Source organism: Kogia breviceps, chromosome 17 (assembly GCF_026419965.1).
Source record: "Kogia breviceps isolate mKogBre1 chromosome 17, mKogBre1 haplotype 1, whole genome shotgun sequence".
NCBI classification, from domain to species: domain Eukaryota; kingdom Metazoa; phylum Chordata; class Mammalia; order Artiodactyla; family Physeteridae; genus Kogia; species Kogia breviceps.
In genome coordinates, this window is record NC_081326.1 from 44,251,966 (window position 1) to 44,324,054 (window position 72,089).

Consider the following 72,089-nt stretch of genomic DNA (forward strand, 5'->3'; position numbering starts at 1 on the left):
ATAGGTGGTCTACCATCAAGTTTTGAAATACTTGGGCGTTGACAGTCATACATAAAGCAGACTTCAAAGGACCCAGGTGAGTAGCATAACCAGAGTTGGATGTACGCAAGCAACATTTTTAAGGTTAGTTTTCAGACTTTTAAAGTAGATCTACCACTGTGATGGGTTCTTGAATACCATTTTGTCATCCAAGAATATCAGTTTCCTTAGAGGCCTGTTGTAAAGTTTCTAAAAAACAAAAATCCTACAAAGACCCAGCAGTATCTTATGTTTAGGTCTCTAGTCTATTAAAAGGAACTAGAATTAATCGAGATTGTGACTGCTATAGGTCACACTAAAAATAACAGAAAAGTACTTTACAGATGCAATTTCATATTCAGAAAAGTATCCAAACCCAGCCATTTTCCAAGGGCCCCGTCTAAGCCACCACCTTAAGACTAGATGTTTCAATTCCACCTTTGTAATTTCCTATATGGTGTATAACAAAATATAATAAAGCAATTTATTTAATGATTCCTTCACCTTTTCCCACAGGAAGGTGTATATCTCTGAGCACCAGTTAAAGTTCCTCACACACTGCAGGCTCTCATGCAGTGACTATGATGTACTTGAATCCAAATAAACTGCCATTCTCTCCTAATGGAGAGATAAACCATCTAAATGACGCCACCACTGCTGAAAAGTGTCAAATTCTTAGATCTACATTCAGAGCCTGCTAAAGATTTTTAAACATGTCACCATTGTTAGAGTTCCCAAATTATTCAATTAAGTTGAGACCTGACCACAAATAATCTAAGATTGCAGATTACAAATCAGCCTTAACTAGTTCTAAAATATGCACTGGGCCATGGCAGGATTGGTGACTATTTTTAGGGAAGACAGGAAAAGAACTGAGCTCCTATAGTTACTAAGCCACTTGACATTACATTCTTTTAATTCTTTTACTCCCCCACCCCAATTTCTATCTTCATTGCACAAAAAAACTAACAGCTATTAACTGGAAAAGCCAAGACCATAGGCCGAACTGGCAGCAAAATACGTCCTTTTAACTGACCACACTTCTGCCCACTCTCAAGGCACAACTCTGAAGTGGATACAGACGTTTAACAACTCCAATACTACACACACACACACCCCCCAAATACATTACATTGCTGGAGTCTCCAAATTCCTGAAACTGTTGACAGAAACAGACATGAAGCCTGAATTTGGGGCAATTTAAGAAATGTTATTAAAAATTTATTATTCAAATCTCAAGGCAAAAAAATCTCAGGTTGAAATCTTCCTTTATCTACTGGGCACTACTATGTAGAAACCTATTAACAGCTAATATTAATGAAGTATTATCGTAATTTATTTCAGAATCAAACTAGTAGATGAGACTGAGGCACATAAATAGGCAAATGAGACAAGCTTTAGATTTTATTTATAAGTTACTTGAATAAAACCCATCTCCTCAGTCTAACCTCATTCTCCGTAGCTATAAAATGATGATTTCCTGTCTTTGGCCTAGGGGTCAGGAGAAATCAATAGAAAAAGAAAAGAGCTGTGCGTGAAGATGCATTATGATGTTGTCCCAAATGCATAAAAGATCTTTTTCTCCTTGAAAGAAAGACCCCAAGGCCTCCATTGCACTTTTATTCGAATGTAACATTTGGGACAATTGTCCCAAAGGGCTAATATTTCCCAATTTAATCTGAGGTCATAATAAAACAAGCAACAAAACAGTATTCGGGATTTCAGCTCTCACCCTTATCATCAAGACTCACTGCCTCCCATCATCAGTATTTATTGAGCATTTACAGTGTACTAGGCACAATAGAACATACAGAAAACATTGTCCCTGCTCTCGAGGAGCTTACATTCTAAAAGAAAAAAAAAAAATACACCTCTTTTAAAATGGTATTTTTGTTTGGTGTTTTCTGCAAGGTACTGAGGAAATAGCTTGTAGGGTGAGTTTTGGGTATAACTTAGCCCCATCATTATTCAAAGAGAGAAAGAGGAAGGATTTTAAAGGCAAAGACAGTGACAGACCATTCAGGATAGGTAGGGTTTACAGGGAGATAAACACAATCTCATCAACTAGGGAGAGATTTGCTGCAGTGTATAGGATGAGGGAAATAGTTTGTGGGATGCAAGCAAAGGAAGCAGGGTATCCTTAGGCATTGAGTGGAGCCAGAAAGATCATGCGGCCTTTTCCCCAAGAACATGGCCACCAAGTAGGAACGGTTGGTGACAAGACACAAGGCTTAAAAAAGGTAACCCTGTGCACCTGACAAATAGAAAGAATAAAAGATCAAAATTGAAGGCAGGCTATAAGAGTATCAAGAAATTCTTAAAAACAAAAGTGATTTGGAAGCACGAAACTTACAGTTAATGCTACCCAATGTCATGATGGGCCAAGAACATTGCGGCTTCCTAAGTAAGAAAATGCCATATACCAAAATTTTTAATGGAACACATTACTTTTTTTTTCATTCAACCCCCCGTCTCTGAAAAAAAAAAAAATTTTTTTTTCAGGGGGAGGGGGGAGTATGGGACATGGTTGGGAACAGTAGTAGTAATCTTAGTAGTATTTTGTTGTTATGATAAACTTTGTATTCAAACTTAGTAAAAGCCCATTAGCTGCCAAGAGGGAATAAGGAATAAATTTCCAAAAATGTACAATTTTCTTTAGAGAAGTTTCAGAACCAAAAGACTAATTTACATGAAAAGCTGTAGAGAAAGTAGTTGAAAAGTCCATTCATAAAACTTTTATTCCACTTACATGAACTTAATACACGTGTTCTTAACAATTATGCTTGGATTGTTCATGAAAATCTCATAAGACATTAAAACAAAGCTAGCCATCATCTCAAGTTATTTCCCTGTTAACTATTTTTACAGCACATGCATGTTAGGCAAGTATCAAAAAAAAAAAAAAAAACCAAAAAAACCCCCAAAACAAAACAAAAACAAAACAAAACAAAACCCCACAAAAGCAAAAAAAAACCTAAAAAATGTTAAATACATGGGTTTTTTGTTTTACTGCTGCGCTTGATATACATGAAGTAATGAATATCAAGCAATTCATTTTTACTGCATCTTTACTTGTACATTTGTTCTTAGGTTGCCTAAAACATTTAAATACAAATAAAATGAGTGTAGCAAAAATAATGAAAGCAAACAGCAGGTAACTTTACAAATAATGGAATGTGAACCGTTTCTGCCCTTATCCAGAGTAAATTGGGTCACAACTAAAGGAACACTTCTGTAGCTGTAGTCAATGGCGTGCACATCGAGACTTGAGTATTCCACAGATAACACATGGTTTAACATGTAATATCCATGGGATATCTATTTCTACTATAGCCTCATAAGTGCTCCAAACCTTAAAGTACCCACAGCTACACCTGTGACTGGAACCAATTATCCCTTTTATTCCCCACCAGGACAAACCAATACGAGGCAGTTTTCTTTGCTTAGCCATGGAAGCAGTTTTAACACTGGCCCTTGTGAAGCCACAATGTACCAAAAGTACTATGCCAAACATTTATAACTTGTATAAAAATTCCACATCCCCATATTGGCCACCTCAAGATGAAAACAGATAACTCCCTAAATGTTAACTGGCTCTACTCCCCTAAATATTAAACATAAAAACCACATGGGAAATATAGAAATTCAAATAGAAGTAACATAAACCTGTCATAAATCGTAAACAAAAAACTATTTGTGGGACAGCATGGATGACAAATGGTCTACTGTGTAAATTTTAGAATGAGGCAGACAAAAGTTGGAAGGCCTTTTAATTTTCCCCTCCTTCTCCTGCTTCAGCTTCGTCTCCTTGGGTATCCGATGTCCACAACTAGTTAAAAGAGGAGGGAGGGAGGGAGGGAGGGAGGGGCGGGAAGGAGGGAGAGAGAAATTTTAGTATATTTCAGTTTAAAAAAAAAAAACCTTAATATATATGCCAAAGTACCAGAATCTAAGCAGTTTTTGTTGGAAGGCTTTCTTTAAAAAATTGCAGCATTTAAGATAGCTTCAAGATGTAAAATGCCTCCAGGGAATTATTTTCAATATCCTGTGATAAACCGCAATGGAAAATAATATGAAAAAGAATGTATATGTGTATAACTGAATCCCTTTGCTCTACAGCAGAAATTAACACAACATTGTAAATCAACTATGCTTCAATACAATAAAATTTAAAAAAAGATATAAAAGACCTCAATATAATACATTTACTTCCTCCCTGATCATTCTGTAAGCACAGTAAGCACACAGCAGAGTTGTCTTCAAATAACAAAGTCAGATACAGGAAATTCTTGGTTATTCACAGAAGGTAAAGAAAAAGTAGAAGAAATCATAGAAATGCTACAGTTCTAAATATCAATAGCTATCAGAATAGGAGATTGTCCCAAATAGCCCCAGTGAGAGACGGATGTATAAGTTTAGCGCAACTAAGCCAGAATCATCAAATTCAGCCCATGCTCAAGGAGCTCAGGCTGACTACTTTCCCCTGGTACTTTAGACTGCCACTCTAAAGAGAATACCACACTCTGAAATTCAAGAGCCAGGATCACGTCAGAACTAAAATACAAATTTAACTAATATTTTTAGTTTAAAAAAAAAAAAAAAATTCCTTCGCGAATTTGTCTCATTCAAGATAAACAGACGAACACAAAACAGTATGGTCAGAACCAAATCTTCGAAGAGGTAAAAACTGAATTGTGTAAAAAAAAAAAAAAAAAAAAAAACCAACTGAATTGTCCCATAGTAGTAGGCCTATGGTGTCTATTAATTTTTAGACTTAGTTTTTCGGCAGTTTAAAAAGATGATTTCAAAATTATCTCAGCTATTTCAAATATTAATTTTTTTTACAAGTGATTTTTAGAGGCAATTATAAAAGGATTGTTTCAAGATACCTTAAATTTTATATTGCTTATACACTGCAGAATGAAGGGGGGGAAAGCTCAATATTTTTCTATCCCCCAAATCACCCATTACTTTTATTTATTTATTAACTAAATATGTTACTGGCCTGGAAAGGAGACTTCTTTGAACATCATACAGTTAGCTGAATGACCTCTAAAAGTCTGTAAGCTTCTATTAAACTGGTGGTCTTGTAAGACAAGATGAAATTATTTTTTTATCATCTCTTTCCAGTTCTTTCATGGATCCTTGTTTTTTCCATATAAACATTAAAAATTTGATGAAGGATATTTATATTTTTCTTCCTAGGGTTATGTGTTGACAATACTGGTCAACCAGATCCAGACTCAGATACTAGATAGTTTTGACAAAATTTCTTTACTTGACAGATAAGTGATCCAATCAACCTATAATGACAACACACAATACGACAAGAGCTCAGAGAAGGCACATAGTAAATAGTGACGGAATCAGAATCAGAACCTTGGTGTTCTTCTTACTCAGCTGTTGTAATATGCTCTTCATGCTATACTGATACCAAGATTCAGCTGGAAGTATATATTTCAGATCAGGCCTTCTCAAAAAGTGATGACAACACAACTCAGTAGTGACTAGGTCTCAAGTTCTACCTTTTAGAACTATCTCATCATTTCAAACCAGAAAAATTTGAAAAATTCTTAATATTAAAATAAGCTAACAAACTGAAGTGCTTCTTTCATTTGATATACATAAAAAGATTCACTTTTTAAGGAACTACACCTTATCCTCTTGACTAAAATAATCTCCAGAGTGTGTAGGTAGCCTCCAATTATACTTTCTACAATAATTTTCAGTGTTTAATAATAAACAAGTACATAATGACATTCAAAAAACTGCTGAGAATATAACTGGTTCAGAAAATTGGCAATGGACTAGATAAAATAAAGCTGAGAAAAGTTAAATGTATACAATGATGATGTACAGTTCCCAAAACAAATGTCCCAAAGCTAATAAAAAGCAGTAGCACTAAACTATAATCTTCATTCCTAGCTCTTTATCTGGCACACAGCAGATACTTGATACTTTTTTCACCCAAGCCTCAAAACTTCAAATTTAATATTTATGTGAAGGAGAAGAATGTGAAAACCTATGGGACCAAAGAGACATATCAACCAACTGCAATATGTAGACTATTTGGATCCCAATGCAAATAAAAAACTGTTGGAAGAAAAAAAAAAAAAAAAAAGACAATACAAAGAAACACAAAGACAACTGGAAACTGAATGCTAGAAATTTAATATTATTAAGGAATTAACTATATATTTTTTCAGTGTGACACTGGCATTGTGGTTTTTTTTTTTTTTCTGAAGTATACCAAGGACAATCATGACCTGTCACAGTAAGTCTTTTTTTTTTACTAAGAGACTAGGCAAAATAGATGTCCACCTGGACTCCATAGAGTATCTGAAAATTTGTAACTAAAGTTATTAATGCCCTAACATAGCTACATAAATATAGAAGCAACTTTATGGTCACTGTTATTAATGGAATTTAAATAGGAAGACAGGGCTTCCCTGGTGGCGCAGTGGTTAAGAATCCTCCTGCCAATGGAGGGGACACAGGTTCAATCCCTGGTCTGGGAACATCCCATATGCCTCGGAGCAACTAAGCCCGTGCACCACAACTACTGAGCCTGCATTCTAGAGCCCGCAAGCCACAACTACTGAGCCTGCATGCTGCAACTACTGGAGCCCGCGCACCGCAACAAAGAGTAGCCCCACTTGCTGCAACTAGAGAAAGCTCGCGCACAGCAACGAAGACCCAATGCAGCCAAAAATAAATAAATACATAAGAGAACTTAAGGGACTTCCCTGGCGGCGCAGTGGTTAAGACTCCGTGCTCCCAATGCAGGGCACCCAGGTTCGATCCCTAGTCAAGGAACTAGATCCCACATGCATGCCACAACTAAGAGTTTGAGAGCCACAACTAAGGAGCCCGCCTGCTGCAACTAAGACCCAGCACAACCAAATAAATAAATGTTATTTTTTTTTAAAAAAAGAGAACTTAAGTATGCTTTTGATACTAAAAGCAAAACTCTTCTGTGACTAAAATGGAAAGAACAGAATCAACTATATTGAAATGAAAAATAAAATGGCTTATGTAATTGAAAGTTCAAAACCATGAATTACAAAGTCATTTTAAAAAGCAGAGTTTTAGCAATGGGTATATGTAACTAATGAAAGGACACATTTTTAGTCTTTAGTCTAATATTTCAGTTTCTGTAAGACGGTTTTCTTCAGAGTTTTAAAAGTAGATAGGATCTTACATTTTAAAAAAAGGAAAAAAAAGCAAATATAAAAATAAATTGAGTCACCCGAATTTTTTGTTTCCAGTGCATATGTTATGTTTACACCATACTGTAGTCTATAAGTATGCAACATTATGTCTTTAAAAAAACCAATGTACATACCTTGTTAAAAAATACTTTATTGCTAAAGAATGCTAATCATCGACTGAGCTTTCAGCAGTTGAAATTTTTGCTCGTGTAGGGTTCGAAACACTGAAAATTACCAAAATGTGAACTCAAGAGACATGAAATGAGCAAATGCTTTTGAGAAAAACAGCACCCATAGACTAGCTCAACACAGGGTTGTAACAAACCTTCAATGTGTAAAACTCGTAGTATCTGCAAAGCACAATAAAACAGAGGTATGCCTATAATCTCTTCGCCATGTTAACCGCTCATGATGCTGGTATGTACTTACTGTCAAGTTGTCTCTCAGTAACTGCATTATTAGTGTGCTGTCTTTGTATGACTCTTCACTTAATGTATCAAGTTCAGCAATGGCTTCATCAAATGCCTGTGATTAACAAAAATACATTTCAATGCTCAAATAATAATGATTACTAAATTTCCACATAACAGGTAAAAAATACATACTGTTTTTGCAAGAGAGCAGGCTTTCTCAGGGGAGTTCAGAATCTCATAATAGAACACAGAGAAGTTAAGGGCCAGACCCAATCTGATAGGATGTGTTGGCTGCATTTCCTTTTTGCTGATTTCAAAAGCTTCTTGGTATGCTTGCTGTGATTGATCCACAATCCCTGGATAATAAAATGCACCAAAATGTATCAATAAAAGTTTGCACTTCACCTTCACCCCTCAAACCAAACCTTTATTATCCAATTATAAACTCTGAAATATTAAGCTGTTGCAACGTTAACTGATTAAGGCTCCTAAATTTAAAAGAAAAACAGAAAAGAAAAGCTTCTCCTGGAAAACTTCACTAGCCATTGATCAATGTCAAGACAAAATAACTCTAACCATCTCAGTATTTTAATAATTAGTTTGTACTGCTCTACAGTTATACTATAACCACTATTAAAATTGTGAGGAAACATTCCTATACCTAAAACTGGCTTGTTAGCAAGCATACATTTCAGAATACCAAGTATTCAGCAGTAGACATATAGTTGACCCTTGAACAACAAGGGGTTTAGGGATGCCAACTCTTCATGCAGTCGAAAATCTGAGTATAATTTTGTAGGCAGCCCTTCATGTCCAACCTTGGATCATGTAGTACTGTAGTATTTACAGAAAAAAATCTGTGTAAATGGACCTGTGCAGCTTAAATCTGTGTTCCTCAAGGGTCAACTGTTTAGTTGAAGGAAGGATGGGGGGGGGGGAGGGAGAGGGGAGGGGAGGGAGAGGGAGAGAGGGAGAGAGAGAGAGAGAGAGCGCGAGAGAGCGAGCGCACGCACAAAGTCCATTATTACTCTTCATTTAGTGCTCTGAGCAATTAAAAAACAATAAAACAATTCTCTATACTCCAGAAGGGACTCCTTCCATACTATGTCATTTTCTAAGCGTCCAGCACAGGCTGAGGCAGCATACCTTTCTTGTCATCACCAGCAGCAACCTCAGCCAAATAGCGGTAGTAGTCTCCTTTCATTTTCAAATAGAAGACTTTGCTCTCTGCTTGTGAAGCATTGGGGATCAAGAACTTTTCCAAAAGAGACTTGGGAAGAAAAGAAACAGTCATAATAAGACTAAAATATTTATAAAACTGAAAGAATCTGCATTTTTAAGAGCATACTATAGCCTAAGTTATAAAACTTTAATACCCAGTCATCGCCAATAATACAACTTTTGAATGCCGTAGGCTCGTAAATTTGTGGTTTAAGAGCAGAATGCTTTAGACAGCAATACTTAAAATTTGAAATTAGTGTTCAGCTTATCATTTAAGGATGATAATTGAATATTGGTCTCTCTCCCATAATACTATCAATTTACATGCTGATAAAGACTGCATGTTTCAATGAATGTGAAAGCATGATAGCTCATATTATATGTTATTATGTTTTATTACCATATTATTTAACAAAATGGCAAACTTTTCATTTTCAAGATAGTCATGACACTAGAATGCAAAAAACATAAGAGATTAACTTTTGGGTACTCTGGAGGAATATATGACTTAAGCAGAAACCGATAGTATGATAGACCCGACCAGAGTCCATGACAGAGGAAGCAGAACAAAAGAACAAAACGTCATTTATAAGACTACAATTAAAGTAATACCTCACAACAGGTAAAAAGCTGTTCAAAGTAAAAGTTTTATTTTTCCTAACTAAATTAAGACATTGGTAGGAGTATAAGAATTAAAGATCTAAAGGGTAAACCTTTAGTTTCATTAAAGTGATTTTCAGCTAATAACATACATATTTACCGGTCACCCTAAACGGGTTAAACTTCATTCTGTTCAAAACTGTAACAATCTAAGCTAAGTAAATCTTAACATGCTAATAATTATATTCTACAATGGATTTAAAGAAAAACTTGATTTCACTGTATTAGGGGGATAAGGCACAATAAACTAGTAATTTTTTTAAGGGGGAAAAAGATAATATTCCAGTGGTAGAATTAGGGAAATTTTTTTTTTTTAAATACTCCACTTCTTCCTACTAAATACACTCTAGGAATCAAGGTGAAAGTCAATTTTCAACTGGGCTTAGCCCCAAACAAGTCTCAATGTTTACAAGGAAAAAGGGTATCTAATTCTTGGTTTCTATTCTTCTGGTAGTAACCCAATAGTTTATATAGCACCTACTTATACGCCAAACAGGTTGAAAAACGCTTTTCGATAATAACTCTAACTTTGTATGTCTACCCCGTTATGTTCCAAATGGTGAGTGGGAGAGTAAGCTTTAACCCGGCTTCTCCTGCTTTCTGCAACTTAGCAACAGATCTCAGATGAAGTGGGTAGTTCCAAGAGGGCAGTAGGAGCAGGCTGCAATGCATTTTTACAGGAAAGGGTCGGAGATGAGAGAATTCAACCTGAAATCATGTTTCCTGTGATTATTAACTGATATTTGAAACCGCTGGCCTGAAATCAGAAGACCACTTTGGTTAGGGTAACAAAATTCTTATTACACCACACCCAGACTTTCATATTCAAAGATCTCTCAGCTGCCAAAGTGTTTTGGAATTCATTCATTCATTGACTCATTTAAACTTTGAGGCAGCTTCTAGTGTGAAATCTCAGCCAAACCAGAAATAAAGGAACTCTCTGGGCTTGGAAGACCACTGCTTCCTCTGAAGAAGGAATGCCTATAACCTAATACTTGGCAAAATTCAAACTTCCCGTCATTTTGTCCTTTAAACACCATCATCCTCTGAGGCATGAACACTCTGTGAGCACTATAGCTGCTCTTTGGGTATCTGTGGATCTGCCTAAACAGCAAAAGAGAGTTCCATTTAGTATAGTAAGTGTTTTTTTTTTTTTTAACTTAAGAAACAAATGACCAGGCCTTTTCAAGTTTTATATCTTAATACAAAATGCATTATTCATTCCACTATGAGAGACGGTATTGCATAATGGCTTTGGATTCAGAAGTCTAGGTTTAACCTGTGGCACTCCACACTTGGAAGGACAAATTCCACTTCTGACTGGCTAGGCTAAAAGTTAGACTATGAAGTCTAACTAAGGAAAAAGTATATTGAGATTAATCAGAAATCACAAATCACTTCAAATTAAATAGCAGGAAAAAAACATATAAATCTAAAGAAGGTTCCATATACAATTCGATTGTGAACTGCTCTCTGGCTCATTTATGTATATTTAAGATTGACAAAGAATATTTTCAAATGAAAGAAGTGACAACAAGTAAAAGCCTAACCATGAAATCAATTCTCTACCTAGGCATTTCTATTTCGTATTTTACTGCTTCAACATATTTTTTACATTCACTTATTCCTCAATACTTAATTGGTACTGTGCCAGGCACTGAGAATGGTGAGCAAGACAGTCTCTAAGTCTGAGGATACAATGTCTAGCAGGGAAGACAACAGAAACAGAATAACACTGCCTCGTCATGTCCTTCACTTTTCAATGACTTACCTAACCCACTGTATATATGTAAAGATGAGGGCCACAAACACGTGCAGTTATTTAAGGGTGAATCCCTTAAAATGTAAAAAACTTCAAAGTATACATCCGAAAACTTGCAGAAGTTATTTAGGCAAGGGGTCAATAAATGTCATAAGAAATTGTAACTCATCTTTTATGAGTAATAACCTCTATATCTCTAAAAACTGTTGTTTTACATTTGGGTAACTCACACTGAGAATTTTTAAATTAGCAATTAAGCACCTCTTCCCCCAAGGTGAACACTGAATTTAGCCATAACATCTGATTAAAACAAAACGGCAAAAACTACTTTAAAGCTATTAACCAGAACCTACAATTAACAAGAAGGCAAGATACCAGTAGTCAGGCTGTTTATTGGCCTAATGATAGACTATAAGGACCAAGGATCAACAGTGGCCAATGTTTCTAGTAAAATGCTGACTACAAGAAGTTGAAAAAGCAAACTCATCACATTGTACCCATTAAATAAATACGTGCAGTTCTTTGTATGTCAATTATAGCTCAATAAAGTTGTTAAAAATAAAAGAAGTTGAGAAAGGGATAAATGACAAACTTTTAAAATCTTCTGATGACATAAAGGTAAGAACCATTACGATTTAAAAAAACAAAAAGCAAGAAAGACTGGATTGGTTCAAAAAGCTAACTATGAAAGAACACAATGTCCTCCCCCAATTCCCCTACCATCCTGTTCATGTATGCCACTCCTCCTGTCAAGAGGTGGAATTCATTTCCTTTCTCCTGAGTCAGAGTTATTAACTTTGCTGTCTTGCTTTAACCAACAGAATGCGGTGAAAATGACTCCTGTTCCAGTTCTAGGCCTAAGCTTTAAGAGGACTAGCAACTTCCCCTTTTTCCCTCTTGGAGCCCTAAGCCAGCATTAAAAAAAAAAAAAAACGAAACAAAACACTATCTTGCTGGAGAGAAAGGTCAAGTCAGCCCCAGTCATGGAAAATGTTTAATGAAGCCATTTGGATATTTCAGCCCCAGCTGAAGACAGCAATGAGTGACCACAGCCAACACCATGTGAAAAACTGTCCAAAAGAATCCAGACAAGCCACAGAGTTACAAAAAAGAATAAATCACTGTTTTAGCTTTGATTGGTTTGTTATGCAGCAATAGACAACTGAGAAAAATAATAAAAACATCATTTTCAATAATAAACATGCCATTTTTTTTTATTTTTTTATTTTATTTTTTTTTTTATTTTTTTTTTTGCGGTATGCGGGCCTCTCACTGTGTGGCCTCTCCCGTTGCGGAGCACAGGCTCCGGACGCGCAGGCCTAGCGGCCATGGCTCACGGGCTTAGTTGCTCCGCGGCATGTGGGATCTTCCCGGACCAGGGCACGAACCCGCGTCTCCTGCATCGGCAGGCGGATTCTCAACCACTGCGCCACCAGGGAAGCCCCAAACATGCCATTTTTGACACTTAATCACTTTACATGGATTAATTTGATCCTTCCATAACCTTACCTATGAGGTACAAACTACAATTATCGCCATCTCATAGAAGACATCAAACGGCGCGGAGCTCAAAAACCACAGCTAAGTTGTGAAGGTACAGCTCCAACTAGGCAATCTGACCTGTTCTACAACATTATTCTACGTTTTCTCTGCCTCAACAGTATGATATGCCTACTAAGAAGGAGAATATGGTTCCAAGATATTAATTAGAAATCAAAATGAAGGATGATGATTCAGTTCTACACTGTGCTGAGGAAACCAAACCTAGAGTATATTGTTCCTTTAAAAATAGGGACTTCCCTGGCAGTCCAGTGGTTAAGACTCCGTGCTTCCACTGCAGGGGGGCACGGGTTCGATCCCTGGTCAGGGAACTAGGATCCCACACGCTGAGTGGCTCACCCCCCCAGCCCCCGCCAAAAGTATCAAGTCAGGCTTTGACAAACTGGAGAGTATCCAGGAAAGCAAGCAAGAGTGTTGATGAAAACTGGAAACAGTCATGAAAACTGAAAGAATATGACATGAATGGCTCCAGAAGACAAGACTAGTTAAATTTGGGGAGAGGCAGATTTCAGCTCAGTATGAGAAAACTTATGAAACAAAAATTTGGAATAGGCCACCTCGTCGGACAGCAAGTTCTACTCTTCTTACAGAGATTTTCAGGAGAAATGAGAAAAATCACTATTTCTTAGAGGAGATTCACAAATAAGATGTGGTCTCATTCAACTCTAAGATATGGAAGATATAGAGTTCACTGAATTAAGTTAATTGTAACACTACAGAGGTGATTAAGTATGTTAACTTATCAAACTAACCAAAGAGAAATAAAATTTTCCGGATTTCAAAGCCAGAGAAGAAAGGCAAATGTAGGGAGAAGACCATGATGGAATTAAAAACAGAGGGGGAAAAAACGAAGCAGCGCTTATCAGAAAGCAGCAGTGACAAGAAAAACTGGAGAAGAGAAAATGAAGAGGGGAAAAGAATAGCTATTTTCAACATACAAAAACTTCAGAAAATACCCTGCGCTAAGTATACAACTCCCTATATTTCATTCACGTGCAGTAGTAAAGTGAAGGTGATGACAGCTGCGGGACATGGTGACAATCTACATCTAAAAGGAGACACAGCATTGATATAAGGAAAGAAGCAAATGAGGTGTCACAATTTCTACTTATAAAGCAATGGTTAGGCTGACTACTGATGAACCTTCCACTTGTAAAATTCTCCACATAACACTGACTTTCTAATCTAAATGTAATTTATAACAGAAAAGGATTTTCAGGTCAAACACAAACTTTAATAACATCTTACACTCAAGCACTTAACTGAGACTACAATGTTAATATTGAGCTGATCTCCATTTTAGCCAGACAGAGAAAAAAATAACATGAAGGAGCACGTAGTCTTAAGTTAGTACCCACTGCCCGCATGTACATTCCATTGGTAAAAACAGTCACTTGCCTGTATTTAAGGGGGACACTGGGAAATCTGGTCCAGCTGTGCACACAGGAATTAAAGGGGAGCCTCAGTTTTAGTAAACAGATAGCAGTTTCTGTCACACAATTGAAGGAAGCATTTTTTCTTAGTTACTGGTATTGATAATGAATTACTAATATGAAATTGAAAAGAACTAGTGAAAATGGAAAAATGGTGTGAATTTTTTGTAGAAAAAATTAAAAAGCTAAATCTTTTTATAATCACTACCTATATGATTTTTAAAAATTTTTCACATCAGCATTATACGCTAAATATGACCGTTAAAATGTTATCAAACAATAGGGAGGGAGTAGTTACTTGTCTGAAGAGCAGCTGTACTATATATAGTGTCAATACGGATCTTGCTGAAATAGAATTTGATTTAGAGATTCACAGTAGTTCCCCTCAAGCAGTTTAAAAAAATGTTTGTGATGACAGCTACTGTCTTTTAAAGATAACCATGGCCATTTAAAAATACCTAATTAATCTGCTGAATTAGAGTTAATGCATATTCTGACTTTATACAGCAGTCATCCCCACTTAACGTTATGTGGGATTGAAAGCATGAAGCCCACATCTGAAATGTCTCTGTAAATGGTTCATAATCCAGAGCTAAATACATGCTATAGTTCTGGAGAGGGCGCTGAACCTTAATCTAATCAATGGATAAATTACGTGGAGCTTGAGATTTTAGAGTTAAAAGATTTTTTTTTTTTTTTCCCCTCTACAGCACCATGTACAATTAACCTCTTAGGTTGTAAGAACACTTAAGATACGGGGTCAAGTAATGATTTTTCCTCCAAGCCAGTCAATTTACCCAAGGCAGAATATATTAATAGTTTCTAGCACATGCTTGATCCAAAGATGGTCTATTTAACATCAATGCTTTGACTTTGGAGTGTATTAACATTAAGGAACCACACAAACTGACAGGTTACCTAGTTCTGACTGCCCTTCTTGAGGCAGGCTCAACCTGCCCCCACTAGGAATTTCAATAAACATTCAATTCTAACTGTGGTCAAATATTTCTAATAAAAAATTTGTAAACTGAAAATCCATCTCTATTCTAGTGATATACCTCTCGCACTGTCCTTTGATATGATTACAGCTTGAAATAAGAAGAGTAAAATATCAAATCTGTAGGAACAATCAAGACTAGAAACTACCTAAAACACCAAAACTGCAGCCTGAGCTGCAAGCAAGGCCCTAATCTCTGGGCATCCAAGCATTTCTTGGAGCAACAGCTTGGTGTAATAGAAACAGTATAAACTAAAATCAGGCAGACCTTAAATCCCACTCTCATCAATTTTGAGATCTCAGGCAAGTTAATCTCTCAAGACCCTTAGTTTTCTCATCTATTAAAGAATTAAATGAAATTTAATTTTATAAAATGATTTTTTAATAAAAAATATATTTACAAATGATTAAAATGAAAATCTACTTCAAAAGGCCGCTACGAGGTCTAAATGAGAGTATAAACAGGAAGGCACCAATCACAGCTCCTAAAAGAGTAGGTACTCTACTCAGTTAGATGTAAATATAAGACATGGGGATCTTGACATCCAAAAAATCTGCTTTAGTGCACTTGTACTCTCAACTTTAGTACTTCAGTTTGGGTTCAGTAATCAAAAATTTGTGTATCTAATAAGAGTGGTGAAATAATGCACAAAAAACCTTTCATTTAAAAACTCAGGATTAAAGAGGGCGGGGACTTGCTGAGCTCTGGGCTTCCCCACCTGGTTTTGTGGTGCCTCCTGATAAACTGAAGTAATTACAGCAAAACAAAAACAAAAACAAACCCACAGGATTAAATTATATCAAAGTACAAAAGACAAAGGAAACATTTTCTGTTAGTACTTGTTCTTTTTACAGCAGACTTGTAAAAGGCACAGGCTTACACTGCTTACTACCTATGTTCAAATCCCAGTTCACTGCTTACTAGCTATGTCAACTTGACGAAGTTCTGAAATTTCTCTGGGCCTCAGGTTTCTCACCTGTAAAAGAGACAGAAAATAGGTGTGACCTCATGAATTCCCCCCCAGCAGGACTCCCAGGGGTCCACAGATCACTCTTAAGAACTGCTGACTGACTTAGTAATCTGTACCATTCACCTTTCAATATACCCAGCTCTAACACTATGTTATCCCTCAAGCCAATTCTCAAAAATATTCAGTTTAGTCTACATTTTCTGTACCTCCCAGGTCTGAAGAGCTTTCAACTGAAGGAAAAACAAAAGGAAATATCCTCATTTCTGTCAATATCAACAATGGACTAGCTCAATAAATTGTTACACTCATCAAACACTATACCCACATTAAAAAGAATGTGGTACGTGCCAGTATGGAATGAAGCATAAGATATACATCAAAGTGTTGTGTGTGTGGGTTCAACTTACATGGGTTCAACTTACATAATAGTTTGTATATGATCCTACCTGTGTATATTCTTCAAGGACAGAACTGTTTGCATGGGCACTGCAAGTTCCCAGGAGGATACAAAACAGATTAGACATTACCTCTGAGGAAGTGGGATGACATCAGAAGAGTTTTGTTTTTTGAACTTTATATCCTATGCTCTGAAACATGTTATCCAGAGCAAGTGTAATTGAAAATAATTGTGATTTTGCTCCTTTGACTTTTCACGTATGTATTCTTAATCTACTTATAGGCTCCTTAAAGACAAACGTTTTGCACACATTAGGCACTCAAACATCAAATCCCCAGGCCAAATTTGTAGACTAATTTGAACAGCTTCATTTAAATATAGCAGAGAAAACTTAGAACAATCTTAAAGGAGAAAAACCTAACATTGAGAAGACTATCAAAAGTTCATCATCTTATCAAACTTCTAAACAGATAGTTAAGATAAAATGTAGTAAAAATTACTAAGGTTGATATTGTAGGTTAGAAAATGAATATTTTGCTCAAAAAGGAACAATGTTCTGCTTCTTTAAAGACCCAGAAATTGCTCAATGACAGGTGTTTGGGTGCTGTACTAAGCACATATATTCAGAAACAGCAGCCAAAGTGCAGCCAAAGCATATCCTAATATGCTTTCACGACCCTTGGATAAGCGCCAGGTACTATGTAATGCCTCTGGAGGGGGCGACTAAGGGAGACAACTACAAAACTTCACCAGAGATAGGGTGGGAGGACAGTTCGAAGCAACAAGGTAGAGTAAATTTGTTTGCAAGTCAGGACACCTAGATTTTGGTACTACAACTCTGCCACCAAGAGGAGTGATGAGAGTTTCAAACACAAAATCATGACACCTCCTCACTGATCTTGTGTTTCACAGTAGCATTCATTTCAAAACCTTCCTTCCAAATTTCACCCCAGGAAAGCTTCTCTAATGCACTGAACACGTCCTGCCCCCCACCATTATTCCTCACTTGTCCTTTCCTTTTTTTCTTAAATGGGAATCAGACAATGTAGAGAGTAAGGGTCCTTAGACTAAACTTTAAAAAATCAACAAGACCTGATTATAAACCGTTTATATATTTATTTCAGCCCTAAAGAATGACCACCTGCCACTATGCACTCAAATTAAATCACTGGGCTAGTGGCTGTGATTTAGCTTGTCAATTAGAATACATGAAGCCAATTAATGAAAATGTATTTCAAAGGAAAATCACAAGTTATAGAGCTGGGATTTCTTCCCCCTTTCAAAAGAGTAATCCATTCATTATAAAATTACATAACCCATTTAAAAAGGACTTTGGCAAACTATATTTAGTTCTAACCATTGATAAAGTAATCATACTTACGGGGCATCTATCTTGAAAAACAAATTGATACTTTTACACTACAGGGTGTTTTTAGAAGTCCTCCCTGCTGTTTAAATTAGCAAATATAATGTCCTATCTGAAGATAATGGTTCGGTAACAGAACAACATGTGTCTCCTAATATGATGCACCAAGGAGGGCACAATATCATTTCCAGGAATTCTTCCCCAAAATGCACAATCTGAGTTTACTCATGAGGGATCACCAGACAAATCCAAATTGAGGGATATTCTACAAAACAACTGGCCAGTACTCTTGAAAAAAGTGGCAAAAGGCCAGGACTGAAAAACTGATCCAGATTAAAGAGTAAGGAGACATGACAATGAAATGCAAACTGTGATCCTGGATTGAATTCTGGACCAGAATTAGGCAATTATAGTGGTATAATTTGTACATGCTATAGGTTATATAATAGTTTATTTTATCCATTGTTTTATTAATTTATTGATTTTGATCATTATACTGTAGTTACACATGTTAATATCTGGGGAATCAGGTAAAGAATATATGGGAAAATTTGAACTTATTACAAAATAAAAAGTTAAAAAATAAATGGTTAGAAAGGCAGTTTAATTACCATATGTAGAAGAAGCTATTTTCCCTTTTGGTTACTTAATATTACACTTATATAAAAGTTAAGTTTTAGGGTTTCCCTGGTGGCGCAGTGGTTGAGAATCCGCCTGCCGATGCAGGGGACATGGGTTCCTGCCCCGGTCCAGGAAGATCCCACATGCTGCGGAGTGGCTGGGCCCGTGAGCCATGGCCGCTGAGCCTGCGCGTCCGGAGCCTCTGCTCCGCAGCGGGAGAGGCCACAACAGTGAGAGGCCCGCGTACCACAAAAAACAACAACAACAAAAAAAAAACAAAAGTAAGTTTTAAAGAAAAACCTTCTTAATAGTGACTATATCTGGGGGATTTCCCTGGTGGGGCAGTGGTTAAGAATCCACCTGCCAATGCAGGGGACACGGGTTTGAGCCCTAGTCTGGGAAGATCCCCACATGCGGCAGAGCAACTAAGCCCGTGTGCCGTAACTACTGAGCCTGCGCTCTAGAGCCCACTGAGCCACAACTACTGAGCCCGCATGCCTAGAGTCTGTGCTCCACAACAAGAGAAGCCACCGCAATAAGAAGCCCTGCACTGCAACAAAGAGTAGCCCCCACTCGCCGTAACTAGAGAAAGCCCGTGCACAGCAACAAAGATGCAGTGCAGCCAAAAATAAATATTTTTTTTAAGTGATTAAAGAAAAAAGTGACTTATTTCTGGAAGACGGCATTATCAGTGAGTTTTGTTCTCCACTCTTATACCCTTTATGTGCTCATCTATGTTTTTCAAATTTCCTTATTGGGCTGGTAAAACTTGTATTTAGGAGAAAAAAAGGTCACAAAAATAAGTGATGCGTCTGCAAATAAAAATGAGGGGTGGAGAGGAGGTTCTCACTTTGTCTTGGAGAGTATTCCAACAATTGGTTATACTGTTAAATTTAATTTCCATTAATTAATATACATTAAAAAGTCACTAAGCAAACAGTAAATAATCCCAGAATATTAAAGCAAAAGAATCAACCTCTAATGAGACATTTAAGGACTGCAATTTGAAAACACAGCTGGGCAAGTGTCTCCTTTGACTTGATTTCACCAGATGTGTGCATGGGGAAGACCAAGCCTCTACAACCCATTGCTCTGTTTTAGACTGCACTATCATGGCCCTCTTCCCTGAACACAAAGGAAAAGAGGCCAGGATATAGATAGTACGCTTTCATACCAATCAGGCACAAAAAATGACGATGGCTGAAAGGGAAAAGGTGCCAAGAACTTGAGGCACAAGGCCCTCAAGTGTGATTCTTGCTATTTTCACTTAAATACAGAACTTTAAAATATAGTCTAAAACTAAAAAGCCATCACTTTTAATGAAATTGAAGTGGTCATTTTTCCAGTTACAAGATGGGATTTAACCTTCTCTAAAAAACACTTATAACTTCTCTAATGTCCAACTCATTAAACAATTCAAATACATGAAATTCCAATGCAACAAAAATTGGGCACTCCTCGTAAATTAAACGCAACAGGATCTCTCCTAGATTAACAAACATGCATACAGGTCACGCAACTGGACAAAGTCTTATTTTGCTTCAGCTTCTTGATCTGTGAAAATGAAAAAGCTAGGGTAGATGCTCCTTCAAGCCCCCAATCCAATGATTCTATAAAATTCACCTCCCAATTTATTTTATTATTCAATTAAGAAACTCAAAAGCCCCACAAATGTCATTTTAAATAATATCCTCAATATGAAGTTTAATTCAAATTCTATAGCACAACGTAGAAGTTCACAATTCTGGTCCTGCACAATTCCCTTGTGCAGAGAATTTTCCCAGAACTTTCACTTTATTCTGTAGAGCCCCTGAGACTTTTATCATTCCTGAAGTCTCAAAATTCTAAAAGGCAAGCAGCTATTTTCATTGCAACAAAGGCCCATCAATTTAGAAATTATTCTCTTACTCCCTCTTGTGGCTGCATTGCTTTCCTTTCTTTCCATTGCAACTCCACCAGTTGCTTCCAAAAGTGCTCCACCAAAACTGCTAATGAATTAGATGATGTCAAGAACTAATTTGGTAGGTATTTGAAGACTTTCTGTGCACTCACCTTTCTGTGCAATGTTGGCACACAGTAAAATTTTAGGTGTTCTATAAATGATTAAGTCATACAGATAGGAAGGGAAGTTAAGAACTTCTTAACTTCAAGGATGGAATCATAGAGGACTCTGACCAGTCACTTAACTGAATGCATTTTCCACTAATAAGAAATAGATGGCAAATTTGCACCATCTAACTTTTAAAATAGCAACAAGGAATTTGATAAAGCCAAGATATATTATTCTCTGATGTTTAAGGAATGTTGAAACCAGCCTAAAATTTCATTTTAATTCCTGTTAAAAAGCCAGAGTAGCTGGCTCCCTGATTCTTACCAAAAATGAAACAAAAAGATAACCACATAAAAACTCAATGCTGATAGAAAGCCTGGAGTGTTCTAAAATGTTTTTTTTTTGAAAATTAGTATTTTAGTCATATTCGAAAATAGTCATATTCATACCTCCTAAAGATTAAAAGATGGTGAAAAGTACCAAAAAGAAATTATTGCGCATTGAGTGATAACTGCTAAAACTGTCTGACACTAGGGGGCTTTCCTTCTCCCTTTTCCCAGAGCCCTTCTCAGAGCTGGCATTAATGTTGACCTACTTGGGCTGAAGTTTCTCACCAATCAAGGCCCCATTTCCCAATATTTCCATCACAAAGCATTTTTTGTTTTAAAAACCTCAGTTTTATAGTGTTTTTTAAACTTGCACATGCACATTGTGTGTTATGTATAATTCCTTAATGGGACCAGATTATCAGCCACTTTTAAAAAAGAAGGTTGAAGACCAGCTCTTCTGAATTTGACCAACACATGGTACTTTCCCCTCTAGGTTGTTGAGATTCTTTTTATAAGCAGAGGCTTTTTATATTTATTATGTTTTTCTTTATGCACAGGGCTTATAAAGTAGCAAGTAATCAATAAATATTAAATTTAAAGTTTAAGCAGTTTATTAAAATTCTCTTAAATTTAATCCAAAATTAATAAATCAAGCCACAATTAAGTGATAACAAAGAAGCACAAAAGGTAAGCAGTATATTTGCTATCTACTATTACCAGGCGGATGTATTAACTCTATATAAAATATCCTAGAGGTAGATGCTATTATTATTTCCATTTTGCAAATGTGGAAATAAGAGTCACAGAGATGTAATACCTGCCCAGAGTCATAAAATGAACTTTAAAAATTCAAACACCAAAAGTCTGCATAGTCTCCTTTAAAGTAAATCAGCACACATTATAGTTTATTTTTTAGAAATATTACATAAGATTATTCTTCAAGTCTTATCCCTATGATCCAATTAAATTTAAGTCTGATGATAATCCTCTTGTCAGATGGAAACTATCAAATGGGAAACTGAAGGGAAAAGTCATTACTGTTAACAAAGTGTTATGATCCCGTTTGATGTCATATTTCCAAACATCTTCTAAACACCGTAGTAGAACACTCATCAAATTACTGACTTGAGAATTTGCTTGTTCTAAGAATACTACTGCCTACCTATACACTGTCCTCAACTGTCAATTTCCCAGAATCACATTTTAAAGGTAACGTGTCTTGAGTAGGATTTTCATCACGTGTCCCTTGGTTGAATGTGGTCCAAGTACTCCTTTGAAATTCTGGGCAATGGTGTTTAATGTATGTTGTTTTAAGGAGCAAAAATAATTATGAGTTGACAATTCATTAGTCTTGGATCAACAAGAGAAGTAGGTCTTTCTCAGAAAAGCATTTGTATTTAATCACTTAGATGAGAAACATTCAACTCACCACTGGGTTCCTTGGTAATACCGCTAATTTAAAAAAACTCGTAGATCCTGAAACTTGTTTGCGAAATGGAAGTTAACCTCCCCTAAAACATTTCTAACTTCTCTAATGATGTCAAATTCATTAAGCAATTCAAATAAATGCAATTCCAATACTACAAAAATTGCACCTTTTCTACGTTTTAAAAGAATGAACATGCATACAAGTCAACCAACTGGACAAAGTCTTAGTTTGACTTACTTAACTCTATAGATTAACATTTGACTGTCTGTCCTTACTTTGCCATCCTACCTATAGCGAATACCATTGTAACCATATTTTTGTTTGGGGGAGAAGGGAAGAAAACTCACAAATTCTGTCAAAAGAAAGAAAAAGCTTATATGCTGAAACCTTTTAGTTATCTATTCCAATACAAACAAACGTGAATGTGCCATACAACAGGACCAACTGGCAGAAGTCAGATATATTCAACCATGCTTTGTTGCCCTCAAGATCCACATTATAGCAAACTAATGTCAACAGAAAAACATTAGTGAAATCTGCCAAGATATTAGACTATTTTATACTACACCACTACTTATGTTACATTCATTATACCTTACCAGAAAATGCAAAACTATATCAGTGACAAACGACAACTGCTACTGCATAGCAATTTTTACAGATACAAGGTTTTCATCATTATAGGGAAATGCTCACTGGAGAATAAAGGAGAATGACCTGTTGCAAATAAATGTACTTAGTACAAATGGGAACTGATAAGAATGTGGTGGCTAAGCATGCCATTTCTCCCAAGCCAAATTCAAATTTGTGACACCTAAATATTAAGCGTATCATTCCTTCAGCGTACTTTACATATTAAATACCACAAATGTCAATGGTCCTGTTTTTTTTTTGGAGTACGCGGGCCTCTCACTGTTGTGGCCCCTCCCGCTGCGGAGCGCAGGCTCTGGACGCGCAGGCTCAGCGACCATGGCTCACGGGCCCAGACACTCCGCGGCATGTGGGATCTTCCCGGACCGGGGCACGAACCTGCGTCCCCTGCATCGGCAGGCGGACTCCCAACCACTGCGCCACCAGGGAAGCCCCAATGGTCCTGTTTTTAAGGGGAATAAAGAAATAGAGCCAATCTTCTAAAGTTCAAAAACAACATGGACATCAAAATTAAAATAAGTTACAAATCAGAGTAATGAAAACCTCAGGAAACCCTCGGGCCATAAAGATGGGAATTAGCAATGGCTTGTGTCAGGGAAAGTAAAAAGACCAAACTAGAGCTGAAGGCTTTATAGAGGGTATTCTGGCAAAGATGGAGCAAATGAACAGAAGGAAAGCACTGTTTTATAAAAAGGTAAGAAAAGTAAGAGCTGTCTGTCTATAGCATAGAACCGGGATAGCAAGTCCGAGTGAATGACCACCACTAGCTATAAAAGGTTTACAATTTAGCTTCCGTCCATTAAAATTAGGTCAAGTTTACCCTTCCTTACACCATCACTTTCTTGCCAATATGCTTCTGAGTGGGAGAGTAAGGAGTAGAACTACTACCAACTAGTACAATGGCAATGGCAAATAGGATAATCCTGGGTACTACCCATGGGAGTGCATCATACAAATGAGTATCAACAATGTAAAGGGTTGAGAACCTATGATGGAGGCAACACAGCAATAACTTGCAATCAGAAAATGAAGTCAAAGTTGAGTCCAAGATGTCATTTTGATTAAGTCTAGAAAATGTGCTAAAAATTAAGAGGTTAGAAAGGACAGGTAGTTTCAAAGGGAAGATGAACTCTTTGCTTGTAGCACGCTGAAATTGACAGCAATTCTAAATCCTCTAAAGAGCAGTGTTTATTCTCAATGTAAAACCATAATAAAGAAAAGGGCTATGGAAACCAGGATGAAATCACAAGAGGAATATCTCAGGAATTCTAGAAAAAAATTCTAATGCTTATTAGAATTTCAATGGACTACATTAAGTTTTTAACTTAGCTGACATCAGAACACCCATAATTTTGACTTAAAAATTTCTCATATACACAAATGTTCTGCAATATAAATGTGTCAAAGATCACCTATTTTGGAATAAAAAACTTGTGGTCAAATTAATCTAAATGGTCCAGTAACATTTAATTTTATAAATGAAGAACTATTTCACATACTGGGCTCCCTCTATGTGGTAGAACCAGTCATCAGATATGAAAATAGGTATTATATTCATGGGGGGGAAAAAAACCCTATGTCTTTCATAGGTTAAAGCCCCAATTCAAAAAAAAAAAAAAAAAACCCCACGGTTAATATATGAATGATGATAAACTATGATGGAGGGCACTGAGAATCTACTTCTGACATTAGTAAAAGGAGAAAGTTAGTCCAAAGAACAGAACTGGATGATCAGAAATCAAAAAAATGGTCAAATCAAAAGCTCTGATTTTCTTTATAAAAGCAGAATTATTTTTGCATGTCTATCAACACACCTTGTAAGAGGCAAAATCTGGTGTCACTTCCTTTGCCTGAAGTTTTCATACAGCCATTAAGTCCCACATTCCTTAATTTATAACATAGTAGACCCTTCATGATCTAACCCAGTATCCCTCTCTCCTCCTAATCTCTTGCAAAATTATTGGAAAAGGCTTTTAAATAAAGCAATGTTCCCACCTACTGTTCTGATAGAATGAACCATCACTTAATTTGCTGGATTAACCAAATCCTACTTACCTAATAGACTGGCTTTACATTAGGCCTTTCATTCCTAAGTAATCATCAATCATGCCCATGACTTTGGGCTAAATACTTCAGATAGGTTTTTCGGCTACTCTCTGGAACTCCCTTCAGTTTCTATCAGCAGTTATATCCTTATCGAGTCCCATATCTGTTCTCCAAACTATGCCATTATACTTGGCTATAATTACTTAAAATGGTATGTTACTTAAGTGTTATGAAATATAAGTATGAAAAGAAGTGTTCCTATGAAAACTAAGCTGAATGCACCGAACGACTAGTTTTTGAAGGAGAGTCACACACTCTCGCACACACGCACACCACTTGGGTTATTCAAACAACTAAAAGATTAGAAAAATTGCATATTTCTAGGATTATGAACTGATTACTCTTCTAGCTTTTAAGTTCTCACTCTGCTATACAAACTCAAACAGCATTTTGTAAAGGATGCATCTATTTTAGGGGTGTCTAGTACATTATTTCCAAACTGTAGATCTATGCATATTCAAAGAAAAGGTCTTAGCTCCATATTAGCAATGAGCAAATGAACATACACAACTGTTTTAATTGAAAATAAATGTTTAGACCAAGTATGAACACATACTTTAACCACTTTCCAATTAAGCAACTAAATTGGGTCTTCTACTGTACCACTATTGAGGTGTTACCAGTAAGATTTCTTTACTGATAAAGTTGGGTTTTTAGAAGAAAAAATGAAAAGCAAAATTACTCTCCATACGCTATTACAACTCTAAGGTAGCTCTATTTTTCCTCCTTTCTAATTCAAAAGCCTCTGCTAGGGCTGAATACAATTTCTTCCTCTTTCTTGGGCAGATTAGATGCATAAGTGTGCACGTTCCTCCTCTACTTTAAGATTTTACTCAGGTTTTTTGCTTTAAGTCCAATTTTGAATCCTTTCATCTTCTCCTCTTAGTTCACTTTTAACTATCTTCACAGCTCATCTAATCACTAAACATCTCCAGGTCATCTATATCTCCTCCTAGAACAGGCAGGAAAGACTTCATTCTTATCTAAGTATTGCTATGCCAAAAAAGGACAGGTAACCTGTTGCTCTTGATCAAGCTGTTATTCTTTCCCTTCCCACCAAACATCTACCTCTCCTTTCTTTGTTCCTTTATTTTCTTTCATTTACACTTCACATACCTCAGACTTCCCAAATATACAAAATACCTCACCAGGGTCAATGTTTAATGGTTATCATGAAAACTCTTTTAAAAAGACTACTGAATTTTGTTCCCCAAAAGACTATCCAATGTACTCCTTCCTGGAAGGGACTGTTGCTATCTGCTATGTCACATAAGGTCTTTGTACTCTGAAACATACCAAAAGCAGTTATTGACAAAAACATGTAAATATATACAGTTGTGAAAATGAATATAACACTGCAAAATTCTTCTGAGAAGCCCTTATTGCAATAAGTGAACTGCCTAGTAATTTTCAACTTAAAACTCTATATAGCAGTTTCTAAAGCCTAAGACACATATTAACACATTACTGACTGGGAGATTTCTGCAGAAACTAACGCCTGTGGCTATAAGATGTCTCTGGTCAAAAATGTGTTAACATATTCAAACTAGGAAGGACCCCAAAGCTGCCTGGTTTCCTAGCTTGCTCCAGCTTAATGGCAGTTCTATGAGCTAGAGATAAAAACCAGTGCCCAGCAACCACACCTTAAAAATGTAGAGAAGCATAATAAAATGGAATGCAGTCAAGTTAACTCAATCACACAACTACTGTTGCCAACTGTTACAAATGGCAGACTCATGATTTTACTGATTTGTGAAAGGGAGCCATTCTTTACCTTATACTAGTGGCTTTCAATTTTTAAATGAAACCTTTGAAAATTTGCTGGCCAATATAGGCCCTCTGCCCTAGAAAAATACACAATTTTTAAGGCTTCTTGCATCTTTTAATTCCCATTCTTGTACTCCTGAGTTAAGAGACCTCTATATTATATAGAAACAGGTTTGTACTATTGTCACTGCTTTAAACAGAAGCCCAAAACTGAGATAAATTGGGGCACTAAGAGTACCTGATTTTCTTTCTCCAAAACAATCCTATGGGGTAGATATTATTCCCATTTAATTGAGCTCAGTTTTCTCTGAGGAATGAAAGATTTCTTTAAGCCACTTGGCTATTCAATGGTAAAAAGTTGGTTTGACTCAAAACCTGGAGCTCTTTTTAATGACACTACATTCTTCTTTGAGTTTGAATTAGGTTCAATATAGTATACATATCCTCATTTCATTTTCCATTTCATCATGTTCAAGATAAACTACCCCATTTTTTGGCTTCTTGTGAGTTTAGGCAGAAGAGGTGTTGATCCCCTCCCCCACTAACACGAGAGCTTTTGGTCTAAGATATGGTAGAAAAGGCAGACTACGTTAGTTCACAATTTAACGACACAAGGAAGAAAACTGCAAATTTTTTGGCATTAAGAGAAGTCCATGTTGTGAAGAATAAAGTCAGTGACCATTTTCCACAGTAATGCTCTAAAACTTTTGTCCAAATAACATGTTCCCTGCTCTTTCTCTGCTTAAGTAAATGGTATAAATTAAGCAAACACTTGATAAAGTGCACATAACCAGAATGGCAGTAACCTAATAATGGACTAAAGAGGTCTTCAGAAGAACTTTGAACCGTGGAGGTTAGTTCCCACTAGTAGGAAGAAAGAGAATATTTTCTTAGCCAGTATGATACAGGTACTCAATAGAAAATGAAGTCTGGTTCATCACTGATGCCACCAGCCAATAATGTTAATTCTGAAAAGGAATTACCTGCTTGTTTTCCTCAAATTAAAAGTCAAAGTTCAGAAAAAAACTAGAGTAATAAAAATTACAACTGGTTATATTTTTATAAGATAGAGATATAATTAAGCACACTTTCATTAATCATCAAGTAAATCAGTTCAAACAATTTTTTTCTCTAGGAGAAGTAACAGTTCTGCTATATTTTACTCTTCCATTTTACTAAAAAGGGGAAAAGGAATTTTATGCAAGATGCTTCCAGAGTCAACATGACCTGCCTGAAAAAAAATGACAGGGAAAGAAAGAAGCCTGCCTGTAATGAATCACAGTATCTGTAAATATCGAATTTGCCCAAGTTGAAACAGAAAAGGCCTTGGAAAATTAGCAGTGCTGCTGACCTAGTTCTATTATCCTCTTTTCCAAAAGAAGCCTTTTTGCTCATTTACTTAAACAAATACTTGAGTATCTACTGTATGTTAGGAGGCATGAGCCATGCAAAGATCACTAATGGAGCTTTACTTTCGAAAAGACTAAGTCTGGAAGCAAACGCTTGATTAGGATTCTCTGAGTCTTTTGTATAATAAAGGAATTAAACTTTCACTTATCCATACTTTCGAAGTAGAAATTTCGTTTAGACTTGGTAAGAAGCCAGTGCTATTCTGAAGGAGAACATGGGTAGTGACCAGTATGAAACCCCCTTAATAATCATATCAACAAGGAGAAGCTATTTAGAGATTAATCCAGTTATTTTCACCCACTGATCCTATTTTTTTTCCTTGATAAGGAAACCAAAGGGAAGTAAAGTTAAAACTGCTATAGTCTTTTCCTAGGAAAATCCTCACAATGACAGGACCTTTTATACTTCTTGTGTGGAAAACATGCAAATACCTACCTGGAATCACAAATAAGCTGTAAGTAGAGGGTAAATGTTACTGCATCCCCCATTTATTCCTAAAATTGACTTTTGTGTTAAGGGAAATTATAACTTGTAGCAAACTCTTTGAAACCAAAATAAAAATTATTTGATCTACTAGGTGTAATTGGAGGGAAAACATCAGAGCGAACAAAACTCAGTAACGTACACAGGTACTAATCAGTAAACAGAGCAAGGTGGGAAAAGCCCGACATGTTTTTTATTATAGGAAAACATCGTATTTTCAAATTTTAAATATTCTTATTACCTTAGCTAACCACAAAATAAGCATCTGTCATTTAGTATCAATAAAAGCCAGAACACTCCCTTCTCATCTTAGAAATGAATGATAGCTTATCAATGTAAAGATTTCAAGTAAGCAATCAAAAACAAACCACACACAAGACAGATACCACACAAGACTGCGCCCACGTTAAGATAAAAAATATTATTGTTCTTTAAAAAGATAGCCTAAAGAAAATTATCATTTAAGAAAAATACTCATAATCTAGGAACTGAAAATATTCCATTAGTCTCAGACTAGTATAAAGGAATCATAATACCATTATAACTTTAACAAAAACTCCAAACCCACAACATGAGAAATAATCCTAGATCGCTCGTTATAGTATTTCTTCCGTGAACAAGGTTCAAATAATTAAGTAGTGCAGCTAGATTTTCAGAGGAATTGGGATACTGCATCTCTCTATATACCAGAGCCCTGCCATACTGAGACCCAATGTGTAACCTGAAGTCCTGAAATACAAGAGAAATCATTTAGTAAAACCCACTTCAAATATTATTCCAAAAACTTCTGGTTCATTAAAAGGGGAAAGTATTAAGAGTATATAGGTTGTTATATGCTAAATGGTTGGATCTTCTACCAATTTATCCTCAGACTTAAAACTTTTCTGCCACAGAAAATCATCATTTGTAACAAAATTTTAAAATTAACCAAAATGTAATGTTCAATTCTTTAAAGCTATTTAGAGAAGCAGTGCTTCAACAAGTAGATACTGAATACTTAAAATACTTCTTGAATGAACCTAGAAAAATCAAGCTTGAGTTTTTCATAATCTTTTATTGTGGTTGTCAGTGTTCAAAGTTGACCTCCAACACTTAAACGCAGGAAGAGGCAAAAGCAACTGTGAAGCCAGTTTTCCGCATGGCTGACTCATTACATTAACATTATAGTGGCTAATCCAGGGAAGGCTACTAAGTCTACAGTGAGTCTCCTATTACATCTTACCTAAAACAGGGTATGTAAAATTCCTGCATCCATATATGTACTTTAAAGAAAATCAGCTCTCAAACTACTACAAATATTCTAACCATAACTGAAACGATATACTATTACTTTACCTTTTCAATTAGAACAAAAAACACTACTAATCTATTTGAACTGACTGATAATCATCTTTGCATTTACCTTATACAATTGTTTTAACATCCTTCAGTAATGACACCCTGAAAGACTTGGAAATCGAAAACACCCCATTTTTAAAAGGAAAAGAAAAACCAAAGAAAAAGTTGAGAGTAACCTAACTGATATGCATTACAGGAACTCTATATCATAGCGACGCTAAACTGAATGGTTTGATTCTCACCAGTACATCATTGCAGATATCTCTTAGCTCGGTCTCAATTTTCTCTCTGTATTCTCGAGCCATCTGCTGTTTTTTCTCAGCACCTTCCGTCTTTTGCTCAATACTTGAGACGACCCTCCAAGATGACCTACGAGCTCCTACAACATTTTTATAAGCAACTGAGAGAAGATTCCTCTCCTCATTGGATAATTCAGCTCCTTGCTCAGTTACAGACTTCATGCAGGCCGCCATGTCGTCATACCGCTCAGCCTGCTCGGCCAGTTTGGCCTTCTGCACCAGCTCATTTTTATCCATGACTGGATGTTCTGCCGGAAAAAAAAAAAAAAAAAAAAAGTAGTATTTAGATATTTTTTTCCATTAAAACAAACAGACTGAAAATTATACCTTTTGTAAACAAGCTATGTTAACTGCTCAAACATAATTACCTATGGAAGATTCTTTACACAAGAAATTTAATGCAGCCTCACAAAAGAATGCTAAGAAAAAAAAAACTGGTATGCTCAGTATGCAAAGGGTACATTTAAAGCCATTAACACTGGTTTTAGCAAAACTAAAATTGCATTACCTCATCTTTGTTCAGAAGATCCTAATTTCACATAAGGTTAAAGCACATTTCACCAAGAGGCGGCCTTAAAAACCAACCGTTATCTTACTTGGTCAAAATCTCAACTCCAGTTTCAAATATCACTAAACAATCCAAAATTAAGCAGCTTTTAGTGAAAACACCACCTATGAAGAACATTACACTATCACACTCCCAGAATCACGATACCTGTCAGTTGAATGTAATTCATGTCCTTTTACTTTGTTAATAGCTACTCTTGTCTGGAATGTTTAAATTTTAGTTGGTACCCCCCCCACCCCAAGTCCACTGATCTTTGCAACAGCTGATCGTAGCATGCCAGTTTTCTGGAAGAAATGACCAAACTGCTTGTTTTAAGATATAAAGCCACCACCAAGGATCAATACATAACTGACCCTAAGGCTTCATTTATCTGTACCTTGTTATATGCACACAGGCTTAAAAAATAACACCCATGAATCCTGGAACTTCGATTCTTACTATCTGCGAGCACTAAAATGTATATATTAAGTGCTTCCCGGTGTCACCAGTGTTTCTGATGTCATTGTTCAGTTTAAATGCAGAATTACTGCATTGTTCCTAGTAGTCAAAATTTAATTGAATACATTATCACCCGAGCTGCCCTTATATCGTAACTTCCTAATTCTTTCTCATTTTAAAGCCCCTTCGACTTTTCAATTTCCCCCGTTTTACTATTCCTTAATATATCCTTTTGAAAAGTCCTAAAGCAGCACAGAAAGATACTAACCCATACAGTGGTCCCACAGGGTACAGGATTTATGATGAACAGAAAAGTCACTGTCATTCACTACGGGAAATGACTCCCTTTCTTTACCTTCCCAGCGAAATCCCACAATACTTTTTTTTCAAAAAAGCAAATCGGCATAGATCCTGTGTTTGAACAAGCAATTTGCGAGCTTGAATGGAAACTAGACTGTTTCAATGCGAAAACTAAAATTTGTGATCGCATAACCTCCCCACCCCCCTCTTCTTGAAATTACTAATTTCTCCCCTAGGAACTCAAAAATGCTCTCGGACTAACGCAGCTTCTAATGAAAATTATCTAAGACCAGTACAAAGGTTTCTCTCCCCAACCCCTCGGGTACAAGCGGGAAATGGATTAGGTTTCTCAGAATAAGCAGCGCTCCAAGGACTGGCCGCACCCATTTAACCCTTAACCGGCCTAAGACGTCGAGGTGGGTGAAACGAAAACGGGCCGACTGCGACTTTAAAGTGCAAACCCTTCAGTCCGCGCCATCCGCAACCCCCCCCTCCTTGGCTCCGCCCAAGCTGGTGCCTCCGCTCGGTCCCCGAGTCTCCCTCTTTGTCATGGCGGATCTGTGTCAAGGAGCCCAACCTACTGCCGAGTGTTAATTCCCCCACCGGGGCCGGAGGGAGGAGCCGCGCGCCCCCGCCCGAGCCGGGGAGGGGGAGCCGCCCGCGCGGAGGGCACCGACGCCAGTGCCGCCCGCAGAAGCGGAACCAGACGGGCCGGCCGCAGACACACCCCACTCTCCCACCGGCGTCCGTCCGCCACCGGCCACCGCGGGTGCTCACTTAGTCTACGGGGATCCGACAGCTGCGGCAGGTGGGGGAGGGGCGAGCCACACCCAGGCGAGCCGGGCCACCGCCGGCTGTTATGCTCTGGCTCACTCGCCCCGCAGAGCGGGGTCCCCGTCTACACACCCAGACCAGGACCCTTCAGTTCCAGCCCCGCGGGAGCGAGCGAGACGCGCGGCCCACCGTCTTCCTCATCCCCATCCCTACCTGGGCTCCCAGCCCCGGGAACAGAAAGCCAGCCCATCCCCCACCCGCCAGGAATATTCAAGTCCGTCCCCACCCCCCCGCGGAACCCAGGAAATTCGGCTCTGGGTCGCGGGCGAGCCCCACCCCGGAGCCGGCTCTCCCGAAGTGCGGCCTCGCCCAGGTCTACCTGGCGGGCGCTTCCGGGCCGCCTCGGCTCGCAGCCCGGTGCCCGGGCCTCCCGCCGCGCCGCCGCCCGGGTGGGGGAGGGCTGGGTGCCTCCGCCGCAGCGCAGGGCGCGGAGGCTGCGCCGAGGAGCGGGCGGGAGAGGCAGGGGAGGGGAGGGGAGGGGAGGGGAGGGGAGGGGAGGGGAGGGGAGGGGAGGGGAGGGGGGGCGGCGGGGAGGGGGCGGCCTCACCTGCGCCACTGCAATGCCCGCAGCCGCCGAGTCATTATCTCGGGCGGAAGCAGGCAGCGGGGCGGCGCTGAGGAAGGAGCTTCGGGGGCGCGGGTGGGAACGGGTCGCAGCCGGCGGTGCCTCGGCCACCGCCGGGAGCCGGCGACCGGGCGGGTCCCGGGGATCTGGTGTGTGGGCGCCCTTCCCACCAAGGGGAACGGGATCGGGGCCGGGCGCTCATCGCGGCCGAGGCGTCGATGCGGAAGCAAGTAGCCCGAAGCAGCCGCGAGCCGCCCGCCCGAATCCAGCGGAAGAGAAGCCGCCGCCCGTCTCCGCCTGAGGAGACTCCACCTCAGCACAGCGCCGCTCCCGCCGGGCGAGTGGAGCTGAAGGGATGAGGAGCGGGGACGGCCCCCGCGCTTTCGGAAGGCTGGCCTGGGACAGGAAGGAGCCGGGCGAGGCGGCGGCGGCCGGGTCCCTTACCTGTGTCCGGAGTGGGTGGCGACGGACGGACGGGGCTCAGCGGTCTCTGGGCGGCAGCGGCGAGGCTGAGACTCTGTCCCTGGATCTCGCTGCTCACAGGCTACAGCCGCTCCGCAGACACGGGGTTTCCTCCAATCACCAGCCCCGGCAGCAGGGGCGCCACACGCACGATGACGTCAAACGCTGCTATGGCAACCGTTGATTGGTGCCCACAGCTCAGGGGGCCCAGAGCAACCGCCGCTCCCCAGCGCGGGGCCGTCCTGCCCGCCCGCACTAGAGGGCGAGCGGAGGAGCGCGCGTCCTCTCCGCTCCCAACACTCCTCTCCAGCCCGCTCGGCTTCCAGCTTTTCTACTCCTGTCCTGAGTGCGCCTGAACAGAAAGCTTTTTTTTTTTTTTTCTCCTGGCCACCAATACCCCCACCCCTCACTCGCCTTCCCTTCGGATCCCCCCGCTACCTTCGCCGGCTCACTCTTCTAACCCAGCCAGGAGGAAATTTCTCCCCACCCCCACCGTAGCTTTTCGTGCGATCCTTCTGCGCCTGCGCCAGTTACTCCCTCTAGAAGGGGCTCCCGTTCAGCAACATCCGGGACCTTTCACATCCTCCCCCACCACCACCTCCCAGCCGTCTGGCCCGCCCCGCCCTCAGTGTTTCGCTGTGGTAGCTGCCCCCGGGGCCATCCGAGGGGCGGGATTACGAGAGTGGCTCCGCGGCGCGAGCATTACGATCTGGACTTGGGGCGGGGGGGGGGGGGGCGTGGTGGCGCGCTAGCCCTCTGCTCCCCCACGCCGGGCGGGGCGACCGGGGCGCGCGGCCCCTCCCTTTCTCCCTTCCGCCGCCGCGGCTTTACCTGCTAGCTCGGGGAAAGCTGCCGGCGGCCTTTTAAGGCTCGGCAGAGAGTGAGGCGTCCGGTCCCTGAGGGTGGGCTGAGCGACGGGATGGTTTTCCAATCGGGACTTGGGGATCAGCGCGAAATGACAGCTGCGAGGGGACAATGGGTGGGCGCGAAGTGGGGCTGAGGTGGGGTGGGCGGGCGGAGCTGAGGCCTGGAAGGAGGCTCTCAGAAAGCCTACAACCTCCGAGGGGAAAAGACAGCTTCCTTAGATGGAGGCTTTGAGGTGGCCGTGGAGGCCTTAACAAGAAGGGAGGCAAAGAAAAAGGTTTGACCGTATTGCCTCGTTTCTCGTAGGTTACATTTTTCTGTCCAAATAAAGCTTTCAATTAAAGACCTTATGCTGCAGTGGTTTAAAACGTAATGATGATTACGTATTTTCTCCTTGAAGCAAGGTTTTAGGGACTCGGGGGTTCCCGGGGCCCGGATTGACCCAACTGGCGGTGGGCCCGCAGGCAGGGCAAGGAGCAGGGACCGGGAGCCAGGAAGAGAGGAAAGAGAACGGCGGAAATTGCAGGTGCCGCATTAACAAGCCAACCTAAAACGGTAGGGCCTCCACCCAGTCAATTTAAGGAAGTTCTAAGGGATGCTTTCACAGTGTGAAATGTCCCCGATCCGTCTTCCTTTAAATGTATTAGAGCTTAGAAAAGATTAGTGCCTGGTTGACCTGCAAAACCAGTTGCAAAAGTCGTCTGGAGTTTATAGAACTCAGAGCTCTTCCTACTACCCATGTGTAAACTCCATCTTGGTCTCATTGACTTTTCCAACATCTCTTTACCGAGCACCTACTAGGGCCCTGCTTTAGGCACAGCTGACACGAAGGAGCCTCACAGGAGTGGAGCCTCACAGTTCAGCCTCAGGTTCCGCAGGTGATTGAACTTACCGGTAGCAGACATATAAAATGTTTCCTCCTTCGTCCAGCACCTGGTTCTTCGGAGCACCTTGTCTTGTTCTGTATGATGAATACAATGTCTGTGCCACAAGACTGTTCTACAAATGACGTTTTGCCTGAAGTTCCAACTGGCATTTAGATAGTAAAAGATAAACCAGGAAGAGAGTTTTCCAGTGACCGATTCAATTTCAGTGTGGTTTTTTTTCCCCATCGGAACAGAGTCATAGGCCGAATGGATGAACAAATTGATCAGGGTTTTGTTTCTGGGATATTAAAGTCACCTATCTTTGACTCCCAAGCAAATTCTTTTAGGGAGTGACTCACTTCAAATGACTAATATTTCAAAAGATTTCTTTAAAAAATTATTTTTGTCTCTAGTTTTGTGCTAGGCACCAGAAATTTGACAGAAGATACTAAGTTTAAAAAATCTTTCTTAAAAGGAAATTGATGGGAGTTCCTGGTTGCCTAGTGGTTAGGATTCCAGGCTTTCACTGCGGTGACCTGTGTTCAATCCCTGGTCAGGGAGCTGAGATCCTGTAAACCACGTGTCCCCCACCCCCCAAAAAAAACCTGATGTTTCTTTAATATCTTAAATACATGTCTAGATAGAATATATGCCCTTTGTTTTAGAGGAAGTTTAGGGCTTTCTCTGCATAAATAAGTTGTGGATTTACCTTAGGAAACAGCTAAGTTAGGTTTTTGCCTCCTGCTTTAAATAGCAAGGCTTTTTTGGTGAAATGACAGGAGCTATTAGGTTTTACATACTCAGATTAACATGCTCATGGAATAAAGTGTAATGAGGTTGCAGGGGAGCAAGAATAGGGAATGTCATGAAAGCCCCAACTGACAAGTATTTTGAGGAACAGGAATAATATATGGCAAGGATAGTTGAAAACGAAGAAATAGAACCTATGAACTTGAACTCTAGGAGGATTACTAGAGACTTTCAGTAGTAGCCTAACCTGTTTTTATTTTCTTCACTGCCCAACTCTGTTGCCTCCATCAAGTTGCTTAACCTTCTGTGCCTTGATATCCCCATCAATAAAATACTGGTAATAAAAACACTTAACTCATTAAATCGTGTTGAGGATTAAATGAAGACATATATAGGGGACTTCCCTGGTGGTCCACTGGCTAAGACTCTGTGCTCCCAGTGCTGGGGGCCTGGGTTCGATCCCTGGTCAGGGAATTAGATCCCACATGCTGCAACTAAAGATGCCGCATGCTGCAACTAAGACCTGGTGCAGCCTAATGCATAAATAAATAAATATTTTTTAAAATAAATAAATGAAGATATATATATATATACACATACATATATATACATTATAAATGTATAATAAAGGTATAAGTATCTTATATAAGCAATTATGTAAGTATCTTAAAATGTGAAAATATACATATGTATAATATAATGTATAAGTGATCTATATCATATGTATAATACTTAATTATCCTTATTATAATATATACAATATTATGTATTTTATATACATAGTGCCTAGCAGCATTCCCTGCTAACTTAGCTATTATTATTCATTTGTAGATGGATATATCTGATGTCTCTGCTCTTCAAAGGGTTGTGAATATAAAATGAAACCATATATTTAAAACGTCTTTGAAAAGTATGAGGTATAAAGGTGTTCACTCTGGAAATGCAGCTTTGTTAGTCTGTTAGTGCAAAGGAGCCATAAGTGATAGGACAGTGACTATTGCCCCATTCCTGTACAAGAGACTGCAAAGATCTCCTCAGATCTATGTTATACATTAAAATGGGAAAGCGTTCAGGTGAATTAGTGTAAGTCCATCATTTTAATTGGAAAAACATCTCACAGGATGGACTATTGATGATGTGGTAGTTACATGATCTTTTAAGCTTACTCACAATTCAGTCAGGTTATAATCTCACTTCAACATTATGCTTTAATTGGAGAAATGCAGCATAGTGCAGTGGGCTTTGGAGTCAGAATGAGATACAAATTTTCATTTGTCATTCAGAGCTACATGACCTTAGGCTACTAAATTGGACATACTAATATCCAATTCCATCAGATTATTGCAAGGATAAGTAAGACATAGAGTAAGGAGAGAGCTACACATAGTGCTCTATATCACAATTATCTATTGTGGAAATAACAACCTAGAGTTTGTGGTAGAGGCAGACTAGTTATTCACCAAACCTATTTTTCTCTCTCAGGGCCTCAGCTGGACTCCATTGCCCAGTCTCCCTTGCAATTGGGTGTGGCCACGTGACTGAGCAGTAACTAATAGGATGTGACCAAAGTGATGTGCTTCACTTGTGGCCTTGGTCCATAAAAACCTCCCTGTTTGAACCTCTATTAGGTCACTTAATACACCTCTCTTTGCCACCTGAAATGGAGAGGATTTCAAGACTTTAGAGGAGAGGGACTGTAAAATGAAAGGAGCCTGAGTCCCTGAAAGTCTATGAAAGTCAGCCTTGAACATTTTGCACTTAATTGAGGGATATCTTCTCTTTTTTAAGCCACTGAGATTTAAGATTTATCTGTTATAAGAGCTAGCACTGTAATGTCTGTAGATGTCATTGGCAAATCCAAAGCATGGTAAAGATTTTTTTTTAATTTATTTGTTTATTTATTTATTTATGGCTGTGTTGGGTCTTCGTTTCTGTGTGAGGGCTTTCCCTAGTTGTGGCAGGTGGGGCCACTCTTCATTGCGGTGCGCAGACTTCTCACTATTGCGGCCTCTCTTGCTGCGGAGCACAGGCTCTAGACACGCAGTCTTAGTAATTGTCGCTCACCGGCCCAGTTGCTCCGCGGCATGTGGGATCTTCCCAGACCAGGGCTTGAACCCATGCCCCCTGCATTGGCAGGCAGATTATCAACCACTAAGCCCCTGGTAAAGATTTTTTTAAAGAGAAAATGGGAAAGAAAAAAGGGGTGAGAGAGTAAGAAAAGGGAACCTGATCTTGTGATAAAAAGTATTTTATGTATTCACGACTAATCTATTGACTTTTAGCATGACCTTAGGAAAGTAACATTTTCTCAATTCTAAATCAATCTAAGGGACTTCCCTGGTGGCACAGTGGTTAAGAATCCGCCTGTCAATTCAGAGAACACAGGTTAGAGCCCTGGTCCGGGAAGATCCCCACATGCTGTGGAGCAACTAAGCCCACGCACGGTAACTACTGAGCCTGCGCTCTACAGCCCACGAGCCACAACTACTGAGCCAATGTGCCACACCGACTGACGCCTGCGCACCTAGAGCTTGTGCTCCACAACAAGAGAAGCCAACTCAATGAGAAGCCTGCACACCATAACGAAGAGTAGCTCCCACTTGGCACAACTAGAAGAAAGCCCACACGCGGCAACGAAGACCCAACGCAGCCAAAGATAATAAATAAATTTAAAAATAAATTAATCCAAGAGTCTCACTACTTTACTTTTTAATTTACTATTTACTTGATGCCATCCTCATTCTTTTGTCTACTACTTTAGCTTTATTTTTCTAAAAAAAGTTTTCAGTCCATACCTTTTAACTGTATCCCTACATCCCAGACTCTAGCCCTGTGTTCTATGATACTTTGGTCACAGACTGGGTTTTTGCATGCTGATTAAAAACACAAAAATGTAAACCAATAAGAAAGCCAAGTCAACTGTGAACTCTCATTTCATACCTTGATCAGGCACTTAACTAGGGCCCACCAGTCAGAGATTATGCTGCACTGGAGGGGTAAAAATGCATGGATCATGCTCCCTCCCTGAAGGAGCACACAGTCTAGGGACAGAGCCAAACACCAAGTGCAATTACAGTGAAGCACAGTGAAGTAAGGGCTTGTAAAGGGAAACAGATTGTGTTTTAAGAAATCAGAGCTGTGAGCACTGTCCATGGAGAAGTGAGGAAGTTTCCCTGAAAAACTCATATTCATCCTATAAATTACTGATTTGATCATCAGCAGAGTCGATTTTGCTTTTTTGCCTCCAATGGCATTTCTAATTCCGCAGTGAAATTTTTAGCTTCTTTACATTTTTACCTTACCAGTGACTGATAGATACCATAGCTCCCCACATCCTATTAAGTACACAAAGAGACATTTTCTAAAGTTTTCTTTTCCTATAGTAAATCATCTTCAGTTGTATACTGTTCTTTGGAGTCTTCAGATAGCACTCTGTTTCCATGTGCTATAGAGTTTTTTTCGATCCTATGTTGGGGTGGTGATTGTTTTCCTATTACATGTCAATAAGGGAGGTTCCTTCCAGTCTCAGAGTTGGCCAACTGGCAGATGAAATTTCCTCTGGTTCTCTTTACCATCCTCTTGAAAACAGATCTAAAGTGGTAGGGAGAGTGCAGGAACACACTCACCTACCCAAATGCTGGAATCCTGCAGACATTTACATTTATCACCTGTTGAGCAACCACCATGACAGGATCTTCCCCTGACCCATTGTTCAGTTGTCTGCAAAGAGGAGAATTTATGTTGACAAGAATCAGAGGCTATCTGGGGTTCTTCTTTAATCAGCTGTGATAAATGGAAAAACTACAATCTTGAATACTGAAGACTGTCAGCATGCTTCCCCATGATGCTTTATCTGCAGCCCCTTATGCCAGGGGTCTATCCATCACATTCTGTAACCAGCCACCCCTGCCTTCCTGGTCCTCTGCAATTCTACTGTGCCTTCTCCTGGGATTTGGAGATTCTGACTGAATAACAGTGTGAAGGCTTAACTTCTTCCTACCCATTTGCTCTTCTTTCTCAGAGGATAAAATATTCATGATAAAGTTTCTTGGTTTAGTTTCCTCTGCACTGTAGTCAGTGGAAATGCCTCTTGCAAATGGTTGCCTCTTATTTTTCAAAAACCTTTTCATGATATTTTAATGGCAAAATGGGAACCAATGTAGCAAAGATTGTAGCTTGGCACCATTTTAACATCTTAACCTTTAAGTCTCCTGTTGCAGTCTCCAGTAGAATTTATTTTAGGTTCACAGTAAAATTGAGAGGAAGGTACAGACATTTTCATATAGCCCCAGCCCCCGCTTATGCATAGCTTCCCCTATTTTTGACATCTCCTACCAGAGTGGGATATTCGTTAAAGCTGATAAAATTGATTTGTTAAAATTGAGTGGTATTTTGTTAAAATACATTTACAAATCATTATCACCCAAAGTTGAAAGTTTACCTTTGGGTTCACTCTGGGTGTTGTCCATTTGATGGGTTTGGGCAAATGTATGATGATATATATCCATCATTAAAGTGTCATATGGGGTAGTTTCACTGCCCTAAAAATTCTCTGCTCCATCTATTCATCTCTCCCCACAACCCATGGTAACCACTGATCATGTTACTGTCTCCATAGTTTTCCCTTTCCCAGAACGTAATATAGTTGGAATTATATAGTAGCACCTTTTCACAGTGGCTTCTTTCACTTAGTGATAAACATTTAAGATTCCTCTATGTCTTTTCATGGCTTTCCTCCATGGATTTTCTTTTCTTTTTTTTTTTTTGGCCATGCCCCACGGCATGTGGGATCTTAGTTCCCTGACCAGAGATCGAACCCTTGCCCACTGCAATGGAAGCACGGAGTCTTAACCACTGGCCCACCAGGGAAGTTCCCTGGATTTTCTTTTCTTTTTTAGGACTGAATAATATTTCATTGTCTGGATGTACCACAAAACTGTGGTACACCCATTCACCTACCAAAGGACATCTTTGTTGCTTCCAGGTTTGGATAATTATGAATAAAGCTGCTATAGGGCTTCCCTGGTGGCGCAGTGGTTGAGAGTCTGCCTGCTGATGCAGGGGACGAGGGTTCGTGCCCCGGTCCAGGAAGATCCCACATGCCGTGGAGTGGCTGGCTCTGTGAGCCATGGCCGCTGAGCCTGCGCGTCCGGAGGCTGTGCTCCGCAGCGGGAGAGGCCACAAGAGTGAGAGGCCCGTGTACCACAAAAAAAAAAAAAAAAGCTGCTATAAACATTCACGTGCAGGTTTTTGTGCAGACATTAGTTTTCACCTCCTTTGAGTAAACACCAAGGAGTGCCATTGCTGGATTGTATGGTCAAAGTATGTTTAGTTTTGTAAGAAACCACTAAACTGTCTTCCAAGCGACTCTACCATTTTGCATTCCTGCCAGCAATGAATGATAGTTCCTGTTGCTCTACATCCTCATCAGCATTTGATGCTGTCAGTGTTCTGGATTTTGGCCATTTTAATAGGTGGGTAGTGTTATCTCATTGTTCTTTGAATTTGCATTTCCCCAATGACATATGATGTGAAGCATCTTTCCATATGCTTATTTGCCATCTGTATATCTTCTCTGATGAGGTGCCTGTTAAGGTCTTTGGTCAATTTTTTAATCCAGTTATCTTCTCATTGTTGAGTTTTAAGAGTTCTTTGTATATTTTGGATAACAGTACTTTATCAGTCATTTGCAAATATTTTCTCCCAGTCTGTGGCTTGTCTCTCATCCTCTTGATCAATTATATTTTTTAATATATTATATTTTTATATTTTGCAAGCAAAGGTAAAAACTTTAATTTGGTGTTAAGCATTAAAATAACTTTTGGAAGTTACCATTGAAATTAGTGACACAGAAATGAAGGTGCTGGTTTATGATATTTACCAGAAATGTCTTCTGAATTCAGGAATCATTTCATACGAGAGGTACTCATATGTACAAAGCAAAATGAAAAAAGGTACAGGTACTACCATGTCTGATCATCTTTGGGAGATTGCCACCATTTGATAATGCTTTGAGCCAGATGAAAGCAGCCGGAACTCACAGTTTCAAAAGTGCATCATTTACAATTCAAAAGTAATCATGGAGTGGAAAGGTCAGAAGAAAAATTTGTCCCATTCTGGCCTGTATTTCAGTCCTGAGTACCCAAGAATAAGCAAAGGGAACATGTGGAATTCATTAAGGGTTCAAAATACAATAAGAATGTAAGAATGCATATATATCAGAAGACTTAAAATAAAAATTCCCCCCTTTAGGCATCTGGAAAAGGCATCAAGGGCAATGTGAATTTCTGGCAGTTTTCCCAGGACCTGATATAAAATTTTTCTGGACCTAAGAGCAGAATTTCTGTATTCCAGTTTCCCTGCTCTTTCCTCTGGGGCAATTGCTCTCAACTTGAAATTATTTTTAGGAGGAGTTCACACACTTTCTTAACCATGAAATCCTCAGGAATCCCTGAAATATTTCAATGACTAGATAGGAAATTTAAACCAAACCCACTCTATTGGACATGAGATGGTTATTTGGGGCAGTCAGATTTGTATTTTTGTCATGACTAACTTTCATACAGTTAACGCCTCACTTATTTGTTAAACATTGATTTTTCAGTCAGGTTAGTATAGTCAGCAGACTTCAGCCTTGGTCAAATAAAAAATGAATAAGTAACAACTTCAGGAACATTTAAATTGGTAAGGGACCAGTAGAAGGAAAGGGCACGTGTGTTGAACTGTTTCTCTAAACCACCATGGGCCAAAAGATCTATCTAAGCAATTTATAAGATGAGGTCACCTTCCTTTTGTGACTTTCCTATCACAGCTTTGCAGCTAGCAATAGCTTATGCATGCAAGTGGCATAAATAAATCAAAGTGTATCTGCTGGGCAGCGGCTATATATATGAGAAGGTAGGGATTAGAAACAGTACAAAGGTCAAGCTTTAGAAAGAACCATCAACCCTGAGCTGCTGACAAAGAAGACTTGATTGTTTTATTAGAGTAAGTTGAGAGTCAGAGGTCAGGGAGAAGTGAGTGTTGCACTTGACTGAGAATAGAGGGAAATATAAATGCAGGAAAAGTGCGGACATCTGCTTCAGAGAGATGGAGAATGGAGAGTGCATTCTAGGACAGACCTTCCTTATGGTACCCTACTGTTCTCCTTGGCTGAAACATCTCAAGGGCCTTTTGGGAAGGGCAAGTAAATAATATCAGAACCAGGGGATTCTGGAATATCAGTGAAACACTCAACATCATCATGGATTGTCTTCATTGTCTTTAGGAAAACAGAACAACATCAACGGATCTGGGTTCTGGAAAGATCCCATTTATTCTTTCATTCTGAACAGATGTTTATTGAATAGCTACTTAAATACCACATGTAACAGGTGCTGAGAGTGGAAAGATGGAAACTGCTAGACCACAATAGAGTCACATTTTGGTGGGAAAGACAAAATATATTAGCCACTTCTTTGTAGGTAATTGATAAAGACTGGTTGAATGGAGGAATAATGAATAAATAAATGGATTTTTAAAAGAGAATAGGATTTTGGAGATTACTAATATTGCTACATATGAATAATAACATGAATAAATGAAATTCACTGATAAACACATTCTCAGTATTTATTTAAACCAGGAAATACTAGAAAGTATTTCTTTTTTTTTTTTTTTTTTTTTTTTTTTCGGTACGCGGGCCTCTCACCGTTTGCGGCCTCTCCCGTTGCGGAGCACAGGCTCCGGATGAGCAGGCTCAGCGGCCATGGCTCACGGGCCCAGCCGCTCCGCGGCATGTGGGATCTTCCCGGACTGGAGCACGAACCCGTGTCCCCTGCATTGGCAGGCGGACTCTCAACCACTGCACCACCAGGGAAGCCCTATTTTTAATTAAAAAAAAATTTTTTTTGATTGCGTTGGGTCTTCATTGCTACGTGCGTGCTTTCTCTAGTTGCAGCGAGCGGGGCCTACTTGTCGCGGTGCACGTGCTTCTTATTGCAGCGGCTTCTCTTGTTGCAGAGCAAGGGCTCTAGGCATGCAGGCTTCAGTAGTTGTGGTGCGTGAGCTCAGTAGTTGTGGCTCGCGGGCTCTAGAGCACAGGCTCAGTAGTTGTGGCACACGGACTTAGTTGCTCCGTGACATGTGGGATCTTCTTGGAGCAGGGATCGAACCCGTGTCCCCTGCATTGGCAAATGGATTCGTAACCACTGAGCCACCAGGGAAGCCCACAGATAGTACTGTAAACCGTTTTATTTATACAGAACAACATTAAATAAGGTCTGCTTGAGATAGGGTCCTGTTAATTAGATGGTGAACTGTTGAGAGTTAGTTCTTTGTATCACCTGCAGCAAGTGAAGAATGCGGCAGGCAGATTAGCCTGACATTCAAAATTTAGAGACATGACAGCTCCTGCTCTGGGAAAAACCACCACCACGGGAGGTGAGGAGGTAAGTTGGATATGCTCAATGTTTATGAAGGCTGCTGAAACCAAAAACTAAAGGACAGTTCTTAGAGTCTCAGGGTCAAATCTCATCTTTTCACCCACTTTCTACAAAGAAAAAATACCCATCAGCATTGTCATTTTGAAATTCAAAGGACAGACTCTAAGGAAATGGCATCCCCAGATCACCTGTGATGACAGGAGTTTCCTGCAAGGATACTGGGTAACAAAGGACATGTTGCCTCTTCAGGCAACAGCAGGGTGGATGTCCACTGCTCTCTGGTCAGCTCAGTGTCCCTTAGGATGCAGCCTGAGCACCTGCTTCAACCGCTCCTCGAAACTAACAAGAGTGTTGAGTTAGTTTGTCCTCATTCAAAATGGGACCGTTTCACATCAAGCCACCCCCATCCTGCATGTGGCCTTCTTGGGCCTTGGATCAATCCCCTGGTGAGCCCTATAAGTTGCAGCTAAGGAGCATGGTTGGTCACTCAACACAGGGGGCACAGGCCATGGCAACTTAGGCAGAAAATAATTGGGCTACTTTCAGTAAAAGGCAGCTGTGGGTCTCGTGGGAAGAGGTTATATCCCATCCAAACTACGTCTACTGATGGCAGTGCTATCCTAATTGTCCGGGTTCTCTTTAACCTCTTCCTATAGATCTGACCGAGCACCAGGAGTTGCCAAGACTTCTCTGAAATGTCTGTCAGATTCTCCCATTCCTTCCCTCCTGGGGCAGACAGACACTTGTTGCTCAGAGCCCTCTTCAAGAAATGACTGGCTGCCCAGCCACAGGATGTGTGATTGTCCAACAGCCTGCAGCCGTCAGCTCCTTCAGGATCTGCTTCAGCTCTTCAAGTCAAGGTCACAGTCTTCTGGGGAGATCCCCAGCCAAGGGCTGAGTAAGATGGCGGTGCTAGCCTAGCCATGTCCCCTCAACGCAAGACTTCTCTGCCAGGCAATCCCTGTGACTGAGCTCCTCGTGGGGCTGGCAGACTTTGTCAAGTCTGAAGGCCTTCGGACCACTCTGCCTGCCCAATTCTGCTTTCTCCCCATCTCCTTTTATAGGTCTTACCTCCCAGTAGACCTTCTGTACCCCTCACTCTTTCTCAGCATCAACTTCCCGGAGAACCTAACCTGCAACGGTGGCTCCCTTCCCCTAACCTGAGGTATGTCAGATTCCACTGCTAGGCGTGCTGTGGAGTTTGCAAAAGTCTCTCAAGATCCCGCACCCATCCCAGTGATGCTGATATTTCTCCCTGGGAACCATGGAAAGTACTGTTGACTTTTTACCTAGAGAGGAGACTGTAAAGGAAAACACAAAAGTTGTGCTCAACACTTGAATAACCATCATGTGACCAAAATGAAAAATGGGTACAAATCACCTGGCTTGGGTTCAATATTGGAATTTTTTTCTTTCTTCTGTTCTTCATTTTTTGCAGGTTCTTTTTCATTTTTTTCAATAAAACTATTCACCACAGGATCATCTTAGAATGTCTCCATGATGCATTGAAACTCATTGATTTACAAAATTTGAATTTACCCTTCTTTTTTCTCAGAAAGTAGCTGTCAAAAAAAAAAAAAAAAGAAAGTAGCTGTCAAGTTAAGTAGTTATAATATGCTTGAAATAATTGTTCTTCAATATTGTAGGGACACATAGTGATAGATTTGCTTTTTTTTTTTCTTTGCTTTTCTATGGCTGAAAATACTTGAAAGAACTGAAGAAACACTGAAACTTGACTTAAAAGAGGCCAAGGCCATTCCTCAAATGAGGAATGAGGATCCAAAACAATCCATTTTATGTTGTGAAAATAATAACAACAACGCAGCCAGTTTTGTGCTGAGGGTGAATGAGACATGGTGAACAAACTTTTCGCATATGACACACATGTAAAGTAATGTTGAGATGGTGGAGCAGACTTGATTTGCCCCTTTTGGTGAAAAAGGGGGAACTGACCATGTTTTTCTTTCACTTTTTAATTGTTTTAAGTAGCTATTATCTTCACAGGACTCAAAATGCAAAAAGTACAATATGCGTGAGCAGTTCCCCGTCCACCCCATCCCATCCCAGGGGAGAACTTTGAGCCCTCCTTGGCCTTTGAGCTACCACATCAGTCATTCATTCATTCCACAAACATTTATTGAGCACCTACCTGGTATGAGGCACCACTTGCAGGTGTAAGGATACAGCAGAGTATCAACAACGTCCCTGCCCTTCTGGAAATGACATTTTAGCAATGCAGAGACCGACACTGAAGACAAAGAGAATATACAGTCTATCTGATGGTGATAATTGCTATACAGGACAAGGAGTAGCAGATTGCGGGGACGCCGGGGGTGCTATGAGTAAAGATTGGTCTTGGGAGGCCTTTTTGATAAGGAGATATTTAAGCAGATACCTGGAGGAAGTAAGGAGGCAAGCTGCATGGCTCTCTTGAGAAGGCTTCCAGGCTAGAGTAAACAGGTGGATTTGAGGAAGGCTGGTTTCCTGTACTGCTCTACTTTAAGAGTAACTTTTAGGGCTTCCCTGGTGCCGCAGTGGTTGAGAATCCGCCTGCCGATGCAGGGGACGCGGGTTCGTGCCCCGGTCCGGGAAGATCCCACATGCCGCCGAGCGGCTGGGCCCGTGAGCCATGGCCGCTGAGCCTGCGCGTCCGGAGCCTGTGCTCTGCAACGGGAGAGACCACAACAGTGAGAGGCCCGCGTACCACAAAAAAAAAAAAAAAAAAAAAAAAGAGTAACTTTTAGGAACTATACTCAATATTTTGTAATAACCTATAAGGGAAAAGGATCTGAAAAAATGTATATATATAACTGAATCACTTTACTGTACACCTGAAACTAATAAATACAACATTGAAAATCAACTATATTTTTTAAAAAAAAAAAAGAAAGAAAGAAAAAAGAGTAACTTCTGTTCCTCTTCCAAAGGGAGATTTATGGGACAAATCACCTTTTCAATGTTTTATTTAAAGCCAGAGGTTGAACTTGACTTGGTCACGGTGTAGTCTTTTTTTTTCACACCTAGCCACAATATGTATTAATTGGGCCATTTACGTATAAGAAAGAATTGTTTTATGTATAGATGTACTTGGCTTAACTAAGCTCTTATTTATTTTTTGGCAAAAATAAGTTACGTGTTGATTGGATTTTTGTAAGTCAAATATCTTAAAAACATTGTAAAATTTTGTACCTGCCCTGAACCCAACCCGTATTGTACTTCTAACCTCTTTTCAATGACTACTTCAGAGCAACAGTTCTTAAGTAGGGATAATTTTGCACCCCAGGGCACCTTTGGCCATGTCTGGAGGCATTTTTAGCTGTGACAGTTGCATTGGAGGGAGGAGTTTCCACTGGCATCTAGTGGGTAGAGAACTAGGGATTCTGCTAAACATCCTACAGCAATGAGCAGGATTGCCCCTCAAACAAAAACCTTTCTAGCTCCAAATAACAAGAGTGCCAAGGTTGAGAAACCCTGCTCTAGGATCATAAGCTTAAGCTAAAACTTAAGGAGAGTGGAGAGGCCTGTGGCACATGCATTCTGACCAGGTTAAAGCAGATGGTGTGAGGCCATGTTTTATGTTGCTCTTACTCTAATTCACTCATTTATTCATTCATTTGTTCAACAAATACTTGCTGAGTGCTGGTATTTGTTAAATATTACTGTGTACAAATTACTTCAAAACTTAGTAGCTTAAAACCACAATGATGTGAATGTGGTCACAGTTTCTTTTTTTTTTTTACATCTGTTCTGTGACTTTTAAAAAAATTTTATTATTTTTTTAACATCTTTATTGGAGTATAATTGCTTTACAATGGTGTGTTAGTTTCTGCTTTATAACAAAGTGAATCATCTATATGTACACATACACCCCCATATCTCCTCCCTCTTGCATCTCCCTCCCACCCTCCCTATCCCACCCTTCTAGGTGGTCACAAAGCACCAGGCTGATCTCCCTGTGTCATGCTGCTGCTTCCCACTAGCTCTCTATTTAACATTTGGTGGTATATATAAGTCCATGCCATGTTCACAGTTTCTGTGGGTCAGGAATTTGGAAGTGGTTTATCTGGGTGGCTCTGGCTCAAGGTCACTTACGATGGGATCAAGCAAGATGTAGTCATCTGAAGGCTTGACTGGGGCTGGAAGCACTGACTCCAAAGTTCTTCTCTCACATGATGCAGACTGTTGGCAGGAGACACAGGCCTTTCCAGACTTCTTGAATGTCCTCACAATATGGCTTCCCTCACAGCAGGTGATCCAAGAGGGAGCAAGGCAGATGCCATATGATTTATTCCCTAATCTTGGGTGTCACACATGGTCACTTCTGCAATATTTTAGTGGTTGTACAGGTTGTGCTGGTTGTACTGAACTCTGTGACAGACAACACCCAGCCCTCACAGAGCTTTCGTTCCCAGTGAAAGGAGATAGACAATAATTAAACTGATGAACAAACAGGGTAAGTGCCGGAAAGGACATGAAGCAGGGGGTGAAATGGCGATGGCTAGCTAGGGAAGCAGAGGCACTCAGTTGGATGGGGCAGCCAGGGAAGATCTTGCTGGGGAGGCATCCTCTGGGCTAGGACCTGAATATAAGGAGGAACAACAGCCAGGGAATACCCAGTGGCAGACTGTTCCAGACAGAGGGAATAACAGGTACATACTATGATTAATAGTAACTGGTGGAATCTTGATTTGCACATGAGGCTGAGAATGTAGAACAACCAAAAGAATATTTTGTTTCATAACAGTTACTCCTTATTCAATTAAGGCAGGAAGTAGTATGGAGTCGTGATGTGAGCATAAAATGGGACAGACACTTTGAAAACTTGTTCAGCAGGATCTACTGAAAGCTGAATGTGTGACTCCTTTATCAGCCAGGAATCCCACTTCTAACACCCAAGAGAAATGAGTGCTTAAGTCCACCCAAGACATGTAGACAAATGTTGACAGCATCTTTATCCATAGTAGTCCCAAACTGGAAACAACCCAAATGCCAACAACTGAGAAGAGATAAACTGTGATGTAGTTACACAGTGGAGTCCTACACAGCAATGAAAAAGAACAAACCACTGCTATATGTACCAACTTGCATGAATCTCACAGACATAATGTTGAGTGAAAGCAGACAGACAAATGAGTGTCTACTATATGATTCCATTTATATGCAGTTCAAGGATAGGCAAACTAATTGATGGTGACAGAAGTCAGAACAAGGGCTTCCTGCTGTGGGGTGGGGTGTTTTGACTTGGGAGGGGCAAGAGGAGACTTTCTGGAGAATTGGAAATGTTCTATACCTCCATCTGTGTTGATTATGGCTGTGTCCACCATGTGTAAAAATTCCCAAACCCAAGTAGCAAGGCACTTACATAATTCTTATTAAAAACAGCAATAAGGAGGTTCAGTCTTATATGTGATAACATTGACTCAGATGAAACAGTCACAAAGAATCTAGAGTCCTCAGGTTTACCTTATGGGTCCAAAATTTTATCCAGTGCCATAGTTGGCCAAGCAGATCCCACTTTTTTCAGAGGTTGATTCCCACACAGACAAAGCCACTCAACTCCCAGAAACTCACCCCTCAGGAAGTCCAGCCAGACCCAGTGGATCCCGCTGGCTTTCCTGTGTCCTAGGCCTTCCTTTTTTCTCTTTCATTGTGTGCCTTTTTATTCCCTTCCTCTGCCCTAGAAAAAAGGTGTTTTCTTCAATATTTTAGAAAATATATTGCATTCAGGAAAGAAAAAAAAGTTTTAAATCGATGGCTAAAACAACTTGTAAAATTTTCTTCTAAAAGCTTTTTTCAACAGAAGTAATGGGGGTGAGACAGGGGTCAGTGTGGGAAGGAGGGAGGAGCAGGATAAGGACTTAGTCACCCAGGAAACCATAGTCTGAGTGGAAGATCATCACCACGGCTCCTCAGTAGCAGGAGAGAAACCTCTTTTCTACTAGGTTTGGGAAAGGTGGGGAATAGCAGGGGATGTCAATTTTTATTGGCACCTAATTTATATTGCGTTTGGTGCCACTTTATGTAAAAATAAAGAGCCAGGGGAAAATATAGACGCTTAGCGATGTGGCGTCCCTTCTCCTCAGCAGTACGGATGCGCGAGGGTATGAGCTCTGTTTTTTTTCTGCTGTGACCTTACTACAAGAATAGCTACCTCTTTATTGTGGGCTTAACAGGCAGGTGCCGTGTTAAACGCCCTATATCCATTTTCCCATTTAGTCCTTGGGACACCTCTACAAGGTAACGTGTACAAGGTGTTATTACATATTTTGAGGAAGTGGGGCTCAGAGAGGTCAAGTAACATGCTCAAGGGCACACAGCAGAGACAGGAAAGAAATGAGGACTCCCCACACCTGAGTTCTTAAGCCCCTGCTGCCTGCCTGACCACTGTGACCTAGCTTTCCTTTTTGTGTTCTAAGGAGGCACTGAGAATGTTTCCCGTTCCCTCTCCTTCCAAATGAAATATAAGCATTTCCAATACAACTCAATGAAGCAACAAACATTTCAGTAAGTTTTAAGGGGGGAATATGTCACATTTCCCCCTCCTTTGTAGCTCTCCAAACCAGCACCAGATGACCAAGCCTCTTCTGACCCTTAGTTCCATGGGGATCCCTGTAATTCCACAGCTCTTCGTCCACATTTCTGATATTGCACACATAATGTTGCGTTTCATTCTTTCAGCTTGTATGTTTGAGTCCTTCACATGCTGGGCAATGTTCAGGTACTAGGGATTCAGCCACGCATCCCGACACAAAATCTCTCCCTCACGGAGCTTACATTCTGGTCAGGGGGAAACTGATGGTAAAATGGTAAAATATAGGGCATGTCAGATGGCGATAAGTGATATGGAGAAAAATAACACAGGGAAGAGGGCAGGGTGATGGTAGAAGGGGTGGCGTTGGTGGGCCTTTTATTATTTGTTTACTCCTGTGACTTCTCAAAGGCAGAAATCAAGCCAGTCTTGGAGTCTTGAGTCCTTACCTTTCACACGGCCTGACCCTGTGCGGCTCAAGAAATATTTGTTGATTGAATACGGGAAGCCAGTTTCATGGAGCTCATTTGGTATGGAAATAGTTTGCCTTTCGCAAACTTTCTTTTGATGAAAGAAGTATTGGTTGGACTACGAATGGCCCTTCCAAGAAGGAAGTGACTGTTTATCTTTGGGGTGGGTTCTCCACTTTCTATGGTTTTATCAGGGCCCAGTGTACATTGGCCGTTTTGAACAGAGCTTCAGCATAAGCCCACAGAGAACAAAAAATAGACAGACTTGGTCAGCAACAATGAAGGTTATTCCTTTTATGGAAGACATGAGAAATGAGAAATGAGAAGTCAAGAAAGAATGCCAGTGTCAGAAAAGGAGACAAGAAGAGGCAATGAAAGGAAACAAGGAAGAAACAACAAGAGAAAAAGGTAAAAGAGAATGAATTGGTGGAAAAATCCAAAGCCATGGTGGGAGAAACTCACAAACTCTTAACTCTGATGAGGCTCAGAGAATTGGCAGCAGTAGAGAGCAGGGAAGCGGGGAAGCATCCAGAAGCAAACCCAAGGCAGGGAATCCTAATTTATTTCTATTTTTGCCCAATTGGAGCTCTCCCTGAGAGTCTGGTAAGAGTTTATATATCCACCCACTAGTACAGCAATCCTAACTCGTCTTCACCATCCTTAACATCAGAAGGGTGAAGTTTGAAAAGGAGTAGCTCACGGACAAGCCTTTAATGTGACAGAAGGATCAGGAAGCGCAGTGAATGTGGGCTTATACAGGGTTCTGGGTAGGGTCAAAACAAGTCCTCTCTCATGAAAGTTAACAGGGGAAAACCAGCAGTTAGCAAACGTGAAATTGTATTAGGTCTATAAGGAGAGCTTTGCTCATTCTACTTAAAAATACTCCTCAAAAATACTCAAAAGCTAGAGTGCAGTCTCTTTCAAAGACCATTTCATAATTTGAATATATTTCGTGTCTGTCTTACAGGGCTGAGGGTTCTTTATCTCTACATGGTTTCACCAAACACACCTGCTCTCTGACACCTCATTATCCTGGGCAGAGTAAGGGCAGAAGAGATGTCTAGTGACTGTAACTGTCAGTTGCAGGTAAGTGGCAGTTGGCAGCCAGGTTGAGGGACCTGAAGATGAGGATGGGGCACTGGTAAGGGCTCCACATCACCCATCACAAAACGTCAAGAGGTCCTCCTCATGGCAGCACTTGTGTCCTCTCCTTAGACGGTACCTCAACCTGACACCCTTAAGAAAGCTCATCACATTCTCCAGAACCTTTACCATCTCAGAGGGATGGGAATTTGCACCATCTACTATGAATTTATTCCAGTAAATCCACATATTTTCTTCCTTTGCTTTCTCACAAAAGCTCTAGAAGTAAATGGAGGCCCGAAGTGGTCAGTAACTTACTCCGGGTCTCACAGCTAATAATGCTGCGGGTCAGAATGTGAACCTAGCTCTGCCTTTCTGTTTGTTTCTAATTTCACCTGGCTGCTCCATGGTGTTCACAGGAGGGCAAACGCAGAGCATTGAGAGGAAGAAAACATAACAGGGAGGCATTTGTGATTGTTTGCTCCATTTTTTTTAAAGAACTCCTCTCCAAATTAAAAAAAAAAACAACAACACAACGTTTTGTATTGGCATATTTTAAAAATAATAAATACAATTTAAGATGAGATATTTGTAAAGCTTTTTAGCTGTATCTTCAACAAAATAAAATTTTAAAATGTGATCAAAAGAGCCTTACAATGAGTGATACCCTACATCTTGTTTTACCTCTTCTGTGTGTACTTCATCAAGATCTTCCCCTGCTGCTGGTTTGTTTTTGTTTGTAAAGCATCATTGCAAGGAGCATCTAATCATTAGCCTCAAGAAATCAAACATTAGAAGTTATCAAATAAAAAACATTCCTGGGCTTCCCTGGTGGCTCAGTGGTTGAGAGTCCGCCTGCCGATGCAGGGGACGCGGGTTCGTGCCCCGGTCCGGGAAGATCCCACATGCCGCGGAGCGGCTGGGCCCGTGAGCCATGGCCACTGAGCCTGCGCGTCCGGAGCCGGTGCTCCGCAGCGGGAGAGGCCACAACAGTGAGAGGCCCGCGTACCGCAAAAAAAAAAAAAAAAAAAACCAAAAAACATTCCTGGCATCATTGCTGATCCAGGGAGTGGGGGAGGGGTAATGACTAGACAAATCTATATTTTCTGGAACACTTACAGTCTACAACAGAAAATTCATCCTGGCAGGAAGTGCTTTAATTATTAAGATCAGGATGGTGGTTTGTCCTGTAGGCAGGCTCTGAGAAAGGTCTCTTAGAGTCAGAGTATGAAGGAGAAGGGAATCTGCTTAAGTAGCAATTAGTGGAGTGTTGTCTTTCAAAATATTTACATATGAATGGATAGAGGGGTCATGGCTTTTATGAGACCAACACTCCAACCTAGGTTTGGGTTAGCTTGTTTCATGGAGAAAAGAAGAGCAAAGGTAAAGTGCACAGATATCAGTTATCAATGTGGGAGGCCCCACAAAAGGCAGGGAGAGGTGACTCTGGTTGGCTGACTCTGCAGGAAACAGTGGCGCAGTAGGGGAGAGCGTGAAGGAGAGTGGGTCGCAGACTACAATAAGATGCTCTTTTCGCGGCCCAAACTTGCTTCCTCGTGGCGTCATCGAGTTGGGTGCTCTCCAGAGCTCCAGGAGATCCAAGAAAGGGATAAGCAATATAAAAAGCTATTCATAGGAAAGTTGCTGTCTTCAAAAGAAAAGCATGATGCATAACATAAAACAATGTCATTGAAACCCCTAGGAAATTGATAGAAAAGGTGTGGTCCTGTCCTTCGGGTTTTCTAAAAAATAAAGAGGCTATTTAAGAAAACAGGGATGAGTGACCGCTTTTTAGTTGGGAGGAGGGGAGCATGGAGCTGGAGCCTCAAGGGTATGTGTAAGAGCTTCCCTTTTATCTTCAGATGAAGTTAAACATAGTCACAGAAACGCCTAATGGGATTGAAACAATGATCTTTATACAACTTTGACTTGAGGCAGACAACAGGCTATACAGGTATGAATTAATATTTAATAAATTCCACAATTAACTAGCCTTACTTAACTTCACTGTTTTTTATTATTACTTATTATTATTCATTATATTATTATTGCATTGCATTTGTGTGTGTGTGTGTGTGTGCAAGTTTTACCTCGTTAAAACTAAGCATTTAAAAAAATACCCCCAATTTTTCCCTATTTTCAATTGTCTCCATTAAAAGAGAAGTAGACCTGGAGCTTCAAAGAATGGAAGTGCCTCCAGCCTTTTTTACTGTCTCAGAGGCCTTGTCTCAAGCCAAGTGCCCCTTTGCCAGCTACCCCTCAGGCAATCACCTTGACAAACACAAGTTTTTAAAAAAGACTTCAAGTTCATTTCCACCTGGAAGGATGGGAGGAAACGAATAGAAATGCTTAGTAAGAGGCAGGAAGTAGTGAGAACGCTGTAAAGCTCTTGGATTAGAAGCCCTGCACATCCATTGGGGTGCTCCTGAGTTTGTTGGAATTACAAAGCACGCTTGTCCACTGATGTTGCGGATATAGTTTTCAGTGGAGCAGGACAGGAAAAGGTTTTTAGGTGTTTTGCCCAGATGTTTGGTCTGGGATTCTGCAAACCACATCCTTCCTTCCTTGGGATGCGGGTCCTTTGTGCAGCTCCACCACTGACACCACTCACATCTACTACCCTGTAAAACAGGAATCTGCCTCGGTAGATACTTAGGAGGAAGAACGTGACAACTTGGCCATTAGAAAAGTAAAGACATATGTCCCAAGAGAAATCCTCTGAGATGATTAAAACGAAGCAGTAGGTGTTAGGACTCTTCATGGAATAGTTTAGAGAAATGAGGGCTATGAGATAGTTACTTGTGTGGGGCAAAAATGTGTTCAGCAAGGTTTTTTCCTCCTTTCTTTCTCTGCCTTTTTCTGAAAATAGGTGGGTACTTCTTATAATTACAGGACACTTAATGGACTCACAAGTGTGTTTTATAGTGTTGATAGTTTATCCTTTTTAAAAAATAAATTTATGTTTTATTTATTTTTTTGGCTGCGTTAGGTCTTCTTGCTGAGCGCAGGCTTTCTCTAGTTGAGGGGAGGGAGGGCTACTCTTCGTTGCGGTGCGTGGGCTTCTCATTGCGTTGGCTTCTCTTGTTGTGGAGCACGGGCTCTAGGTGCGTGGGCTTCAGTAGTTGTGGCGCGCGGGCTCAGTAATTATGGCTTGCGGGCTCTAGAGCACAGGCTCAGTAGTTGTGGCGCACGGGCTTAATTGCTCCGTGGCATGTGGGATCTTCCTGGAGCAGGGATCGAACCCGTGTCCCTTGCATTGGCAGGAGGATTCTTAACCACTGCGCCACCAGGAAAGCCCGGTTTATCCTTAACTTGGCTCCCTCCTTCACAAACTGGCAAACTCTAAAAAATGCTATCAGCAGCTTAGAATTCCGTGTGTGTTAAAAAGTGCAAACAGTTCAGAACAAAAGTCAATCAGCATATTTATAATTAACAAGGATTTATTTTAAAGGGAAAATATATCAAGCACAATAATTTTGTGGCAAAACTAAATTACACATAATATCTTTCCTATTTTCAAACAGGTTACTTTTGACTTATAGGGTACTAAAATTAAACATAGATCTTAATTTAAAAAATTTCTCTATACCGTATGCTAACACATATATATGGACTCTAAGGGAAAAAAATGTCATGAAGAGATTAGTGGTAGGACGGGAATAAAACACAGACTTACTCGAGCATGGACTTGAGGATATGGGGAGGGGGAGGGGTGGGCTGTGACGAAGTGGGGGAGTGGCAGGGACATATATACACTATCAAAAATTAGAGAGCTGGTGGGAAGCTGCCGCATAGCACAGGGAGATCACCTCTGTGCTTTGTGACCGCCTGGGGGGGCGGGATAGGGAGGGTGGGAGAGAGGGTGATGCAAGAGGGAGGAGATGTGGGAGCATGTGTGTATGTATAACTGATTTAGTTTGTTGTAGAGGGAAAACTAACACACTATTGTAAAACAATTATACTCCAATAAAGATGTTAAAAAAAAAAAAGTAATATAGCATCCAATGGAGTTTAAATTCCCTTAACAAGTATTTATCAAACTATTAAAATGTGGCAGACGTTGGGCCAGGCACCAAACATGTAATAGTAAACAGGATATCCTTGGTCCCTACACTTAACGGAACTTACCTTCCTTAGAGATGGGCAAGCAGAATCAAGGGTTTAATTTTTAAATGTATATAGGTTTAGGAGATAATAGAAAAGAAATGTAAAAAAAAAAAAAAAAAAAGAGAAAAAAAAATGTTTTACAAGAAAATATATAAAAAGGGCTACAACTGAGAAAATAAACTTCCTCTCATACACCAAAAAATAAATAAATAAATAAATAAATAATTTTTAAAAATAAAATAAAAAATTTCTCTATACCCCTCTACGCTAAAGGACCACAAAATTTTCTCTCTCTAAAAGTAGATGAACTCTCCTTCTCACGAATGCCTCTTCCCCCCGTGCCTTTTATGTTGGCAAGGAGTTTTAGCTTTTAGTGATCTTGTAAAAACTTGGAGCCTTTAGGCAGTGGGGAAAAACCAGTGCCTAGCTCTCTCCTTTAGTTCTGGGCCTCCATGGGACCCCCAGGGGGCTGTCTCTGATTTGCCCCTCAAGGCAGCCACATTCCGGGTGAATGTTAAGTAAATATGTGTTGACTGATGTGTCCAAATGCAAGTCATTCTTCTCTGGAAGTGTGCTTGTTATTTATTAAGCACCCACAATGGGTCAGAGAGTCAATGAATTTCAGAGCTGGAAGGGATTTTAAAGGTGACCTGGTCCAACCCCTTCATTTTCTAAACAAGGAAATTGAGATCCAGAGAGAAGGGCCCTGCCCAAGGTCAGACACCTGGTAGTGGCAGAGCTGGAAACAAAACACCAGCCCGAGCTCTTTCTTCCTACCACAGCTGCATTATCCCTCGTCAGACCTGCTCCCTGCTCGCTAGAAATTTATAATTTAATAATACCAACTTTTTGTAGCTTAAGATATTTGCATAATCGGAATGATGGAGTTGGGATCTACTTTTGGATTTAGGGAGAAACTGATGAGAAGACAGAGATAAGGAGAAAAATGAATACTCCTAACATCTATATTTTCAAAATTGATTTAACTTTATTTATATTCTACTTTGTTCCAAAAAAGATGTTAAGAAGCTTTGAAAGGGACACATACTATAATACGATAAAACAGGTAAGAACAGTACTATAAAAACGAGTAAGAAAAATGACAAAAAGGAAAATAAATATAATTTTAAATTTTTTAAAGCTTTATTTTTGACTGCGTTGGGTCTTCAATTGCTGCACGTGCGCTTTCTCTAATTGTGGGGAGCGGGGGCTACTCTTCGTTGCAGTGTGTGGGCTTCTCATTGTGGTGGCTTCTCTTTTTGCAGAGCACAGGCCCTAGGCACACAGGCTTCAATAGTTGAGGCGCGTGGGCTCAGTGGTTGTGGCTTGCAGGCTCAGTAGCTGTGGTGCATGGGCTTAGTTGCTCCACGGCATGTGGGATCTTCCTGGAGCAGGGATCGAACCCGTGTCCCCTGCATTGTCAGGAGGATTCTTAACAACTGCGCCACCAGGGAAGTCCCCAAAAAGGAAAATAAAGGTAGTAAAGGAAGTTGGGAACTAGAGTGAAATTAGTGCACAAAGTACGAGACTTAAAGCCCTAGATATTTGCTACAGGGAGGCTACAGATTTGCTGGTAAGCCTCCTAGCAAGAAGCAGGAACTGTTACAAGAGTCACAATTCCCAGATTAAAAAAACAAACCAGCCCTGGAAAAGCACAACGTTCTTCATTAATGAGGCCAGAGAGAAGGTTCTCCCATGTGTCCTCATATACCCTGAAGTCTACTAGGATAAACTGGAATTGGAATTCCAGGCTTTTTGAGGCGTTGGGGACCATCCAGTTCAACTCCCTCCCCAGGAACTGGAACAGAGACTTCTCAAGGTCACATCCTGGCACTGAGTCTCCTGGATTTGGAGAAGGAGGAGGGAATCCAGGCAACCTCTTCTCTTCCACAGCGGACCTCTGGAGAAGGTTGGGATGTATCCTGATTAAGCACAGATGCCCTTTTACCTGGCCAAGAAGTCATCTTCCTCCTCTTCAAGTGTCCGGAAGCCAGAGGGCTCAGATGCCAGAGAGCTGCAGCTCCTCCAAGTTACCGTGTCCCCCACTTCCCTCCCCTGCCACTATCTTGAAGATGCCCCAAGGGAGACAGAGGGAAGAATCTGGAGCCAGCTTCTAAAAAGACTGTTTATCCTCACTGGCTGGCAGGATTGGTTTAAAAATGCAGAAATTATTTCCCTGGGTAAAAGGCAGGGGACCATTGAGAGCTTTAAATACACAGCATATGAAAGAAGGAGGCCAAATTATCTGTGGGAGAGGGAAAGGGGGAGGGGAGGTGATTTACCATTTCCCCTTTAGGGGAAACGAAAGAGAACATCTGGGTTCTCTGTGCCCCAAAAAAGGTTGAGAGTAAAGATGTAGTATTTAGATTGCTTTGTAGTAGAGGTGGAGGGAAACCTGTTACAAAAAGTGATTTGTATTTTTTTATTTCTCAATTTCTTTTCTAGTCCACCGAGGAAATCGCTGCCAAGAACAATAAAGTGGAACTTGGACAAGCTCAAAAATGTTTAGAAGGATATCCCACCACACAGGGGAAAAGGAGTACGGGTGCAGATAGAAAAATATTATTTTTCAGTTTCAAACTTTCCCCTTTGATCTTGATTACTAAAGTATTACATAATCATTGTGTAAAATGCAAGAAGTAAATTTTAAAGGAATAGAAGATAAAATCCCCTTGAAGCTGATCTGTTTTAAGGTTCTGGTAAATTTCTTCCTGTCCTGTTTTTTATGTGTGATTTTTATACATAAATATGATTCGATTAGAAAATTAACTAATTGGAAATTCAATTTCAAGTTGCAAGATAGTTCTTGAATTTGCTTCTTGTCCTCATTCTCTAAGCCTGGAAGATTGGATTTCCTCTGCAGAAAGTCTGTACGTTTCAACAATGAGGTAAGGATGCTGATTTAGCAAATCTCTCAGAACTTAACCATCTAAAATTAGCAAGTCCCCCTCAAGGTAACTTGGGAGACAATGACATAATATCACCACACGTTTCTTTTAATGCTGCTGACTTAGCTCACAATGTTTCTGGAATTCCTCCTATGGAATTACCTTCTGAGTCTATGGCACTTTCTTTTGAAAGATATCCGATTGACAAGTTCTCCCACTTTGAGGGTGGGTTTGATATTTGGAAACTTCCAAAAGTTATCAGATCTGATGAATAAGGTGTGTGATCCCTCAAGTTGAGCAATATTGTTTTTGGTTAAGAATATATTGAGTCCTAACTGCAGTGAACTTATTTTCTCATACAGTAACAAGGTTTTAGTGGAAGGGAGATTTACCCTTTCTCTCTGAGTCTCAGTGAATTACATAGTGTGAAGGGGAAAATTGTCTCTGTAATTTTCCCCTTCACTAATTCAAATTGTGTTCTCTGACTTGTAATTACACTTTTGGTGGCCAAAATCTAGTTGTTTTACAAGCTCCAAGATAATTCTATTCTCAGTTTCTAGCAAAGCAAAAAGTGTTCCATATTCAAATGTAAGATAGTCACCGAGGCAAATTGTTCTTAACCAATTAATTAGCTAAAACTACACTTGACATTACGATTATCTCAAGATGTGGAAGGCTTCATGCTTTAATTATCCTGTTACTCATTTATAATGTTCCTTCTATTCATTTCAGCCTGAACATTCCTTCTCTAGTTTCTGCATCAATCTGGAAGTACAAAAAAGAAAATTAGATGGCTCCGTTTGTCAGTACAGATTGTTAATATTTCTGAAGGTTGCATGCAGAGTCATGTGTAGCTTTCTGAATTCTAAAGCTTGCATAATATTTTAAGTACAAAGTATAACTCTACTCAGTGTTCCTTTTATCATGTTTCTTATATTTGACAGCAAAAGATTGCAAGCTTTTTTATAACTCAAGGATTTTAGTAAACATCTTGAAGAAGAACCAACAATATTTCCCTTTATATTTTTTTCCTACAAATTCTTGTTTCTTCATGAGAAATTGAGATATATAAATGGTGAAACTGGGGGAAAATAGATACATATATTTTAAAAATTATTTACTGTCTTCTTGATATTCACGTTTTCTTATTTCTTGAATACTGGTCCCCTCTCTCTCACTGAAAAATGTTTTCCCCCTCTGGGTTGGTCAGTTCTGTAAAAGAACAAATAAAATATTATCTGTTGTCTGTGTGTATATTATGCTGCCATTTGGCTAAAAAAAAGGTTTGGGTTTATACATGCATATATATTGCTTGTATGTGCAGAGACTATTTCTGGAAATATAAAAAAGACCTTGTTTGTCTCTGGGAAGAGAAATTGGGTGGCAGTGGGTAAAGAGGAAAGGAAATTTGATCACCCATCTTTGAACCTTTTCAGTTTTTGGACCATGTAGAATGCAATTACTCATTAGGGAAAAAAACCCAAAAAGACAAAAAGCAAAAAACAACCTGACAGTTTAAAAAAAGAAAAGAAGAGAAAAATCACGGGGGAAGAAATACTTTCTGTTGGTCTGAGTCTGGAATTTGTAGTGAAGATCAAATGAAAATGATTCCCTTTCTTGCTAAGTCCATCTCCTCTTCTCCATTTCTTCTTCCACTCTGGCCAACAACTTGTAGCTTCTATTGATCCAATAAGGACTTAGAACCCATAGATAGCCAAGACATTAAGTGTCCTCGAGCTGCCCCTAAACTCTTGAGAAACCTAAGCAGACACATGGGTGTCCTTCATGGAACGTAGCTGGAGGCCACCTCCTCTGGTTTCCTCATCACAGCCTTAGCCTGCACATGTGCCAAGTAAATACCTTTTAATCAGTGTGTTCAAAGCCACGTCCTTCTTGAAGAACTTTAGTAATGTCCTTGTCCTTTGCTGTTCATTAAGTACCCATGTTTCTCTCACCTCTGAGCCTTCTGGCAAATGGCTGTCTCTTTGTCTAGCTAACTCTTACCAGCTCTTAGGAGGAGATGCTCAGGGCTCCCTGCTTTGCACTTCCTTCGTCCCCGTACCCCCAGAGCCTAATTTAAGGCCCCGTGCTTTTGCTTCTCAGTGTTTGACACAACAGATATCTCTAGAATAAATAGATGAATAAATAAACAAATGAAAATCATGGTCCCCTTGCCCTACTTTACCTTCTAGCCGGAAGAGATGCATCACATCAGGGGATCTCCATCTCTCCAGAGTTTCTGGGTGGAATTCCCAGGTCTTAGCGGTGTAGGCCATACATGTTTGATCTTCACAAATTGAGTGCCCATGAAGTTGAAGCGTACTGGCATTCTCTTGCCGCATGATGGGTAAACATTATCTAATTTGAGTTTAAGTAGAAAACCTATACAAAAAAATAGTAATAATAACAATTTCAAATCCTACCTCTCAGAACTTTTATTTTCTTATCCAGTACCATAGATCTCTATCTTTCCTGCTTCTTTTTCAACCATTTGTTTATAAATGGCTATAACAGGGCCAGAGACTTTAGGTCAACAGTCATCTTTTAAGCGCTAAACCATACAAAATTTTATTATTCTATGGAAAATATACTTATAAAATACATATATGCTATAAAGTTGGAAAGATTGATGACAAAAATGATCCCAAAGGTTTTTGAAACATTGAAAAAAGTTGAAACTAAACAAAGAGAAGTTTAACAGGATTAAATTGAAGCTCAGTATCTAGGTTTAAAAAAATCAGTTGCACAAGGAGAGGGTGGGGTAAAGCAGGCTCAGATAGAATCTGTTCACATGGAGAAGGTCAGTTATAACTGACTCAAATGCTCAGCCAATGGTGTGATGGTGTTACTTTCAAATTCAATGCATTTAGGTTTCCTTAAAATAAAGACTGGACTCAGGAAGTAAAAGCCCCTTTTGCTTACTCCAATCAGCCTGCAGCATCAAGGCACTACCTTCCAAGAATATTTATAGGCCAGAGTGCATCTGAACTAGTGATTTTCAAACTATGGGTTGCCACTTATGAGTGAGTATGATGAAATCCATTGAGTGGATAGCAACCTGCCTTTACAAAAAAAAATAGAACACAATATATTGAATAGAATAGAGTTGAACTGGAAAATATACAAGTTTGCATCTGCTAATAGGGCTACGTATTGTTTTATGAAACTTCTGTTTCATTTACATGCAAGTATATGTGTACTGATGATATATGTAAAATAGATTTCTTCCTGTGGGTCATAGTCAACAGAGTTCGAGAAACACTAACCTAGAGAAAGATATTCAGATGGTGAGAGGGATGGGCATCTGGTTACTTAAGAAACAGTTGCGGGCTTCCCTGGTGGCGCAGTGGTTGAGAATCCGCCTGCCGATGCAGGGGACACGGGTTCGTGCCCCGGTCCGGGAAGATCCCACATACTGCGGAGTGGCTGGGCCCATGAGCCGTGGCCACTGAGCCTGCGCGTCCGGAGCCTGTGCTCCGCAAAGGGAGAGGCCACAACAGTGAGAGGCCCGTGTACCACAAAAAAAAAAAGAAACAGTTGCAACAATCAGGAATGTTTGGCTTGAAGGGTAGAAGACTTAAGTGATGACAGAAGAGCTGTTTTCCAATAGCTGAAGCACCGCCACGAAGAGAAGACAATAGATTTTTTTCTCCGTTGTTTCAGGAGATGGGGGTTTGAGGGAGGCAGTTTTTGGATCACCATTCAGATAAACTATCTGACAACCAGAGCTGTCCATCATTGCCACTGCAGAATAACACGCTCTAGGGGTGCTCAAGCACAAGACAGGGGACCATCTGTCAGGGTTGCTGTGGCAGAGATTCCTATATTGGGAAGGAGGTTGAATTAGATATCCTTGAATGTTCCTTTCAACTCAAAGTTTTGACCATTCTCTTCTCTTTGACAATTTTCTTTTGACCATTCTATGTGCTTTAGATCAGGTAATTAATTCAGGAGATACTTTATTTTTATTTTTTAAATCATTTAATTTTTTTCAACATATTATTATTATTATTTTTTTAACATCTTTACTGGAGAGGAGATACTTTAAACAAGGGGTTCTCTTATATGCTTATAATATCATGTGTCACAATATTTACTTTTTAGCCATGAAATATCTATTTTACAGATGAGATTACTAAGTCACTGGACACTTGGGTAGACGTGAGAACGGGATCCAGGTCTCCTGAATTCTAGGCTTTCCGCTTAATTATGGCAGCCTCTCAAATCTGAATCTCAGCACTGACATCATTCAGGTTGTGGCAGACTCTGTTGGGTTCTTACCTCAGTATCTGTTCTCTTTTTGCTTGTAACAGAACTCCAGTTTTTACCGGGGCCATGAGTTCTGTAAATAGCATATTTCCCAAGCTCCTTTGCAGTGATAGGTGGTCAGGTGGACTAATTGTGTCCATGTAATATGAATGGAAGGCAGTTCCTGGCAAACTTGCCAAAAAAACAGCTGATGTGTACCCAGCTGAGGGAGAGCAGCTTTTCTACCTCCTGCTCCTTCCCTTCCTCCTTCCTGTTGGGTGGATCTCAAGCAGCCATCCTGAACGACGAAGTGGAAACCATGTGCCAAGGATGGCAGAGCCTGGGTCCCTAAAACCATGCAATTGCTATACCAGCCCTAGAGTGGTTCTTTTACAGGATGAGAAAGAAAGAGATTTCTGTCTTACTTAAGCCAATATTATTTGTTTGTTGTAAGCAGTTAAAGCCAATCTTAATTGATAAGCAGTGTTTTTCTCTCATCTGTGGATATTGGGTGTCCCATCCTTATTTGCTCTAACCCTGACAGGATGCCAGATCTGAAATTAGAATTTCTGCATCTCAACATCTTTCATAACAGGTAAACACCCACAAATGTTGGGCCAGTTTCTGTGTAGCTATTCCCACGGTTAAAATGAGGCATATTTGCAAGCAAATTGCTCTTTTTGTGTCTTCAATGCTCCCTTCCTTAGAAGGTGCAATTAGGGAGACTTCCAAAGGGTCCTGACTTAAGGCACTGAGAGAGTTGAACTCATCCATCGCCCTTCTCTCCTTCAGACAATTTTTGCAGTACCATTAGCCCTTCCCTCTTTTCCTAGTTTCAGTTCATCCTTGCAACCAAACTGGACCTTGGTTTATCATCCTTTTTTTACCACTTATTACAACACAATGGGATTCTAGGTGACTATGATTCTGGGCAGGCCCTTATTTCAAAGAACTCAGGGAGTTTGTACAATCCTTCCCATTTTCTCAAGAAAAGGGGAGTCTGAGATGCTCTCTGAGTGCTGGCTGAAAGTGTCTGGCTGAAAGATTATCACAGAATCCTTGTGCAAAGAAAAAGAATGATGTGTAAGACCTGTAGATGGAAGTTTCCATTTCTATTGCCACTGTCTCTTGTTAGATTTGCAGCAACAAGTGGAAACTGCTGGATCTTTTGGTCAGTCTGATTCTATAGCTAGACCTCTAACTTTATCTGGTGGATCAAAATCACTGTGATTTTTGAGGATAATAGTAGACTTGATTCCTGATTCAGAGCTTTACCCATAATGGTGTTCAGTGGTCTCTGTTGGCGGTATTTTGGGATAAATTCGATATAATAGAAGTTGGTATCATAATACCTGTCCTTTACAAATGTATAATGTTAGAACAGAGAAAAAGAAATAGAAAGGTGAGTCGTGGTTTTGAGGCTGTGATTCACATAGCAGCCAGAGTTCTAATGATACTGGGAATTTGATGGGTTTATGGTATTACAGAACCTTGGTCTAACATCTGAGGTTCTGCCAAGATTTCTTTTAAAAGTTCGTTTTACTTTAGAGTTTTAAAAGAATCCATATATTTTAATGATATGCTATGCGTATACCATAGGAGAAAAAAAAATTATAATCCACTGAATAGCATAGCTAAAAATGTTTATTTCAAAGACAATCCAGAGTCTCTATAAGAAAGTTCCAAACTGGACTAAGTGTAGAATAAACATGGTTTTTACAAAAGCATCTGGTACGATCCAACGCAGCCAATAATGCTCCTTGAAGGATTACCATCAGCCACTTAACACTTCCATACATATTTTCATTAGTGCCTCCAAAAAGGAAATCATTTTTTAAAGACTCATCCATAGAGACACATCAAAGAAATTTAGCATGTTAGACCTCTAAAATGTGACTCTGTAACACATGCCCACATATGCTCCTCCCAATTCCCCCTTCTTTAACGTGAACTCCAAGGCTATCATTTTTATAAGAAAAAACAAAGGGAGTAACCTATTAAAGCAGAATTGCTTAATTTACTTTTCGGATCAAACCCTTTCAAAGTTTGTTTTGTTTTTGTTTTTGCTTTTCTTTGGTATATACCTTTAACATGAGACATAGATGACAAAACCTCAATAGCTAAATATCCATGAAGGATGAAGTGTGTCAAGTGTCAAGTGGTTAGGACAGGAATCTTTGATTTCCTATTTGGCATCCCCCGTCAAATAGGATTGGTCACTTTGGACCAATCAGGTTTCACACTGTTTCAGTGTCACCAACTCTAATGGCAAAAGCAATACCTGCTTCTCAATGATAGAAATGCAATATTATCTTGACTTAAAGGAAGGCCATCCTCATTACCACAAATAGGAGAATAAGAATCATTTTGAGGCTTCATAGCTCAGTAATTTGAAAAAAGTTTTTTAAGGTCTTTATTGAATTTGTTACAATATTGCTTCTGTTTAATTTTTCGGTTTTGTCCGCGAGGCATGTGGGATTTTAGCACCCCGACCAGGGATCGAACCCGCACCCCCTGCATTGGAAGGCGAGGTCTTAACCACTGGACCACCAGGGAAGTCCCTCAGTAATTTTTATACAACACAATTCGAGTGGAACAAAAGAATCAGGACAAATACACTGATGCTCATTGAAGCAAAATTTACCTTTGTTTAATCTGCACAAAATCATCACAAGGACCAAATCGAGTTTAAATGAGATTCCTCTAACATTCTCCAGCTTGAAAAACTTCACTTACAGGAGTTTGCTGACAAGGAGGTATCTCTCTGCTGCCCCTACAGAAGGCTGCATTCATTACTCAGGCTCAGCTTTGCCCCTCCCAGGTGACTCCACCCAACTTGATCACCAAATAAGGCAATCCTACTAGTGAGTTTTCCTCCAATTTACTGGAATTGTTTAGTGAACAGGAGGATTTTTAAAGGACTAGCTGGTTTCATTTCCTTTTCAACATTCTTGACTCATCGGCCAGGGAGAGGATTGGACACGTAGAGGAGGAGTGCCTCTCAAACTTGGTGCACAACAGAAGCACTTGGGGAAATTTAAAAATACTGATATTTGACTTGTTGGCCTGGGTATTGGGATTTGTAAAAGTTTCCCAGGTACTTATTATGTGTGTATTTTGGGGCAGAGAGAGTTGCTGAGAACCACCATTAGAATTAAAATGTGTGCCCCCTTAATTCCAGAAGCCACAGGTGAACAGTAATTGAGCACTCCCTGGGCCCAGCATTCTGGTAAGCGCTTTACTAATGATGTCATTGTCTCCTCCCCACAACCGTGTGTCAAGCCCGAGCGATAATCTTCATCGTCGGTCTGATGCAGCAAATATTTATTGAAACACCATCATTGTTCTAGGCAGCACTGTGAATACCTAGATGAGTAAGACACAGTTCATGTCCTTGAAAAGCTAATAATGATAACAGGGATTCATTATAACCATAATACAATGAAGAAGACTTTCACGAGAGAGTACAAATTACTAACGAAGTTCAGAGGAGGGAAGGAATATTACAGCTTGGGCATATCAAGAGAGGTGACATTGTAGGTTCAGTGGTGCTCTAGAGCCAGCTCATTCTGGTCTCTGCATCTTCAGAAATTTTGTGAGCCAGTTGATATCAGGTTGGTAGCTTGCAACTGGCCATGGTGGGAGTTTTTACACTATGAAAATTGACAAAAACTACAAAGCAGGGCTCTTTCTGTCTGCAGAGCTGGTTGTTAAATATTTACCAAACACATCACTGATGGACCTTAAAAGATGTATAGGATTTCATTCTGGAGAGGTGGGATAGATCAGGTAGAAAAAAGAGTATGATGGGACTTCCCTGGTGGTCCAGTGGTTAAGAATCCACCTGCTAATGCAGGGGACATAGGTTCAATCCCTGGTCCGGGAATACCCCACGTGCCAAGGAGCAACTAACCACAACTACTGAGCCCCGCGCTGCAACTACTGAGCACGGGTGCCGCAACTACTGAAACTTGCATGCCTAGAGCTCATGCTCCACAAGAGAAGCCACCACAATGAAAAGCATGCTCACCGCAATGAAGAGTAGCCCCTGCTCTCTGCAACTAGAGAAAGCCCGCGCGCGGCAACAAAGACCCAGAGCAGCCATAAATAAATAAATTTAAAAAACGAAAAAGAGTATGATCAAAAACAAAGAATTGGGAGCGAATTCAAGCTTGCTCAAGTGAGAAAGAATGAGTAATCTAATTTGCCTGGAGTAAGATACAAGTAGGCAAATAATAAGAGTTAGAACTGAAAAGCAGAGTGAGGGGATGTTAATTAAGTTTAAAGCTTCAATGTAAAATGTCTAATACAGCCAGACACATAGTAGGTGCTCATAAAAAGTTAGAACCTTTTATCTCCGCTTCATTTCCCAAATAAGTTCAAACTCTTGACATCAAAGTTTTTCTAAAAATCAGGTAGGTACTTTTTAAATAGATGAGACTGGGGTTCAGAGAGATTAAGAAACTGGACCAAGAACACACAGTTAATGTTTGAGCCTTATGGCAGGAACGTAAAGTGGATAATGACTCCAAGGTGGTGACTGGGAGAATGGAGAATGGAGGTGCTGTCTGGAGAAATAGGGAAGTAGAAGAATTAGGGGAAATCCTCTAAGTCCAAGGGCTGGTTGTGTTAATATGTGACAATTCCAGCAGCAAAGCTGGAGCTGGGGAGGGAAGCAGGGACTAGGGTATGCTTCGCAAGTTGCTACCTAGGGCCTGATGAACACCAGCCCCTCCCATTTCTTAGGATCCGTTGGGCTTGATGAGCTAGGGGTTTTCTCTCTCTCAATCCCCAGCAATTTCAGGGATCCCAGATCAGCTGAGACTCACCAAAAGTACGAAGAATTCCAGGCACTGTGTGTAATGTCCCCGGAGATTCAGGCCAACCTCTGGAAGCTGGGATGCTTCTTGGGAGAATCAGACCCCACCAGGCTCTTGAACTTTTAGCTGTGACTTCAATTCTCAGGTGGAGAGAATTGAAGAATCCAACCTGGTCTCTTTCTGCCTCTCAGAACCAGGAAAATCTGACCTCTGGTGAAGGGAATGAGGCAGATTTCCCGAATCCAGCCCAGTTTAGGCCTGACCACCTCATGAGAGCGGGCTAAGAGCACGTCCTTCATCACCCTGTCACTGGCTCACAGAAGACAGTCCATCCCGCAGAGTTTGTAAATCAAGCTTAAGGATGGGCTTTTTTTTTTTTTTTTTTTTTTTGCGGTACACGGGGCCTCTCACCGTTGTGGCCTCTCCCGTTGCGGAGCACAGGCTCCGGACGCGCAGGCTCAGCGGCCATGGCTCACGGGCCCAGCCGCTCCGCGGCATGTGGGATCTTCCCGGACCGGGGCACGAACCCGTGTCCCCTGCATCGGCAGGCGGACTCCCAACCACTGCGCCACCAGGGAAGCCCAAGGATGGGCTTTTGAGCCTCATCACTGGTGGTCGTCCCAACCTGAGTGTTCTCCCTCCACATCTTCAACAAAGTCCTGAAGTACCACGACTAGGCAGGTGTGGAAAGCCCTGCTTTCTTTTAAAACATGTCAAAGAACATCTTTTAATCCTAGACTGCATTAAAAAATTTCTGGGTACAGATTGTTCCAATTAAATGTTTAAATGTCAAAAGTTTCTTAAAATAAAACTCCTTAAAATAAACCAAATCAGCCATTCTGGATTACAGCCAACATAAATCAAAGTACCAAACCAGATGGGGATTCTGTAAACTAAAGGTAAGAGCAGTTGTTCACAGCTTAGGGCCTAAGGAGAAAAAGCAGGAGGCATCGATCGAGAGGCCAATTTTCCTCTTCAAATTGTTTTTCAAAACACAGGGTAACAACCTAATAAACAAATGAATCGTGCTTCCTGCAGCACCTGTTCCCAGAGACCCGAGAAAATATGCCTGTGACGTCCTGAAAAAAGAAGCCGTAGTCCTGTTAGCAAAACAACTGAATTTATTCAGAGCCAGAGAGGAATCCAACAGCTGCTTGTCTAACCTGGAGAGAAGCATGTGGGAAACGTCACTTACTCTAGGCCTCCATCAGCCTGAATGAGGACATCTGCAAGATGCAGCCGGACTTGACCCAGCACACGTGGTTCTCCTGACACCGAGACCTGCCGGGGGCATGGCGCCGAGAAGATGCAGCTGTGTTAGACATGGTTTCCTGCACAGCCACTGAATGTATCATACACATACACCCTGCAATGAGCCTGAGTTATCATCCTAAGAGCAGAAAAGAATTCTATTAGGAAAGAAGCGCTTTCTAATAAATTGAGAGGAAAAAAGCTGCCATTGCCTATCCGCTGGGGAGGGATCCTGTGAGCTGTCGGCACCAGTATGGGAGAAGTGGGGCAGAAAATGGCCCAGGCCAAGGTCAGACACAGACAAGAACGGAAGCAAGTGTCCAAGCCTGGGCCACGGAGCTGCAGCACGCAGGGCACTGGGTAAGGGCAGTGTGGAGCCAACAACCAAAGATGCCAAGTGGTGGTCTCCAGGGAACAAGGAGATCCCCTTCTTTCTTAGCCTGGCTCGCCACTACTCATCCTTTGGGCCCTTGGCTCAGATATCATTTTCTCAAGGCAGCCCCCAGATCACACTGTCCCAACATGAGGCGGACCTGTACCCTCTTAGTGGCTCCATCTCCAGTAGCCAGCACAGCACAGTATGTGGCCCACTGTCAGCCTTCAAGACATCTTATTGGGAGGAAGGAAAGATGAATAAAGGCCACAAGAGAGAACAGAGGGCTAGAGAGAGGATAGGAGGGGAAATCAGAGGGTGGTGCACACAAAGCTTCACCCTGTTCCAGGTCCCCTTTCTGAGGACCTGCAGGAAGACTTTCAAAGATAAGTGGGCGTGACTGGTCCTGAAGGCACGATACGCCCAGCCCAGCAACTGACCCGTGAGATGGACACTTGAGGGCATACGGTTTAGGAAACTAAGACATGAATCTCTCCTGGAAAAATGGTCTCAGTTTTTTTTCTTGGTGTTTCATCTCTTGATGGTTTTTTTTTAATCCTTCTCTGGTGTTTTGAGATGAAAACAAGCTGTAACCTGAACCTATCGATACTTTGCAAGGATGACGGTATGCTGAAAGAATGTAGTTAAAATGCTCATTAGAGATCATCTGCAGTTGTAAAGAACAGGATAGAGAAAGAGATTCCCGCAATCCTTGGATTTACTCCACAGGATTTTCCCAAAACAGGATGAACCTCTGAACAAAAGAAAACCATTTACAACACCATTACAGAGAAAGTCTAATGAAAGACATCTGAAGGATACAGGCAAAGGAAGAGCATTAAGAAGCCTGCATTTTATAGGCAGAGAGCTTTACCAAAAGCTTTGATATCCATAGAATTATTGATGTTGGCTATCAAATCAGTGGCAGATGGGAGCCCCAAGAGTGAAAAGGTAATTGGTACAGTGGGTTTGGGACTATTAGCTGGGGAGAAACAATGCTCCGCAAAGTTTAATGTTCTTACCTGGGGTTGAGTAGATGTGGGGTGAGGTCCCAGATTCTGCTTTTTTAAAAAAAACAATCTCACAAGTGATGTATATGTAGGTGGGTTTTGGACCACACTGTGAGTAGCAAGCCTGTAGGACACCACAAGAAGATGTGTTGCTATGGAGAAAAGCAGAGGAGAAAACAGTAAGCTCCTCGCACATAGGGACCATCTCCAGGAGGTTTGTTTTTCCCTGCAGTCTCTTGTACACAATAAACACCCGTGTATTTCCATTTTACTCAGCTTCTTTGGGTTGCAAGGATTAAACTGTCACTCAACCTAGTTCAAGTGATGAGCTTTGTGGGGAAGAAATTGCGAAGCAGTGAGGGTGACAGAAACTGTAGGAAAACAGGACCTCTGGACTGTCCAGGCCTTACAGAGACTGGATCCAGATATGTCCTGAATCCAGGGCAGCTCAAGGGACCTCGCAGGCAGGGATTTGTGGAACTTCTCTCTGTCTTCCTATTCCTCCAAGGGCTTTCCTCTGTCTCATAGCTTTTTTTTTTTTTTCCCTTTTTGTGGTACGCGGGCCTCTCGCTGCTGCGGCCTCTCCCGTTGCGGAGCACAGGCTCCAGACGCGCAGGCTCAGCGGCCATGGCTCACGGGCCCAGCCGCTCCGTGGCATGTGGGATCTTCCCGGACCGGGGCACGAACTCGTGTCCCCTGCATCGGCAGGCGGACTCTCAACCACTGCGCCACCAGGGAGGCCCTGTCT

General features: G+C 40.5%; 1 protein-coding gene across 3 annotated transcripts; it reads right to left on the bottom strand.

Annotated features, from left to right (window-relative positions):
* Positions 1 to 1,409: 1,409 nt before the first annotated feature.
* YWHAZ (tyrosine 3-monooxygenase/tryptophan 5-monooxygenase activation protein zeta) lies at positions 1,410 to 34,742 on the bottom strand. 3 transcript variants are annotated; one of them, XM_067018006.1, is made up of 7 exons: positions 34,491 to 34,742; positions 33,642 to 33,824; positions 30,436 to 30,740; positions 8,789 to 8,912; positions 7,835 to 7,998; positions 7,659 to 7,754; positions 1,410 to 3,847 (listed from the first exon to the last, which is right to left on the bottom strand). In XM_067018006.1, the coding sequence occupies exons 3-7, from the start codon at positions 30,727 to 30,729 to the stop codon at positions 3,788 to 3,790; spliced, it is 738 nt and encodes a 245-aa protein (XP_066874107.1). In that variant the 5' UTR covers positions 30,730 to 30,740; positions 33,642 to 33,824; positions 34,491 to 34,742; the 3' UTR covers positions 1,410 to 3,787. The 3 variants fall into 3 exon arrangements, with proteins under 3 accessions (XP_066874107.1, XP_066874106.1, XP_058898966.1); XM_067018005.1 differs by having other exon boundaries at positions 33,642 to 34,011; positions 34,491 to 34,632; XM_059042983.2 differs by lacking the exon at positions 34,491 to 34,742 and having other exon boundaries at positions 33,642 to 34,270.
* Between the last annotated feature and the right edge of the window lie 37,347 nt (positions 34,743 to 72,089).

Bases quoted from the DNA above. Each gene is read 5' to 3' on its own strand.
- YWHAZ (XM_067018006.1), bottom strand. From the start codon at position 30,729: ATGGATAAAAATGAGCTGGTGCAGAAGGCCAAACTGGCCGAGCAGGCT. The intron at 7,755-7,834 runs GTATGTATTTTT...TGTTAATCACAG, and splicing joins CCTGCTCTCTTGCAAAAACA to GCATTTGATGAAGCCATTGC. The intron at 3,848-7,658 runs GTAAGTACATAC...TCTTTTAACTAG, and splicing joins TACTGAGAGACAACTTGACA to TTGTGGACATCGGATACCCA.